This window comes from Apodemus sylvaticus, chromosome 18 (genome assembly GCF_947179515.1).
Source record: "Apodemus sylvaticus chromosome 18, mApoSyl1.1, whole genome shotgun sequence".
Lineage (NCBI taxonomy): Eukaryota > Metazoa > Chordata > Mammalia > Rodentia > Muridae > Apodemus > Apodemus sylvaticus.
This window is the reverse complement of record NC_067489.1, coordinates 65,174,599-65,246,687: the sequence shown is the minus strand read 5'-3', so window position 1 is coordinate 65,246,687 and position 72,089 is coordinate 65,174,599. Positions and strand designations below refer to the sequence as shown.

At 40.8% G+C, this 72,089-nt stretch overlaps 2 protein-coding genes across 4 annotated transcripts; both read right to left on the bottom strand.

Moving 5' to 3' along the window:
- Positions 1-44,527: 44,527 nt before the first annotated feature.
- On the bottom strand, positions 44,528-52,071 carry LOC127668798 (arylamine N-acetyltransferase 2). 2 transcript variants are annotated; one of them, XM_052162590.1, is made up of 3 exons: positions 50,308-50,480; positions 49,957-50,191; positions 44,528-45,870 (listed from the first exon to the last, which is right to left on the bottom strand). In XM_052162590.1, exons 2-3 carry the CDS (start codon positions 50,005-50,007, stop codon positions 44,992-44,994), a joined length of 930 nt encoding a protein of 309 aa, XP_052018550.1. In that variant the 5' UTR covers positions 50,008-50,191; positions 50,308-50,480; the 3' UTR covers positions 44,528-44,991. The 2 variants fall into 2 exon arrangements, with proteins under 2 accessions (XP_052018550.1, XP_052018551.1); XM_052162591.1 differs by lacking the exons at positions 49,957-50,191; positions 50,308-50,480 and adding an exon at positions 52,017-52,071.
- Positions 52,072-54,344: 2,273 nt separating this feature from the next.
- Positions 54,345-64,637, bottom strand: LOC127668461 (arylamine N-acetyltransferase 1). 2 transcript variants are annotated; one of them, XM_052162114.1, is made up of 3 exons: positions 64,596-64,637; positions 57,096-57,168; positions 54,345-55,895 (listed from the first exon to the last, which is right to left on the bottom strand). In XM_052162114.1, exon 3 carries the CDS (start codon positions 55,887-55,889, stop codon positions 55,017-55,019), a length of 873 nt encoding a protein of 290 aa, XP_052018074.1. In that variant the 5' UTR covers positions 55,890-55,895; positions 57,096-57,168; positions 64,596-64,637; the 3' UTR covers positions 54,345-55,016. The 2 variants fall into 2 exon arrangements, with proteins under 2 accessions (XP_052018074.1, XP_052018075.1); XM_052162115.1 differs by lacking the exon at positions 64,596-64,637 and adding an exon at positions 63,361-63,495.
- Positions 64,638-72,089: the final 7,452 nt, after the last annotated feature.

The window sequence follows — 72,089 nt, the reverse complement described above, 5'->3', positions numbered from 1 at the left end:
ATGAGGTTTAAGCTTAAATACAAGACAAGATATATAAGATATATAATTCACAAAGTGCACCAGTGTCTGAGCCAGACTCTCCTGCAAGGCTGTTCTTAACCGCAACATTCTTTCACAAACAGGAAATATGCTCCATTGGCTGCAGATTCCTTCTCTGCCTTCCCCCCAGAGCAGACAGTCATTTCTTCTTCCCAAAGGAGACTCCTGATGGAATTCTAAATCCCTGAGGACCACTGCCTTAACAGTCTGATAGCCAAGAAATGGACATGTGTGTATCATTAGTATATTCCCATTTCTGCCAGCCACAAAGATTTTTGTTGTTATTGAAAAGAAGAGTTGTAAAAGCCAGGGACTGCTTTACTTGATTTGAGTGTGGTATTTCTGCTTCCTATTCCTTCTTTTCTGCTGCCTTTGTTCTCATGCACACTGAAGGGTACTGAATCATTGTGTGTTAACATCACACTCTGGAACCTAGACAAGCCAGCTCTTTAACTATCTGGACAGAAAGGGACTGGCTGGCTTGGCCACACTAAAAGACTATTAACCAACAGTTTGTAGTGTTCAGGAGACCATCAACTCAGAAATGGCTGCAATGACACTTCTAGTGATGAAGGAGGAAGAGTAGGGTATTTCCAGGGAGTCCCCAAAACAAATTGAAAGGAAGTTAGTGTTCTAGTGTCCACAGCTAGGGATGGCAAAGACCAAACGAAAACAAATCTCTGGCAGAAAGTGGTTGAAGACAATATAGTTTCAAGAGTTTTTCTGGGAGACAGGAGAGACCAAAGTGTTTTGCACTTGGTATTTGTAAGGCAATGGAAGGAAGGTCTTAGCGAAGGGAAACGACATTTCTAGAGAAATCCGGGGAGTTGTTGTTAGCTGTGCCCAGAGCCAGAAACAGAGTCCGGAGCACATGCCATGGGTCTCTGACCCTCTGCCGTTGTAGGAGCATTGCTCTTGAATTCTGTGTTCTGTGATCAGGGACAAAGCAACTTATAAAAACAATGAGCATGGCAATAAAATCCAAAACCAAAATCAAACCAAACACATTTTTGGTCAGTTCCTGGAGAAGCCTCCCTCACTGCACCGCCCCTCCTGCGCCCCCAACTAAGCTTCTTTCTGGGAGAATTGGCAGGGACCTGGGAAAAGTGAGCAGGTTTGACCCTTGTCCTTTCTAGAGTCCAGGAATTCCAGAAATTGGGGAGACTGGGGCCAGGTTCCTGGTTCCTCACTACCTCCCCTCCTAAACGACACCTGCCCGGAAGCCACAGGGCCTCTAACCCCAATAGTTCTCATTTTCAAGAATGGAAACTACAAAATCCTTTAGAAGATGGGCTATAGTTGGGTCAGAAAAGAGCTTAGGGTCTCCAACTGTGATGACTTCCAGGCCCTAAGGGATGATCACGGAGACCTAAGATCACACGGAGAGCAATAGGTAGAAGCTGGCTAGGCAATGTTTGGAACAGGGAACTGGCCAGGAAACCTCTGGAGTGTCCTTGGCAAAGGCCCCATTGAGAGATAATACACTTCTACCTCCAAGAAGGTCCTGGTTCCAGTACAGTTACTAGCAGGTCTCTGCAGCTAGGCCTGTCTGTGTCTCTGCTCTAACTGAAGACGAAATTGTTTTACTTCTATCCATCTATTCTTATGCAGATTCTAGCCAGAGCCCTAGCACACTTTCCTGGGCACTCACACCCTAGCAACTTTCCTGGGCACTCACACCCTAGCAACTTTCCTGGGCACTCACACCCTAGCACACTTTCCTAGGCACTTATACCCTAGGATGTTTTCCTGGGTGCTGGGCATCGGTGAGCTTAGCTCAGCTCCCCCAGATGAGCTGTTTTGCACAGAAAACATCCTGCAGAACATCCTGCAGCTTAGCTTGATTCCTGTTTTCCCTGCCCAGTGTGGTAGGGACCTCCCTGGTGCTTGTTTATGGCTATAATTGGTTTTTCCTGTTGTTTTCCCTGGCCTCTGGTATATATTGCTGGTCCCTCAGTAAAGCATTGGCATTCTCCTTACAGAATGACCTGTGTCTGTGTTTTCTGTTAATCCCCCAGGCCTATGCCCCATACTCCAATACTCCGTACTGTGGCAGCGCAGGCGGGCACTGTCACCTTGGCACTCACACCCCAGCACACTTTCCCAGTACTCTGGATTTTCTCTTGGTTTCTCGGAAGCCTCTTCCTAGAGTCGTTTGTCAGCCTCCACATCCAACTTAAAAAGCATGACTTGCCCTTCCATTTTCCTCTTTCTTTCGAGCAACTGCCAAGATTTTCCCCTGGTCTGCCTTGTTAGTTTTCTCTTAAACTCTGATAGAGTTGTCTTTGAGTTTCCTTCTGAGTGAATTTGTAAATTCTTGTATTAATGAAACTAAGAACCCACAAAAGAAAACCCCGGTTTCCCCACCTCATTGGTTTTGTTTAGCTAGGTTAATAGGTTTTATTAACACTAAGGACGTTGTTCTTTTAGATGTCTTCCTATACACTCCATTTAAAAACCTATCTTCAAGACACTTGATACCTGGTGCTAGCCTTTTGGCACCTACAGTTCTAGTTAATTTATTTTGTTTTCCTACTGAATAGTCTAAGACTGTTCCTGAAGGTCCCCAGTGCCATGTGCTTGGGTGGGCTGATAAAAACCAATTAAGGTCCCCATGACAGCACATCTGCTGAAGATGACAGGAATTAGAGCATCTGTGTTCCACCTGATCTAGAAGGCTTGCCTGAGGCGCATCAAGTGCTGCTTCCCATGTGATCCAAGCTACTGACCATGAACCATTGTTAATTCTCCCATTACCACCTCAGTCCTTCCTTTCCACCAGCCCAGATGACGGGTCTACCTCTCATTAAGCCACTCCCTCTCACCAGCACCTTCCAGCTGCTGCATCACCACATCAGATACCCATTTTGAAATGTACCCTATTTTCTTTTTTTAAAAAAGACATACTGTGTGTGTGTGTGTGTGTGTGTGTGTGTGTGTGTGTGTTACATCCACATGAATGCATGTGCCCAGAGAGGTGTGTGATTCTTCTTGAGCTAGGTTTATAGACAGCTGTAAGCTGCTTAATATGGATGCTGGGAATTTAACTCATGTCCTCAGGAAGAACAATATGAGCTCATAACTACCTAGCCATCTTTCCATCCTATAATCTATTGTATTTCCTCCATGGTTCCCCCCCTAACTTTTCTGGTGACCACTGGTTGGAGAGGGAGTATTAGCTAATACATCTATATTTGGAAAAGACAGATATTTGAGTTGTTCACAAGCAAAGATTCACTCAGATCAGACTCTGAAATGCAGCCCATGAACTTAGATCATGGACAATTGATATAAATAGCTCATCAAGGAGAAACAACAGGTGAGGGTAGACCCAGGATTTCAAGCTTGAGAAATGTAAAACAAGATAGGGCGTTTCCATCAAATTCTCATTTGCTATCAAAGCTGTTACTGACATTATGTTCATCCATTGAGAAAATATGTATTGAAAGCTTATCCTCAATCTGACATTGAATTATACCGATAAATAGCCCCATTTGCCTCTGAGGAAGGAGAGCTGCAGATCTATCCTATAAGCACCTTGTCGCTACAACATTTGAACAGAGATGTATGTGAAAAATCTTTGTTTGTCTCTGTGGCAAAGTGTTCCGGGAAGTTGACGGTAAACTAGAAGGTAAATGAGAGCTGATATAGAGACAGTAAATTACTATTTTCTATCTTTAGTTTTCATAATTTTAGTTTATAAATTATAATGAAGTTGACACTAGTGACAATAGAATATGCAAAGTATGTTAATGCTCATAGCATATGAGCATTAGAATAAACAGGCTGTGTAGCTGACTTCTGTACAAAGTTTAGAGCTGTCAGGATTTAGGCTTTTATTATTATTAATTTTACATATTATTTTATTAATTTTTATATTACTATATTTTAAGATATTCCACATACCCTTCTATTACCACCCTTTCCTCTTGCCCATAATCTTTATAGTACTAACATTTACTTTCTTTATTGCTATGATAAAAATATCTGACTGAAGGAAGGGTTTGTTTTGACTTACAGTTCAAGTGTGAGGCCACTAGTTGCATCCACTGTCAGGAAACAGAGTGATGAATGCGTGTGTTCAGCTAGCTTTGCCCTCTTTATGTAGTCCAGGAGGCTAATCCATGGAATGGTGCCATCCACATTTAAGGCGGATCCTTCCAACCTTACAGACATACCCAGAGATTTGCTTCCATATTGATCCTAAATCCCATCAACTTGACAGTCAAGATTAGCAACTCCACCTCTCGTCAGTTTGATATGTCATACATCACTTCAAACTGTAACATTCTGCCTCTACCTCCTAAGGTTTCATTTGTCCTCAAAGTACATTTAGTCTATCTCTGCAAGTACCCATAAATGTTAATAGTACCAATCCTTCAAAATCCAAAATCGAAGTCTACACAGAAATTCTAAACATTCTTTTAATTATGACAAAGATATGTTTAAAAACCCTACATACTTCTAACACATAATTATACAGAGTAAGCATCCAAAGTCATTCCAAAAGAGAGAAATTTGGGCATTATAAAGAATGATCAGACCAAAACAAGACCAGAACCTAACCAGGAAACCACCAAATCCCATGGCTCCATGTCTGGCATCTGGAACTCGAGTAGCTCCACCCCTCCCACTCGGTGGTCTGCAGTACACACACTTCTTTTGGGACTGGCTTCACTTCATGCATGCAGTTTTCCTCCACAGAAATTCTCCAGTCCTGGCATCTCCAGCATCCTGGGATCTTCATTGCAACTTTTGCCTTACCTTCTCAGCTTCATACAATATCCTCTATCCTCTTAAACTCTCCTTGTAACGAATCTAAGCCTGCTATCTATTGCTTGGCTTTGGTGGCTCTCTCAAATATTTATTTTCTTTTATTAAAAATATATTTTATACACCATTTTCTAATTATGGGTTTGCCTCCCCCTGCTCTTCTCAGTTTCTCTTCACCACCCCACCTATCCTCCACACCCTTTCTGTCTCTCCTTAGAAAACAAATGGGCGTCTAAAGGATAACAATAAAATTAACTACAATATGATAAAGCAAAACCTAACAAATCAGAGTAGTACAAAATAATCAAACAAGAAAAAGAGGCTAAGGAAAAGACAATACACACACATACACACACACACACATACACACACACACACAGGAATTCCATAAAAACAAATGATGCCCTCAATCTTACATCACACATATATGTAAAACCAGCACTATATGGACCAAGTTCTCCTGGCAGTGTTCCATAGAGCCTGGCTCCTTGGACTACACTGTATCAGCTTCTGTGCCTTGACCCTAAGACAAATACATAGGCAGCTGCTTTCCAGTAGCTGGGGAACCCACAGTGGCATCTATTTCATCTTCCCTCTTTAACATGGCTTTACAGTTTTACAAGCAAGGGGTATGGGTTTAGCCATCATGGTACAATGTGATTTTTAAAGGCAAAAAGCTAGGCCATAAACAGTGTGCTTGAGTTGTAAGGATGTAGACTTGGATATGGTAAGGAGGTCAAGCATAGTGAGTAGAGTTTGAAGATGCCTAGAATATTTCTGATGTGGGTGGCCATGACACAATAATACCACTACTACCAGGAAGGTTCATTAGGATGAGTTGTGTCTGGGCAGGTTGATGAAGTGCTGAGATTTGGACAAGTTCTGGCTAGATATTCAAGGTATGGATATCTGATTGATATTGTGACACACAATGTAATTAGAAGTCAGAACGTGGGGCATTCATTTTGAAACAAACCTGCCTCAAAGCCACTGTGTACAGTGTTCAAGTACAGGTAAGGTGGAGGGAAGAAAGGAGATTTCTATACCGGCTCACCAGAAGTTCTCATGAATGCTTTACTGGTCAGTATAAAACTAAAGTCAACCATCTTTAGTGTTACTGTTGAACAAGATTCTTTATTCTTGTTGGCTCATGATAATATTAAAAATAATAACATTACTAAGCCTGCATACTTAATTTTATACCAAATAACCATTCAAAGTTACATTCCACTTTCACAAGATGATATTAGCCTCAGTAATTTTAGAGTTCAGTGACATTTTTAGAAATAAAAATCTTTCCAATGCAAATGGAAACTTAAGACTGTGAATTTGGAATCTGTGAAAATTCAGATGGATTCTCTCCAAAAAAATTACGTACCGAGATGAGAAACAAATCAAAGTATTTATCCAGATAGAAGTCGTGTCTCATTAGTCAAGCACAGTTTTGTACGTGGTCATGTTCATCTGCCAAGCATTGGAGAGAAGTAGACGTAGGTGCAATGGAGGGTACGTCTGCAGCCTTGCTCCTCGTGCTTGAGTTGCTGATACCCCACCATGTGCTGAACACAGTCTTCCTGTCAAGCAGGCTCAAACCTTAGTGATGTCAACATTTCAGCCTGGGCAATTCATGGAGGGAGGACAAATTTGGCTCCTAAAACATTATGGGCTATTTCACATCATCCCTGATATTGAAACTCTGAATGTCAATCATACTCCCCATGACTGTAATAAATGAGAATCTCTGAATGCACTGGGAGTCTCCTCATGGAGAGTAAATCGGCCTCATTTGAGAGCCGTGGCCTAAAAGAACACTACTGTGAGCTGCTACAGACTCTGAAGGAAGGAACAGGAGAAATGACATCGGCTAATGTCATGGAGAAAACTGAAGGATGACTGCTGAAAGAATATGACAAAAGCACCTAACTGGGGCAGTGAGGTGAAAGACGAAAAGATCACCATTTTTGGAAGAGTGTCTTCTGTGTTGGGACATTACTGATTAGAGATAGAGCTTAATTTTGGTGGATGTATCCTGCTGCATATTTGTATTTGCAGATTTTGCTGTTCTCTGTGTGTGGATATTCTGGGCATCCTGTGTATATGCCCTGAGATTACTGTGCTGGACTGGTGGGGATTCTGGCTTATTTGTGTGGTCTTCCCATACAGTATGAGAGGCATATATTATGAACATCACAAACAGAAAAAGGAGTGGTCACCAAATCTAACGCTGAGTCTAGGTCAGGCTTACCCCATTACAATCCTCTTCATTGTGTGATCTTAGCAAAGGCACTTGGATTTACAGTGTTCCTATTTCCTAGTCTGGAACATTTTGTAACCCTCTGAGGGGGGCTCCTATTCCTTTCTTATGTTTCTATGGTTTCCTTTTGTGTGTGAGAGAGAGCAAAGTGAGTTAATATATATAAAAAAGTTATAATATTGAGACTATAAAAATTAGTGTGTGCATTGCCCAAGGTCACATACTAAGAATGCTCAGAATTCAGCTCTATTGTGTATTATAGAATGATTTTTGTCTTTCCTAGACTCGTGTCTATAGTCAGACCAAAACCTAGTAAGACAGATGTGGATTTTGAAGTGGATAATAGGCAGAGTTTACAGGAGTTTGAGGTTTATATAAGAAGGACGGAGAAGTGGCAAGGGGTGGATTGGAGAACAGGGGGAGGGAAGAAGGCTTATGGGACTTTCGGGGAGGGGGGATCCAGGAAAGGGAAAATCACTTGAAATGTAAATAAAGAATTTATTGAATACAAAAAAAGAAAAAGAAAAAGAGCCTACTGTCATGTAGACTATTAGTAGAAATGTGGCCAACACACTGCTTCTGTGAGAGCTTGGAGAAGTGAGGCAAAGTAATACTTGCATAAAGTGGGATGTGACTTCATTGAGTTCTACTGTAGTAATTCCTAGAAGGGAGATACTGGGGGGGGGTGATAAACTGGGATAGTCATTGGAGACCCCTGTTATCCTTTTTTTTAGCATAACTTGAGAGGACAAGGGACCCTCAGAAAGGAATTGTTTCATGAATTGAAGCCAAAGCATGAAGATTTTAATGTTCTCAGCCTGACCATGTTGAAAATAATGAGAAAGGGTGTCCTGTAGAGAATAAGTGTGAATCAGAATAATGATCTATTATTGCATGCACATATGTATTTGTATATTATACATATTTATATTCCCAAACATAGCTGATTAAGTCCATATTGTTAGCCATTTGTCTAGGATCTGCCCCACAATTACCTAGCACTAGTCAGGTGTGCCTGACTCAGTATGAAAGGGGCTGCTCACTCCGTCCTCTCCTCCTGCTCCCCTTCTCTCCCGTTCCCACCCCCAAGTGCCCATGGCCAGCATTCACTGCTTCTCTCTCTCTCTCTCTCTCTCTCTCTCTCTCTCTCTCTCTCTCTCTCTCTCTCTCTCTGCCTTTCTCTGTCTCTACTACCCTCTCAACTCCCCTCTCCATGCCCTGAATAGATTCTATTCTATACTGAACCAGTCCCTCAGGGGAAAGGGATAACTCAGCCTGGGCCTATAGAGGCACCCCCTTCCCCCACACCTGACCACACATCTACCATTCTCTTTCCCCTTATCTTTTTATAAAACACAACACATATAATGCTACTTTTGTATGTTTTCAGGGATGACTATTTACAAATGATTTGGGTGTTTATCCTATGTTGTCTTTTAAGTAAAAGGAAGACTGGTCCCAAAGGTTATTCAGAGACTGGCACGGTCACCATTGAAGTCACAACTCCATGCTCATTAGAATAAAGCCAGCTGGGGACCTTGTAACTAGCGACACATTGTGACCAAATGCTATTTGATATTTTCAAACTAGCATATTTTAATTCTGCATTCATAAAACCTGGACTTAAATAAAATTCAGGAGGCTCTGGGAATATTGCCAGTGAAGGGACTAAGTGAGAACTCTCAGCTTTGCACTGATTTGCAGCATCTCTGGTGAGTTATTGGCAGCTTCTGTTCAGCTCAGTGTCGGCGTGGCAGAGCCCTAACTGTATACAACTATGAAGCCCACTGAGTCTCTCCTTACCTGCTAATAAAACATAGGTTGACTTTGAGTTTTAATTCAAAAATCATAAGATCTTCTATAAATATTCTAGAAATGGCAGGAAAGATAACTTTAGAAGATAACACTACTTTGACTTACTTATTTTTTAAAGATAGTTTTGTGGCTCATAAATTATGAAGGGTGCCTCTGTGTTGGGAAAGAGATGGGAGAGCAATAAGCTGGCCACCTGAACTGCACAGGGAAATACAGAGAGAGGATAATGGTAGAAGAGGATAGAACATCATGAGTTCTATGCTGGGGAGCCACTAAGAGTAAATCCAGAAAAATAATCAATCAGATGGTTAAAGGCATGGTTACTTCTTCTTTTCCAATTTCTATCCCTTTGACCTCCTTATGTTGTCTAATTGCTCTAGCTAGAACTTCAAATACTATATTGAAAAGATACAGAGAGAGAGGACAGCCTTGTCTAGTCCTTGATTTTAGTGGGATTGCTTCAAGTTTCTCTCCATTTAGTTTGATATTGGATACCGGTTTGCTGTATATTGCTTTAACTATGTTTAGGTATGCGTCTTGAATTCCTGTTCTTTCCAATACTTTAGGCATGAAAGGATGCTGAATTTTGTCAAATGCTTTTTCAGCATCTAATGAAATGATCATATGGTTTTTTTTCTTTGAGTTTGTTTATGTAGATGATTGCATTGATGGATTTCCTTATATTGAACTAACCCTGCATCCCTGGAATAAAGCCTACTTGATCATGGTGGATGATTATTTTGATGTGTTCTTGTATTTGGTTGGCAAGAATTTTATTGAGTATTTTTGCATCGATACTCATAAAGGAAATTGGCCTGAAGTTCTCTTTCTTTGTTGGATCTTTGTGTGGTTTTGGTATTAGTGTAATTGTGGCTTCGTAGAACAATTTGGATGATGTTCCTTCTGTTTCTATTTTGTGGAACAGTTTGAAGAGAATTGGTATTAGGTCTTCTTTGAAGGTCTGATAGAATTCTGCACTGAAGCCATCTGGTCCTGTGCTTTTTTGGTTGGGAGACTTTCTATGACCCCTAAGGGATACAAATTGGAAAGGAAGAAGTAAAATTATCACTATTTGCAGATGACATGATAGTATACTTAAGTGACCCAAAAAGCTCCATCAGAGAACTCCTACAGCTGATAAACAACTTCAGCAAAGTGGCAGGTTATAAAATCAACTCAAGCAAGTCAGTTGCCTTCCTATACTCAAAGGATAAGCAAGCTGAGAAAGAAGTTAGGGAAACGATACCCTTCACAATAGCCACAAACAATATGAAGTATCTCGGTGTGACTCTAACCAAACAAGTGAAAGATCTATACGACTAGAACTTCAGGTCTCTGAAGAAGGAAATCAAAGAAGACCTCAGAAAATGGAAAAAAAATCTTCCATGTTCATGGATTGGTAGGATTAATATAGTTAAAATGGCCATCTTGCCAAAAAGCAATTTAAAGATTCAATGCAATCCCCATCAAAATCCCAACTCAGTTCTTCACAGAGTTAGAAAAAGCAGTTCTCAGATTCATCTGGAATAACAAAAAACCCAAGATAGCTAAAACTATTCTCAACAGTAAAAGAACTTCTGGGGGAATTAGTATCCCAGACCTCAAGCAATACTACAAAGCAATACTGTTAAAAACTGTATGGTATTGGCACAGGCAAGTGGAACAATGGAATAGAATTGAAGACCCAGAAATGAATCCACACACCTATGGTCAGTTGGTCTTCGACAAAGGAGCTGAAAACATTCAGTGGAAAAAAGATAGCCTTTTCAACACATGGTGCTGGTTCAACTGGAGGTCAGCATGCAGGAGAATGCAAATTGATCCATTCTTATCTCCTTGTACTAAGCTCAACTCCAAGTGGATCAAGGACCTCCACATAAAACCAGTCATACTCAAACTAATAGAAAAGAAACTGGGGAAAACCCTTGAGGACATGGGCACAGGGCAAAAGTTCCTGAACAGAGCACCAATAGCTTATGCTCTAAGATCAAGAATTGACAAATGGGATCTCATAAAATTACAAAGTTTCTGTAAGGCAAAGGACACTGTCAAAAGGACAAAACGGTAACCAACAAATTGGGAAAAGATCTTCACCAACCCTACATCTGATAGAGGGCTAATATCCAATATATACAAAGAACTCCAGAAGTTAGACCCCAGGGAACCAAATAACCCTATTAAAAATGGGGTACAGATCTAAACAAAGAATTTTCACCTGAAGAAATTCAGATGGCCGAGAAGCACCTTAAGAAATGTTCAACATCATTAGTTATTAAGGAAATGCAAATCAAAACAACCCTGAGATTTTACCTCACACCAGTCAGAATTGCTAAGATTAAAAACTCAGGAGACAGCAGGTGTTGGCGAGGGTGTGGAGAAAGAGGAACACTCCTTCACTGCTGGTGGGATTGTAAGATGGTACAAGCACTATGGAAATCAGTCTGGTGGTTCCTAAGAAAACTGGACATGACACTTCCGTAGGACCCTGCTATACCTCTCCTGGGCATATGCCCAGAGGATTCCCCAGCATGCAATAAGGACACATGCTCCACTATGCTCATAGCAGCTTTATTTATAATAGCCAGAAGCTGGAAAGAACCCAGATATCCCTCAATGGAAGAATGGAAACAGAAAATGTGGTATATATACAAAATGGAGTACTATTCAGCAATTAAAAACAATGAATTCATGAATTTTCTAGGCAAATGGTTGGAACTGAAAAATATCCTAAACGAGGTAACGCAATCACAAAAGAATACACATGGAATGCAATCATTGATAAGTGGATATTAATTAGCCCTGAAACTCTGAATACTGAAGATACAATTAGCATATCAAATGATTCCCATGGAGAAGGAAGAAGAGGGCCCTAATCCTGGAAAGGCTTGATCCAGCATTGTAGGGGAGTACCAGGACAGAGAAAAGGGAGGGGGAAAGATAGGAGAATGGATGGAGAGAAGAGGACTTATGGGACATATGCGGAGGGGTAACTGGGAAAGGGGAAAACTTTTGGATTGTAAACAAAGAATATAGTACACACACACACACACACACACACACACACATATATATAAAAGGCATGGTTATATGGAGGAATAATGGAGCACATTGTATTGCCTCTATTATTATTAAGATATATTCCAGACACATCAACACTTACTAGGTCAGTGAGTCAAGCCTTATGCTAGATACTTTTCTTGTTATAGGATCAAATTCTCAAAAGAATAAACTTAATAGTTCATATACCTTCCCAATTTGAAAAGTCCGTCATGACATGGGAGGCATGGCAGCAGGAGCCTAAGGCAGCTGGTCACATCACATCTGCCATCTGAAGACAGAAACAGAAAAAGATTGGTGCCCAGTTCTCTTTGTCCTTTATATTCAGTCCTGGACCCCAGCCCATGGGAAGGTGCTGCCCACATTCAAACTAATTCCTTTTTCCTACTTAAACCTTTCTGAAATACTGTCATAGACCAACCCAGAGATATTTCCTAGGTGATTCTAAATCTAGTCAACAAAGAAAACCGACCATGTAGACCTTGTCTTTCTGAATACTGAATAATAATAAAAATATTAAACAAGATCTACCTCATTTGTGTGTGTGTGTGTGTGTGTGTGTGTGTGTGTGTGTGTGATGTATATGTGTGTACCTGTAAAGGCCAGAAGAGGGCATCAGATTCCCTGGAGCTGGAGTTATAAGTGCTTGTGAGCTGCCCAATGAGTGCTTGAAATTGAACTCTGGTCCTCTGCAGAGACGTGCCCTTAACCAGGGCACTTCCTTTTTTTTTTTTTAAATGTCAGTTTTATTTGGAGATATTGAGACCGAATAATGAATGTAGAGTATGTCACCAGAAAGGAAGAGACACTATGTGATCAAGGAATCTGTTATATTCACTTTCTCTAGCTTCTGAAAAGTTTAGGGAGTCCAATATAAACCCTGGGTAAATGCCTTACCAGTTACAGTAAATTCAAGGAAGAAAACAGTTATAGAAAAATAGAACTACACAAATATTGAAATGTCTAAAAGAAGGAGAGGATATTATAAGTTTGGGATTAGAAGGTGGGTTTAACATGTAAAAATAATATGTTAAAAAGACACTGAATGCAAGTGTCCCGACATGCAGGACAGTCAACAGGGTCCCCGGACCACCTAGGAGAAGACGAGAGACAGACACGAGAGTCTGCTAGCAAGACAGTATTCTGATCAAGCTGTCAAATTTTATTTTTTACACAAGGTAAGTTAAAGGCAAGCAAGCAGGTGTAGGGAGGGGGGAAGGAGGAATGTCATTGTATTCTGGGAACAATCTCAGGGGGCTAACATCATTTCTCAGGAACAGTTTCTCAGAATTGTCTCTCAGAATCTCAGGGAAGATTTGGCAATTGTCGTAGGAACTTGGCACTAAAAATTGATCATGAGGAGGTGAAGTGGAAAGGAGTTGCTATGGTAACCTAACCACAGGTGAGCTTCGTTTGTTCAAGCCCACTTGGGTGAGCTCTGCATGTACTAACCATCTAGCTTACTTGGCTAATCTTTAAACTAGTATATTTCCTTCTAAAAGCAGCCTAGAGAAAGCAGGCTAGAAACGGCTGAGAGGAGGGGGTTTCGAGATCTATGTGAGAATGGCTCCTGGCATGCAAGAATGAGAGCAAGATACATCACTAGGTCTTCACAGGCACCTTGCAGAGGAACATGTGAAACGGGCTCAATTATAAAGAGCTTAAAATCATTGTGATGAAATAGTGCCGTTTTGGAGGGTATTTAAAGTCAGAAATTATGTAAGGATATAAAGGACAAAGTTAATGATCAACTAAGATCTCTATAGACAGCACAATATCACATCAGTCCCTGTGAATGACAAGCTCACACCCATACCTAAGGCTCAGGGAACATTGCAGAAGAGGGGAAGGGACAATCATAAGACCAGGGACTTTGCCATGAGATTGTGTCTCCTAGTAACATGTGAAACCACACCAGTAAAGAATCAACAACATGGCCTCCCAGATGTTAGCAGAACAAGGATGACACCAGCAAAAGACAAAACAGCTTAGGGAAAAGCCCAGGAGGCCCCAGCCCTTCACAAAGAACTACAGGCTACTGAGCAAAGTAGAGAGAAAGAGAGGCGCCCCTCTCAGGGGATTGAATGATTGGACTGAATGATTGTCCAATGATAAACGGCCAACCCTGGGAACATAAATACAAGTAACATTATATGGATTCAACATTATATGGATTCCTGCATGTATATGTATGTATATGTATATACAGATACATAGATGCATGCAGTAACAATTGATGAAAAAAGAGGCCATGAATTTGAATGAGAGTGAGGCAAGGGGAAGATTATGGGATGGTTTAGAGGGACAAAAGGGAAGGGAGAATGTTCTAATTAAAATAGAATCTCAAAAACAATCAAGCAAGGCACGACAACCTTTGTATTCACAGTAAAGGCTGACAAGGATGGCATACTATTCCCAAAGTAGCTATGGGCAAATCAACACAGAACAGATGAGGGGCCATCCTCGTGGAGCTTCCAGAGAACAACATTCGCAAATGGGAGAGGAAAATGGGTGAGAACAGGGGAGGGACTGCCGAAATCAGATCTGATAAACAAGAGAGACAAGATTTTGGGCAAGTCTGATTCTCTGTGTTTGACATTGGAATATATTCTAGTCAAATTATAGAAATCCAAAATTAAAGAGTTATTTAAGAAGCTGGCAAAAGAAAAAGAAGGTCCTTTGTACAAAGAAAAGATCCATCTGGCAACAACTATTCCACAGAAAGTTCCAAAGGTAAAGTAAGGGAGCCTGTGTCTAAAGGAGTGAAGGAAAGCGCCGCCCTGGAGCCCTAGTCTGCTAGTGTCTCCTTGAATAGGCAAGGCGTGCATACAAAGGCAGCCTCAAGCATGAAAGCAAGCGAGGAACATGGAAAATCTGACCTTCCCTGATGATGTTTTCCTCTTCATTAGCCAGCGGAAGAATAAATCTAAAGGACACCCAAGAAAGAAAGAGGCCACAGACCAGACTGCAGTGAACTTTGGCCCCTTTCATACAAGACAAAGGTTAAAAAGAAGGGATGAACATTGTGGAAGTTGAGCAAGCATTATTTTAAGCAGCAGTAGAGATTAGAAAGTCAAAACAGAAATCTGAAGACTGAGAAAGACCAGAGAAGACCTGATCAATATCACCAGCACTGGTTTTCGGCACATTCAAACCATGAAAAGCTTAGTAGATAGATAGATAGATAGATAGATAGACAGATAGATAGAAGATAGATAGATAGATACAAATTCATAAGAGACTCATGTACAGATGCTTGACCTGTGTCAGGTTAGGAGTAACTAACTTAGACTATTTTTTTTTGTGCCTTTGAAGAACTATGTGAAAGAAACTCAAGGTAGACAGGCTGAGGTCTCTTCCAAAGGAATTTAAGAGCCATTAGATAGCATATAGCTTTTCTCTACAGTCACATGGATACTTGTCCACTGCTAATTAGCCAGCATTCACAGGTGGGTCAACTGTTGTGATTGTCCTTCTGAACCGGCATCTTAATCACAAATTTTCATTTTTAATGTGTTCTAGGTGTTAGTCTTCTGTCTAAGCTCTAACCCATAGTTAGAGCTATGCTCTAACTGGTAATTGCCAGGTATGCTCTGCTCCAGTTACCTGGCAATTACCAGGTAGTTCCACTATAAAAGGGGCTGCTTTCCCCCTCCTCCCTCTTGCTTTCTTGTTTTCTCTTGCTTTTTCTCTGCTTCTCTCCCCGCCCCCCTCCCCCCACCCCCCACCCTGCCTCCCCATGTCCTCATGGCCGGCCTCTATTCCTCTATTTCTCTACTCTCTCTCTCTGCCTTTCTCTGCCTCTACTACCCTTTTAACTCCCTTTCCCACACCCTTTATAAAGTCTATTCTACACTGTGGCTGGTCCCTCAGGGGGAGGAGTTGCCTCAGCATGGGCCTGCTGAGGCACCTCCTTCCCCCATACTTCATCACACTTCCACAGAACATATCCCTTCCTTTATCTTTTTATACAACACAACACTAGGGGAATCAGGCGAATGTACAGAACTTAAGCCTTTAGGATATCTTCACCCTTCTTGGTTCTATCTCTGTCTCTGTATCTTTGTGTGACATATACATATATATGTATTTATTTATTCAATATTACTTGCCAAACAACCTTTATTTTCCACAAGTGGAGTTATGAGCAGATGTGCAATACAGAATTAATGGAAAACCAAAGGAAACCCACCTATGCTGTACCTGAAGGCCATAAGCAGCCCAAGTGCAAATAGGAGGAACTCAGCTAGCATCGTCTATGTATCGTCATATATTTCTGTTCTTAGTAACTAGACAAAGAGAGCTAATGATTAAGGTTCATGTCAGTCTCTGTGTATGTATATTTTCTACCCTTTCTCATTTGTTTCTTTGGTCTCTCCCACAGTGAAAAGCATAGCTTCCCACTATATTAATACTATGGATCTATTCCCTACCAAACCACCCCTTGACCATCTAGATGAACAGGACCTAAGAGGTTGGTCATATATACCAAGACCATCAATCAGTGGTCATTATAGCTTACAGGAGAACTGCATTTCAGTCCTGCTTCCCTGTGACTCTCTTCCACAACCAAAGATCACCACAGAGTATTTGCAGATGGCTGAAGAGACACTGGAGAGTGAAATAGGAGCCACAGCTGAAGAAAATAAATCCCAGGGCAGGGAGTTGATAGAGAAAACTAAAAGGTTTCCATAGAGGATAGGATTTTGTCAGCTGCTAGGAGTCTGAGGAAATTCAAGGAGCAGCTAAAGAATGGCTTCAGAGATGAGCTAAGCAATGCACTGTTCTGGGCACCCTGCCCAGAGCAGACCCAGCACTTCATCTAAAGCAGAGTTTCTATGGGCTTCTCACTTCTGGTGCTCTTTGCACCTCATTCCCCTGAAATTGTGTAATCAGTGTTGAAGGGTAATCCTCTAATCTAAATGAAACCAAAGCAGTTGCTTTCGGTGTCATTGAAAGATAGTAGACACCCTCACCAATAAGATTTCTTACAACAACTTGACAATTTTTCCCAGGAACACCTTTACGCCTTACAATAAATAATTCCACTAGAGACATATGTCAGACCATTAGATTTCTTATTAACTAATATAAGATGAGCAGTTTGCTACTCACTTCCACTTGTCCTTTCTTGATTAATTGTGTCCTTTCAAGACAGACTCTATTGGGGACATATGATAGTGAACATTAAAATGTCTTTGCTTGTCCACCACAGAGATTTAAGGTAATACCAATTGATAAAGACACCATGCACTTCACACCCACGGTTCAGAGAAGCCTGAACTGTACCTAAATTGAATGCTGCCTCCCTGCAGAATAACTTGCATGATACCAGAAGATACCATGCAAGCTTCCAAAGGAAGGAGGCAACCAGCAGTCCTATCTAGCTATGATTCTTATATACTACATTAATGACCAATATGGCATAATAACTCTAAGAGCACACATACCTTGTTGGTAGCCAACAGCTAACTGGACTTAAGACCCATTCAAGAAAAAGAAAAGCATGCCTGGTACTAGAACTATAGCCAACTTCCCAGGGCTAGTGAATTCATAGATCTTGGAGGGCAATCTACAACCACTAGTAAACCACCATAATCTCTAACTACATTCTAAATATTTGTCCTTATTCCCACAAATAACTGTAGTCCTAACCCCCATCAAGAAGACTTCTCATCACAACAGACAGAGGCCATTACAGTAAACCAGAATGCAGAACTATAGAGCCCAGTCCCAACAGATACATCAAATAAACTCCACCAGTTACTCCCATTTTACACATGGATAAAAGGAGTTTAGAGGGGCTCAGATACTTGTTCAGGTCCTCGTGGATGGATCGAATGCTCAGTGGCTGTTACAGTCGCTGGACAGTTTGAAACGAGCCTGTCAGATTCAGTGGTGTGCCACAGTGTATTTAGACCAATACTTGCTAAGCATGTGCCACTTAAACATTTTGATCAAGTGAATTTGAAATATCAGGTAACTATCACATACTTATTTCCCTCTAAGATAGGAAGAAACCCTAATTTTATGTATACCGCAAGAGAGTCAGGGAGCTTTACTCCAGCCTATGTCCAGGAGGGAGGCCAAGTGCTGTGACATCTCTTCACGTCCGCAGAAGTGCTCTAACTAGCTGTGAGGTCCCCTTTTCATGGACTCTAATTACAAACAATTTTCAGGTTTTTGCAAATGGTAGCTGCTTGAGCCTCAGGTTGCCCAGTCGATTTTTCTTCAAATAATCTCACTGAAAAGAAGAGATTACATTATTTGATAGTTCTCTTGTTTCAGGCTGTGGGGAACATATCATTTGTATGTCACATTATTCCTGCTGTGCTGGAGCCTGAGGTCAAATATCCTATGTCTGTCTGAGAAGATCCAGCATCCCAGAGGAGGCAGAATAGAAAGATGGAGGCTTCAGGGCACATTCACTCTTAGTTTATGCTCACTATTATTTATTGCATATAATAAATAGTCTCTCTTTTTTATTCTGTTGTTACAGGACTCAGGGTTAGGAGACTGACAATAAGATTAATTAACCAGAGAGATAGAGACTGTTGAGAAAAAGAAATTGAGCTTGATTGAGGATGGGAAAAATGGGGAAGGAAGGGAACATGTCAGTCCCTCCTTCCTCTTCTCTGGGGAAGGGTGGACTATAGCATGGAGATTGGTTGGCTACATGAGACAATTGGTGATTTTCCAGAACCTTGACTGAGATCATCTGGTCCCTCTACCCAAGGAGTGGGATACTTGTCATGACACAGGGTTTTCTTGTCTTGAGAACAGAGCATTTTTTCTAGCCAGGCTTGTGGTCTGATACTGTTCCTGGAATCAGCTCATGATGATGATGATGATGATGATGATGATGATGATGATGATATGATGATGTTTATAGGACTGCAGGGTAACAGCCAGGCTCTGAGTGTGAGAAAGAACAGGATGAAATCAGATGAAGTCATTGATTACAGCACACATTGGACTGCAGCTCACATCACTCTACCTCTCTACACAAAAGCAATTTGTGATGATTGAGTTGGGTATGTATGAAGTAGAGGCCATACTGTACTGTTCAGGTCATCCTTTGATTTTGGTTAACGTTAATGATATTCCTCTTCAACTTTTGAGGTTCCATAGATGTTTCCTCTATATTTTGAAGTCTGTCTTTATGATGCAGTTGGTGCCTTATGCTAACCCTCTGGCACCACCTCTTCTAGTATAATTCTCTGCTATGTAACCTGAAACTCTATAGATCAGTGGTTCTTAACATTCCTAATGCTGGGACCCCCAATTATGAAATTATTTTGTTGCTACTAAAAGGGTTAGCTCAGGGACTTTGGAAAGGTCATGGAACACTTGCCCCTTCCAGAAGGGAGAGGCTAAATTACATTCCTCAGACCACAGGGAGATCCCAGAGGCTAGGGGAGGCCCAGAGTTATTCTGAGACCATTGGCCACCTACCTCATTCCCTAACAACCTATTAAAGGTAACCCTGTCCTGCCAATCACATTGCGCCTAATGGCGGCTGCCCTGAGGACTGTAAAAAGGCCTACTATGTTGGTTGTGTGTGGTCGTTCTCTCCCCATGTGCAGAGTGACCCCAGCATGCTGGATTAAATAAAATTCCTCTTGCTTTTTGCATTGATTTAGGTTTCCACATTCACATTCAGGGGGTCTCCAGTAAGTTAAGGCTCCCCAAGTCTTACACTACTTTATAACTGTAATCATAGTGTAAATATTTTTGGAGACAGAGGTTTGCCAAATGGATTGAGACCCACTGGTTGAGAATCACTGCTCTAGTTGAAGGTCTGCATTGCTGTATGCTTAGAATAGACTAGATAAAACTTCAAATCAAGCTCCCTGGGACTGCACCTTAACTATTGATGAGATGCTTTACCTGCTGCAGTTGGGCTGCTCAAGGCTATTCAGGATTGTTTCCCAGTGCTGTTCAAGCTTCTTTTGTTCACAGGCAACCTGCCAATCATACACCCTTTGTATAACCTGAGACACCTTTAATCCTTTTGTCCTTTCTATTCAGACTAGTTGTCATATATAATTACCTCTCCCTAGGATCCCCACCCTACACACCAGTATCACCCAAGTGTTATGTAAATACACCAAATAACGCACACTACAATATAACCTATTGTTCAAGTCCCTGCTTTTATTTTCTCTTGAGGTGCTCAGAGCTTGGAGGGGGATATCATCTAATAGCAAAACTGCATTTTAACCTGTAGCTTGGATACTGAAATCCACAAACAGAAAAGCTGGCTTATAGGGGAACAGAGACTTGGTTTATGAAGCAGAAGGCATGCTCTTAGGTTGTAGGCATGTGATATATTATCAAATTTAGTCAAGGAGGAAGCAATAAAATGGTAGTGGAGCTAAAATTGTAGGCTCAAGGGAAATAAACCATGATGGAAAAAAGTCACTTTAGCTGCTCATCTACTATCCCAAACTACTGCCATCATCCATTCATCCATAGGTCAAACCACAAGTTTACATCTAACTTCTGAGCAATCAAAACCACAAACTTTCCCCATATGACAGACACATGGTGGCCTGAGCATTTGAACTGAGATGCACATACATGCATGCACACAAAAGTTTCCCTCTGATGATACTCTAATTACACTGAAGAATTGAAAAGAGAGAAAATGAGAATGTCGTGCTGTATTAAATCTACATGTACAGATAAAGTGACAATCCACATGACTCAGCAAAAGGACACACAGAATGCATCAGGAGCTCACTTCCTGGGAGGATTAGCATCAGTGAGCAGCACTGTGGCCTCAGTGAGAGAAGATGCACCTAACCTTCCAGAGACTTGAGGCTCTAGGGAGTTAGTGGGGAGTCCTGGGGTGATGGGGATCCGGGTGTATGTGTGGACATCCTTTTGGAGACAGATTGGGGGAGGTTTGGGATAGGGAGCAGTGAGTGGGGCAGACTGAGAGGGGAATGAAGTCTGGACTGTAAAAAAAAAAAAGGATTAAAGAACAAAAATAAATGAATTAAAAAAAATACAAGGTTGGGAAGCTTGGGTTTCTAGAGAAGGTGAGCTGGCTTGGGCCCTGTAAACAGAGCCTAGAGTACACAGCAAGCAAATGTGGTCTTGTCATGTACACGAGGCTTCCCAGGTAACAGATACCCACGATTATCTCTACCCTGTGCAAATGTCAGACCCCCGATTCATCCTGCTAGGAGAAAGAGCTACAGTGGCACAGGGTAATGACCTGGAGAATGGGAAGCAGAGACAGAGTCAGTGTGGTGACTCTGGAAGTCGGGAGGAGAGGGGACAGGCTGGCAGCACTGTGGTGGTTGAATTGTCTGGACACAGAATTGGATTTGATAAGAGGTGAAGCAGAGATTAAAGACACCTGTGGTACTTCTGGCTGCGGATGACCGTGGAGAAGATGCTATCACTGGGCAGAGTCATGGAGAAGAGGCGCTAGCTTGGGGCAAGTCGATGAAGTGCTGGGCTTTAGACATGACTGTTCAAAATATTCAAAATATCTAGCTATTATGTATCACAAGTTGTGGATAAGATTAATGCTTGGGACATTCCTTGTAGGTCACCTCATTCAAAGCCTTTATTTGTGGGAGAGAATGGCATGGTGAGATCCCAGCTTAGGAGGTGAGGGGTTTCTGTAGACTGCCATCTGCCGTGATTTCTGGCTATTTGACCTGACAACGTGAAACAGAGGTCGCATAGTCCATTGGTGTACCTGGGGACATTAAAATGAACAGGTTTATTTTCCTTGGTCCACAATGACATTAAAGGGAATAATAACATCTACAGCATCACTCGAATATATGTTTCTACCTTGTGCCAAACAACCATGTAATAGCTACTGTATCTCAGGACAGCAGTTTCGGTAGTGTCCAGTGATGATTTTGGAGATAACAAACATTTTCCTTTACACATGAAAAAGGGAAACTCATATAATCCCTGAAATTTGGATTCTGTAAAATATCTGAGAGATTGATGTTTCTTAGTGTGATGGATTATTACACTGAAGAAAATCAGACCAGAGCACATTACAAACAAAATAGTCTGGCTCATTCCTTAGACAGGCATGACTTTAACATGTGGTCCTGGTCCTCTGCAAAGCTCCGAGTAGAAAACTCTGAAGTGTGTGAAACCTCATCCTTCTCCCCATTACCCAATCTCTGACATTCTACTCTGTGTTTAAGATGAGCACTCCTTTGCAGAAGCTCCAAACATTGGCAATACTGGTGTTCTAAGGTTGTGTCAGACATTGTTATAGGTCAACCTGTGGATTACAGGAATCCCCAACCTCTGTCTTCCAAGTGACAGTAACACCATTTTTCTTCTCTCCACAGTGTGACAACTAAAAATATCTGTATACACTGTCAAATGTCCCACCAGAGGATGTTTTCCCTGATTAAGGAATCATTGCCGTAAATATGAACATCCCTGAAGGGTGGTTACAGTCTTTGTGTAGAAAGGAGCAGAAGAAACCGACATAGCCAAAGCACTGGTCTGCTAGGAGTGTTTATATAGTACTTTGGTGGGGAAAGTAAAAACAGTAAAAGCTGATGTAGCTCTGAAGAACAAGGGGACACTACCCATCTTGGTGTGTGTGTGTGTGTGTGTGTGTGTGTGTGTGATTAGGACATTACCTATCATACAGAGATGTGGTTCATAATTACTTGATGCTTCCCGTGATGCATTTGTAGACAATTTTGTCCTGTGTGTGGCAGATGGGTGCTATGGACTGCCTTTATACAACCTTAGCTTCCCCTGGATAGAACTGGTGACTATCTCTCAGTTTCCTTACACGTCTTTTCCACTGTGACACGAGGTATACACTTCCTGAAGAAAGAACTCTGGGTGGTAAACTTCGAGATTTCTTGAAGAAGATTTGTTTGTTTGTTTGTTTGTTTGTTTGTTTGTTTTTCCCTGAGACAGGGTTTCTCTGTGTAACCCTGGCTGTCCTGGAACTCACTTTGTAGACCAGGCTGGCCTCGAACTCAGAGATCCACCTGCCTCTGCCTCCCAAGTGCTGGGATTAAAGGCGTGCGTCACCACCGCCCGGCGAAGAAGATTTGAAGAGTTGAGGATGAGGTTTGTTTTTCTCCTTTGTGCTTAGTAACACATGAGAAGACGGAGAAATTGAAGAAGCTACTGTGAGCTGAAAACTAGTATGAGAGGATTTGGAAATTCTTTGCCCATTTTTACTTCAAAAAAAAAATGAGGGAGTATATTCTGGAGAGAACTCCAAGGATTGGCCCAGATAACTATGGGCTGAAGAAATGAAGACTGTGACTCCAGATACAACCAAATATCTCAGTGCCACTTTCTTAAGGTCAGTGTCCCAGTAACTGCCTCTTGGATAGTCAACCGTGATGTCATTGTTCTGGTGGCCTGGATTTTAGAGATGTGACCATTATTGATGCTAAAAGAGAAAAGAGGAGCATTTATTCTCAAAGCCTAAAACCCAGTGGAATTTCCTTTGTCTTTGAATTTGCTTAGGGCATCTTTATCCTTTCTCTCCTTTTTAAAATGAGAGTGTCTACATTTTGACTCTGTGTAGAAAGCAGACAATCTGTCTGATTTTATGGGTTTACAATTGAACTGAAATTTTGTCTCAGGTAGAATCATACCTCAATGCTACCTATATTGTAGATGATATCTAAGTCACATTGGACTTAGCTTTCATTTGGGCATGCATTGGGGATTATGTGGATGTTAGAATATAGGGAATAGGTTTGTAAACAAGAAGGTAATGAATTTTGGGTTGGGTGCTAGAGGGCAAAATGTTGTGTGTGGAATTATGACTGTGCTCAAATACATGTGCTAAAGTCCTAACCCAGACCCATCCCACCTTAGAAGCTGATGTTATTTGATTTCAGTCTTCAAAAATAAAACTAAGAAGAGGACAATATTTCTGGACTGCCGTCCAATATGACTTGTGTTCTCACAGGAAGACATTAGGTACAGACAACACGTAGCTTGTCAGCGGTGATATGAGGGTAGTAAGGCAGGTAGAGAAACCTAAGGACATCAAGTCTGCCAATGTCTAGGTGCTGGGCTGGGCTTGCAGCCTCTAGAACACTGTGCTAATGTATTTCATTCATCTTAGCTGTTGTGTGTGTGTGTGTGTGTGTGCGCGCGCGCGCGCGCGCGCGCACATAAGAAAATACAACCACATATAACAACAAACTTCCCTTTGAAATAGCCATCAGGTCTGGCCTATCAGAACAATACAAAGCTTCTTCTTAGTATTGGGCCTCACAGAGTTACCTGGGCCCCAGGACACTGCTGACCTCCACCTTTTTCATAAAACCGGCCCATTAGCACTCAGTCCTGAAATCTCAGCATGCAGAGAGGCTGGTTACCAACTCAGCGTTTACTTGAGAAATGGCTGCTGTTCTTCCATTAGAAAACGCCCTGACACCGCGTTCTCAGGCATCTGCTCACTGCATTATTGATACCTCACTTCCTGATTAACTATTAAAATATTTAAATGAGTCCCAGACTTCAAACTCCACTGAACAAGAATGTAGCATTTTAAAGTTATTTTCTGTAAAGAAAAGACAAAAATCCAATGATTAGAAAGCAAGCGGTGAGCTTAGCCACTGTTCAGACAAGTATTCGTGTGGATGAAGGATATTTGCAGCGAGGGGTGGCTGAGGCGGGGGTGTGGCCTTTATTACGTGTGAATCAAGTTTTGAAACTTTTCCCTGGCTAGGATCAACGCATTTTGTGTCTTCATTTGATTTGCTAAAACAAACTCCGTGATTATTGGTCTATAAAATTAGTCTGTTCTGGTGCTACCTAATAGGGAGATTGGACGGTTTGTTTTAGGTTTGAGGTGGAATTTAAAGTTCTTTGACAATGTTGCCAGTCAGAACCAGCTCACATACGTGGTGTTTGCTTCCTTGGCAATTTTGCTTTGAGTGTCATGCTCATTTCTTGAGCCATGGTTTAAGTACTTTTCTACAAGTAATACAGATGGACTCATGTGATTTTAAGAAGAATTTATGTATGTATGTATGTATTTATTTATTTAGTGTGTGTGTGCGTGCATGTGTGTGTGTGTGTGTGCGCGCGCGCGCGCATGTGCGTGCATGCGTGTGTGCATGTGCGTGTGTGTGTGTGTGTGTGTGTGTGCGCGTGCGCACGCGCCACAGGCATAAGTACGCACAGCAGCCAGAGTGTATATATTCATATAAGGAAGATGTGCTCATTTTTATATCTTTCAACCAAGGTGTGCTTAACACTCAGTAGGAGCCAGTCAACAGAAGCTCCTCACATAGGAGTGGGAGATTACATAAAGCAGGTGGGTACACGGCACCCCAGGATGGATCTGTAATCACCACCCATATTAAATGCAATCAATCGGATCACTGAAGGAAGGAGCTCTTATTTCTGCCCCAGAGATCCTGGAAAGTGTTTTCACAGAAAATACCTATTTTTGTGTAAATATGAAAACAGCTTTGAATTTATTTGTGGTTTTTTGTTCCCGTGCTGTCTTCTTCATGTTATTAGAAAAACAAGTCAGAGTCAAGAGTGAGGAGCGAGTTGGATGAGGAGAGACGGGTGGAGGGCCTGCAGTCTGGAGGCGGCGTTCTGGGAAGTTATGAGAAGGATCTAAGTGTGGATAAGGGCCAGATTTGATTTCAGGTTTCAGACAGCTTGGCTCATAGTAATCCTCGGAGCTCAGATGTCACCTTCCCGTGGAGCAGCCTCTGAAGTGCCAGTCAGAATTAATCCTTGTCCTCTGCCCAAGACAGAATAAAGCGTGTGTGGCAGTAAGCAGCAAATGTTCTGAGGCAGCAGAGCTTGTGGTCCCCCTCTCTGTTTCCTCTCTGGAGAAGAGGGGCTCCTTCCTGTAGCTCTCCTCTCTCGTGCGACCCGACACTGGCAGACATGGCTGCCACGGAGTGTTGTAACAATGTTACGAGTTAGCATTGTTACAGGGTACTGAGAGAGGCAATCTTTGTGTCTTAACTCACCAGCTGTGTACTCTCTAAGTGCGGGACAGCCACGCCTGTCCATCTGGTGCTATCCTTTCATGTTTGGCCCTCTGCAGGCTGATGGTTCCTGTGACAGGAGGCTGAAGCACAGCAGCTCTGGTGCCTCTTCTACACAGCATTTGTTCATAGTCTGATATTCAGTCTAAGGATTAAGAGCCTGCTGCACAGTATCTACTGACTCCTTCACCTTAAAATCAGGGGTTTAGCACAGTTAGGCATCTTGGAGTCCATTTCCCTCAGTCAGAACTCTCAGAGGAGGCTGACCTAGCCACCTCCAGGAAGTACCAGCCAGCTTCCTCACTCTTCTCCCTCCATCTTTTGTCTCCTCTTCCCAGCAGGGCTGTCCCACTGAGCATCGTGGGTAGCAGGGCTGTCCCACAGAGCATCGTGGGTAGCAGGGCTGTCCCACAGAGCATCGTGGGTAGCAGGGCTGTCCCACAGAGCATCGTGGGTAGCAGGGCTGTCCCACAGAGCATCGTGGGTAGCAGGGCTGTCCCACAGAGCATCGTGGGTAGCAGGGCTGTCCCACAGAGCATCGTGGGTAGCAGGGCTGTCCCACAGAGCATTGTGGGTAGCAGGGCTGTCCCACAGAGCATTGTGGGTAGCAGGGGGTGGGGAGGCAGCCATATCCTATAGGGTGGTGTGATCAAGTCGGCCCAGCCTAAATGCCATTTAATCCTCTACCTGCTTAGAGACAGATCCTCTTCCTGACTCTGGGTTTGTGGATAGGACAGGAAAAGTGACAATGTCTAACATCATCATGGTAACGGCATAGCCTGGAGATCTCAGATCAGGGAGGCTTCTTTATTAATTTGCTAACAACGGTGGGGAAGGGGAGAGGTTAGGATCATTTATGCCTACAAAGCTTCCCTTTTTCACAGTCTGCCATCATATAATATGAAAAAGAGAAACTGTGGCTGCAGCAATGAAGAATTCATCACTAGGCCCTTCTGGGGCGGGGCTGTCTGCCAATAAAAAGTCACTTTATTGTCAGGAGGCTGGCTTCAGACAAGAAACTGCTTTATGACTGGTAGCCTATTGCTCACTTATTTTTGTGCCTGTGCATTTCTCACTTGTTATACACAGCTCTGAGTCAGGCTGAGGCTGCAAGGCCTAGAGGCCCCACCTTGCTGGCAGATTGTGCTATGGTTAAGGCGTGGGCAGACGGCTTGGTAAAGGGCACCATGTTGCAGTGGATGAGAGCCGATTGTGTGGATAGTTCCTCAGGGGATTTAGCTTTTGAGCTGTTTCCTCCACCCCACCCCCACCCCGCCCCGCCCCTGAGCTGTCTGGGAATCTGTGAGCTAGGACATTCTTCTAATGATTTGGGAGCTGACTTGAGTTCCAACTAGTTGCCTTTGGGTCTACATTACTACGATCCCAACTTACCCTATCTGGCTTCACTACTTGACCCAAACGAAGCGAGGAGGTCCCTTTACAGGAAAGGTGTTCCTCATCTACCTGCTCCACCTCACCCCCTGCCTCCTGGGGGATGCTTACTACAGTAGGACTGTGGTACACTGAGAACTCGGGCACCCTTGACTGCTTCTTTGCCCTCAGCTTCCTTGTCCAGCTGGCTATTTACCGCCACAAATAACCACTTTCAAGACTCTCTTTTGAATTCCTCTGTGACTAGCTGATAGCAGAAACCCCTCTCTCTCTCTCTCTTTATTTTTTTCTAATTATAAAAAGCCACTAAGTTCATCAGAGTCTCTTTCTGTGCCTTGTTCTTCCATTTCTAAAATTATAAATCTGGTGGCTGGAGATCCACCAGACATAGTGTGTCCTGAGACTAATGGATACAGATTATGCTCTCTAATCAGTGGGGACAGTCACATGCAAGAAACATATGTCTCTGGTCACTTTGGAGAAGAAGGTGAGTGTAATAATCCTATGTCTATGCATTGCTGAGAAGAAAGAAATTCAAAGATGAAATGCCCACTTGTATGAGAATCAAACCGACTTAACTGATCTTTTGTTCTAAATAGTTTTGGCTGTTGGACTGTGGTGGAGAGTGGATGCTTCCTTGTGGTAGATAACTGGTAGAAGTAAGCTGCCAAGCCAGAGGTGACCTGTCCCTGACTGGTCATGATCACGGACAGTGAGAGACCACACATATAAGTGGCTTTCTTGCTGTCGCGCTGAGACTCCTTCATGAGGAGGAGCAGATTAATGGAGGTCTGAAGTTGCATCAGCAACAGAGATAATCACAGCAATGGACATGTCTGCATCTGTGTGTGTCCAAAAATCATGTCTGACTCAGAAGCAAAATGAGAACTCTGTGTGTGTGTGTGTGTGTGTGTGTGTGTCTGCGTATATTTTAGTAGATAGGAGATATTTGTCAAGTCATTCTAAATTCTTGTATAGAAGGAATGCCGAGGTTGATTTCACTTGTAAATGAGACTAGAACATTGGAATGCGGTGACATTGGCAAGGCAAAGGTCATTTCTTCTGGTGCCGGTCTGGTTTGCACAATATACTTTTCCACTCAGAAGCTGTTGGACAATAAGCTTTCTAAGTAGCAATTGGAATTCATATCTGACAAGAATGACACAGTCCAGAGCCTGAGAGCTGTGTCATGCAGTGAACTGCAAAGAAAATTTTATGTGCTCAGAATCTGAATTTCATTCATGCATTTGTGGCCCAAACAATTAATCAACGGGACTGCATTTATTAAGTACCTGGGTTTTATTTTTCAAAAAAAAGAAATTAAAAAAAAAGGAAAAAGAAAAGGCCTTGCTCCTTCCCCACCTTGCAGCATAAAGCGAGGCAGCCGCACTGGGCACCTTTCCTGTCATTTTATTAGTATTAGCATCACGCAGGATCGCAGGATCGCTGCTGCTGAGACGCAGCCTACTCCTGACTTAATGAGGATTTCTTGGTTTTCAGTTTTGCTTTTTTTAATATCCCCATGGGTAGAAAGCAAAACCATAAGGAAGGGCCTGGAGATGTGACTCCGTTACAGAGTGCTTGCCTAGTGTGCATGAGGCCCCAGGTTCAATCCCCAGCAAAAACAAACAGACCACAAGCAACAAAGACCCCAACAATATAGCAGTAACCACAAACATCTTTCCTCTATGTGCACAGCAGTGCCTTTTCCTATTAGAGACAGGAGAGCTTTGGTCTTGTCAACCACTCCTGTGGGGAACTCCTCGCCCCATCTTGCTGGAGTAGGTGGAGGTTTTAGACAAACTGATTAGTTGCACAGAGCACCGAAGACGATGGTGTTAAAGGCCAGTGGGGATGGGCAGGGGAGTGCAGGTTTCCTTCCTCCAGCAAACCGTGCATTTATTTCTATCTCATGCATCATTCAGCAAGCACAGTTTGAAGACTGCTATTTGTCAAGCACCGCCGGTCAGAACTGGATGCATCCATCCATTTACTTAACAAATATTTGCTTAATGTCTATGAGCTAAATCGTGAACGAGGCAGAGTCTCTGCTTGATGTGAACCTAGTTGATGCCTAGAGGAGAGAGTCTTTCAATGCTGCAGTTCTTCCAGAGAGCTGTTTTCAATACTTCAGTCATGTGTGAGCTGCACATACTTATGAAAGCCCCAGAAGACAGCATAGACTCAGCAGGCACTGTAATTCTGACCCCCCTTAACCCCTTGTTTTAAAGCTTATATGTAGACATTGGGTCATCACCACTAATTTCTGTGGCTAAGATAGTCATTGAGAATCCTCTGTGTAGCAGAGAGGTTTGAGTTAGTGTCCCCTCAGTTAGTAAGGACAGTAAGCCAAGTTAAGGAGCTGGACCCTGAGGAAGGAGAAAGAGACCAAAAGCGCAGATTCAATGCCACAGCCTAGGATTCACCCCTTCAATGAAGCTCTAGATTGTGTTGATTTATTGTAAAGCATTTTCAGGAGACGTTCAAAATATGAAAAGAAAACCCCTACATAATTTAGAAGGTAGCTATGCTGACGGCGTGGTACTAATGACTCAGCAATAGCTATTAGAGCCACACTGAAAAACACTGAGGAGCACAGGAGCTAAGAATGACGGACAGGCAAAGCCACCGTGTTATGGGGGTCCCGTGAGAAGAAGCAGATTCTCACTTCTTGAAGTCTTAATGACAACATTTCCAGGCTCTTTCCAGCTGTAAGAATGCTGCCGCCCATCTTTTATATAGGGTTTTCGTATGCTTCTTCCTCATTTCTATTCACATCTAGTATTTTAAAAAGACAAATGAAAACCAAAACACACACACACACACACACACACACACACGCACGCACGCACGCACGCACGCACGCACGCACGCATGCACGCACACGCACACCGCACACGCACACTAGGTTAAACTCCCAGGTCCTTCGAAGCTTAGCTGCTACTATACCCCATGGTTCCCTGGGTGGCCCTTGCCTTCTCCCAGCATCTACTTTCCTCATCTTTCTGTCCAGTCCTCACAGCATCCCTGATTTACAAGCTACTAGCTCAGCAGTTTGGGCTTTGGAGTGCTTCACACTATAGAATCTTGCTTGCAATATATTGTGGTTTTTGTTTTTCTGTCAAAGGACTTTTAGTAAATACACACAGGGATTTACATTGGTGGTCTAGACAGGGCCAGGGCAGTGGGGAACTCTCCATCAGTGGTAAGCAGGAACTGATGGGTCCCTCTTCTCCTATGGGCAGACAAGCTGGAAGACACTCATTAATGTGCCTTGTAAGTTATAGTGCCAATGAACCCCTGTTGTCAACCACAGATTTACTATATGCCTAATTGATTTTCTTTTTTCCTGTGCCTAGCCTACCTACCTATACCTACTGCTACCACTTCCTAAACTACCTGTGTCCAAGTCTCTGTGTGTTACTATATGGACCCTCATGCTCCCCAATATGCCTATTTTTGTGGCTGGCATTTCAAATTGCAGTCCCTGCTTTTCACTTGGGCAGACGGTGGCTTGGGTTCCAGGCACTAACCTGGGACTTTCTGCAAAGCGGAGCCTCACTCTATCACTTTGCCTTCTTACTTGCATGAACTCTTACCCATCCACTTTGTAATGAAACCCAATTCTGTGACTTGCTGTCTGGGATATTACGATGTCTCCTTTGTGTGGAGGTGGTATTGCACTCATCCTAGGGGTGTCTTTCAACAAATCATTCATTCTATTTGCACCCATTGAATTGGATCCTCCTAACCAGAAAATAGTTCTTGCAATAACTTTCCCACTCCAAAAGAATGGGACAGGGTGTATGAAGTGAATCCTGAAGCCCAGAGGGTTGGAGTGATAGCCATGGAAACAACTCCCATAAACTAAGATTCTCTTTTAATCAAAAAATTACCACATATGCCCAGGTGGACTTTTGTGGGTCAATGGCTAACAGATGTTCCTGGGTTGGTTCTTGTACTAATAAAAGTGTATGTGGTGGCTATCTTATGTTTGTTTTATTATTATTATTGTAGGTGTTCAAAGAAAAATAATTTGTGCCACTAGGTCACAGGATCTGAGGTCAAGAATAATGGCACTTAAGATTTGGGCTCACATTACTACATTGGAGAAGTTTTCGTCATTCCCAGACTTGGTGAAAAGACATTGACCTTCCAATGTGAATCTCCAGCTATAATGCAAGAGAAGGGATATTTTAGAGTTTGAAATGAATAAAGAATATCTTGCACATGAAAGGAATGTAAAAATTATTTCTGAGTAGATGATCATGGAAAGTTCTTCCAAAGCTGATTTTAAAAGTGTAGAGTCTAGAGCCTTCTACTTGTACATCAAGAATCATGACAAGCTCTCCTCTTGTATCCAGGAGAGTATAAGGCCATAAAGCCAATAATAATGTAGCAGATACCATGCCTTGTGACTTTGACACTAGGTTATAACTTCTTTAATGGACAAAGGATGGGGGGGGATGAATCTTAGGTATTTCAAATGTTGTCAATTTGATTGAGGTGGTAAATATATAACACTGGGAGCTTTCTAAATGCTAAAAGATTAAATCCTATAAAATAAGTAATAAGATGGTTGTCTGGAATGTTTTATCACAGTTTAAAACATATTATTGCGAGGTAGTGGTAGCATACTAGTCCCAGCACTAGGGAAGGAGATGGAAGGTGGATTTCTGTGTGTTTGAGGCCAACCTGGTCTACAGAATGACTTCCAAGACTATCAAGACAGTCAAGACTATCTCAAAAAACAAACAAATAAACAATCCTTCCAATCCCCACAAATTATAGGTGTTGGAGAGATTGTTCAGTGCTTAAGAGTACTGCTCTTTGTGGTGGGCCCAGGTTCAATTCCCAGATCCCACATTGGGCAGTTCACAACTAGTTGTAATTCCAGGTCAAGGGAATCTGATATCCTCCCCTGGCATTAATGATTATCAAAATCTATGTGCAATTATTGCATATACGCATAATTAAAATTAAAATAAGTCTTTAAAAATTACAAATTATAAAAACAGATGTAAAAGTAAAAGGGGGTGACAGTTTGGGAAAAGAGGATTATAGGGATGGGAATAAGGAAAGAGAAGGCCGTTAGGGCTACATACAATAGAGTACATTGTATACATGTATGAAATTATCAAAAACGTGATTAATTTTCAACCTTGTAAGACAGAAGCATCACACATAGAATCTAGAATTACCAGGCAATAAAAAACAACCAACATGGGCCAACATGGTGTGAGGGAACCTAATGTGAGTTTAGGCCCTGCCCAGCACCACTCATATCTGTTTAGACTCTTCCAGATAGTTGTAGCACAAAGTCATAAGCTCACTCCTACCATAGAAGTCTTCTGCCTACAAGAGGGCACCAGGGTGGATAGTAATGTTCTACATATTCTTTGAGACTCTGAAAATATGTGAGAGGAAAAAAAATGGTACCTGAAAGGTACCAACTTTCAGGACAATATTTAAAAATGGAAAATAACTGTATTCAGACACATTTGTCTGTTTTGATCACTCATTTGCTTGTTAAAGTTTTATTTTATTATAAAATCACAATAATTGTACAGATTGATAGGGCAAATGGTACTACTGAATTACCCAGACACTGTGGAATTATTAAACCAAGCTAACAAACACATCTTCATCTCAAATATTTATTCTTTGTGATAAAAAGGGTTAAAATATCTTTCAGTTATTTTGAAACGTACGCCAAAAGGTGGGTGTGGTGGTTTGAGTGAAAATGGGACTGAAAGTTCATAGGGAGTGCAGCATAGTTCAGAGGGTCAGCCTTGGTGAAGGAAGTGTCACTAGGGGTGGATTTGAGGCCAGACCCAGTCTCTCTCTCTCTCTCTCTCTCTCTCTCTCTCTCTCTCTCTCTCTCTCTCTCTCTCATCCTTCTTACCTCCCTCCCTCCTTCCTTTCCCTTCTCCCTCCCTCTCTTTCTGATGCCTGTAGATCTGGATATAGAACTCTTAGATATGTCTCCAGTGCCATGTCTACTTTCTTCCTGCTATGATAATAACCTAAACCTCTGAAACTGTAAGTCATCCCCAACTAAGTGCAATTAAAGATAAAAGGCAGATAGAACAGCAGACAGGAGAAATCTAGATAATCATAAGAATATACACTACAACCCTGTTCTCCACCAATTAGAAAATCTAAAAGAAGATTTTTCTTGATATATACTATTTAGTAAAGTTAAATCAAGATCAAATAAGCAATTTAAATAGACTTATAAATCCCCAATGAAATATAGGTAGTTATTAAACATTTCATTACAACAACAACAACAACAACAACAACAACAACAACAACAACAGGAGCAGCAACAACAGCAAAGCCTGGGACCTGATGGTTTTAGAACAGAATTCTGCCAGACTTTCAAAGAATACTTACTGCCAATACTCTTCAAATTATTTTACAAAATAGAAACAGAAGGGACACAGACTTGTCGTTGGAGTAGAAATGTCCCCCATAAACTCAAATGTTTAAGTCCTTGTCCCATAAGGAATTCTACTTTTAGAAGGTGTTGGAGGAAGTGCATCACTGTGGGGGCAGCTTTGGGGTCTCTTATGTTCAAGTTAAGCACAGTGTAGTACACAGTTCCCTTCTTCTACCTGTAGATTAAGATGTAGAACTCTCATCAATTTCTCTATCACCATGTCTGCCTAAATGCCCCATGCTTCTCACCATGACAATGATGAACTACACCTCTGAAGCTGTAAGCCAGCCCCAATTAAATGTTTTTCTTTTAAAAAGTTGCCGTGGTCATGGTGTCTCTTCACAATAAATAAACTAAGACATAGACCAATTTTGCCTGAGAACATAGATACAAAAATTATCAATACCATACTTGCAGACAGAATCCAAGTAGACTTCATCAAAGAGATTCAGGGATGGTTCAATGTGCATAAACTGGTAAATGTTACTCATAATATAAGCAAACTGAAAGGCAAAAACCACATGATCCTTCCATTAGATGCAGAAAAGGTCTTTGACAAAACTCAAAACCCTTCATGAGAAAAGTCCTGGAGAGATTAGAGATACAAGGGACATACCTCAACAAAATAAAGGCAGTTTATAGTAATCACAGACAACTTAAATGGAAAAAAAACTTGAAGCAAGTTTCTACTTAACTAGAACAATTAGACAACTGAAGGAGATATTAAGGGATACAAATTGGAAAAGAAGTCAAAGTATTTTTAGGGGAGCAGATGATTATGAGTTTACATAAATAATCCTAAAATTTCTAACAGAAATCTCCTACACCTGATAAACACTTTCAGCTAGGTGCAAAATTAACTCAAAAAATCAGTAACCTTCCTATTTACAAATGAGAAATGGGCAGAGAAAGATATCTGTCCTTTCAACACCTTTCATAACAGCTTCAAATAATATAAAAATATCTTTGGTAATTCTAATGAAGCAAGTGAAAGACATATAATAAAATAAGACACCAAAGAAAGAAATTGAAGGATATATTAGAAGATAGAAAAATCTCCCATGTTCATGGATTGAGATAATTAATATAGTAAATATGGCCATCCTGCCAAAAGCAGTCTATAGATTCCATGTAATCCCCATAAAAATTCCAGCACAATTCTTTGCAGATCTTGAAAGGACAATTTCAGCTTCACATGGGAACTCACAAAAAAGAGGACAGCTAAAATAATCACTGCTGGAAATATTACCATACCCAATTTTAAGTTGTACTACAGAGGTATAGTGATAAAAACAGCATGGTGTTGACACAAAAAGAGACATTGATCAGTGGAATCAAATTAATATGTAGACATAAAGCAATGCACTATTATCACCTGTTTATTTTTATTTTTGTTTTTATAAAAAAGACAGAAATACAAACTGAAAAAGAAGCATCTTCAAAAACTGGTGCTGGTTAAACTGGATGTTGTCATATAGAAGAATGCAAATAGATCCAGACCTATCACCCTGCACAAATCTGAATGCCAAATGGATCAAAGACCTCAACATACAACCAGATATTCCTGATAGAAGAGAAAGTAGGGAGTAGCCTTGAATACATTGACACAGGAAACATCTTTCTAAACACAGCACCGATAACAAAGGCACTAAGACCAACAACGCCTAAATGGCACCTTATGAAACTAAAAAGCTTCTGTGAAGGAAAGACTAAAGGACAAAGCAGCAGCCTAGAGAATAGGAACTTTTTTCTCCCAACTCTACATCTGATTGAAGACTAATAATATATAAAGAACTCAAAAAACTAAATATCAAGAAAATAAATAACCCAATTAAAAATGGAGTACAGATCTAAACAGAAAACCCGCAATAGAAGAAACTCAAATGATGAAAAATCCTTAAAGAAATGTTCAACATCCTTAGCCATTGGGTAATTGCAATTGCAAACTGCCTTGAGATTTCATCTTACCCCTATCAGAACGCTTAAGGTTAATAAAACAAGTGACCACCTGGCAGGGATGTGGCGCAAAGGTAACACTCATAAATTGCTGGTGGGAATGCAAACTCCTACAAGCACTCTAGAAAATCAGTGTGGCAATTCCTGAGGAAGATAGAAATAGAGTTACCTCAAGATCCAGCTGTACAATTCTTGAGCATATACCCAAAGGATGCTTCTACCTGCCACAGAGATACTTGTTTAACCATGTTCATTTTTGCTCTTCGTAATAGCCAGAAATTGGAAACAACGTAGTTATCCCAGATGAGATAACTAGATAAAGAAAAGTGGTACATTTATACAATAGCATACATGCAACCATTTAAAAAAATCAAAACCATAAAATCAACCAGGAAATGGATAGAATTAGAAAAATTATAATCTTTGGAGAGGTAACCTAGACCCAGAAAGATAAGCATGGTAAGTATTTGCTTACATGTGAATACTAGCTGTTAAGTGACTGATAATCAAGCTACAATCTGTAGATCCACAAAAGTTAGGTATAGAGAAAGGGAGTAAGGGGGAGTGATATATCTTATTAGGGAAGAGAAATAGAATAGTTATGTGTGAGTGGGTGGGGCTGGAATATGAGAATCAAACGAGGAGGGGGGAGGGAGGAAGTGACGAGGGAGGGGATATGGGAAAAGACAGCTAAAATTAAGGGCCATTTGAGGGGTATTATGGAAACCTAATACAGTAGACACTTCCTAAAATATATACATATGTAAAAATTATCTAAATGAAATTGCCAAATAATGGGGGAGTCAGGACCCCAACTAGGCATCTCGTCGTCTTTGTCCCCAAATGAAGACTCCAGTATTGGAATTGTATTATATCTTATTGAGTTATTGGCCAAATGAGTCCCACGGGAATCCCCAGACAACCCAGGCTACTGCAAAGATTGTTTTCCACAGATACCAATGCTCAAGACAACACCTATGTAGTAACCAATGTAAACTTAGCCCTAACTAGCTTACAAATAAATGAGACTCAGACTATGGTTATTTTATTTGGCTTTGACAAGTAACCCCTAATCTACTCTTCTACCTGTTGCCAGGGCTGCTCCTCCAGTGCTGCTCCCCAAATACTTGTTGTTTCTGGCCATGTGCTCGCTCATCATTCATCTCCATTCACGGTGCTAGCTCTCTCTCTCTCTCTCTCTCTCTCTCACACACACACACACACACACACATACACACACACACACTCTCTCTCTCTCTCCTCTCTCCTCTCTCCTCTCTTCCTCCCTCTCTCTCTCTCCCTCCTCTCTCTTCCTCTCTCTCTTCCTCTTCCTCTCCCTCTCCCCTCTCTCTCTCCTTTCCCTCTCTCCCCCCCTCTCTCTTCCTTTCTCTCTTCCTCTCCCTCTCTCTCTCTTCCTCTCTCTCCCCTCTCTCTCTCATCTCCCTCTCTCCCCCTCTCTTCTCTCTCTCTCTCCTTTCTCTCCTCTCCTTCTCTCTCCTCTCCCTCTCTCCCCTCTCTTTTCCTCTCTCTCCCCCTCTCTCTCTTCCTCTCTCTCCTCTCTCTCCTCTCCCTCTCTCCCCTCTCTTCTTCTCTCTCTCACCCTCTCTCTCTTCCTCTCTCTCTATCCTTTCTCCTCTCCCTCTCTCCCCTCTCTTCCTCTCTCTTCCTCCCTCTTCCTCTCTCTCTCTCTCTCTCTCTCTCTCTCTCTCTCTCTCTCTCTCTCTCTCTCTCTCTCTCTCTCTCTCTCTCTCTCCCTTTCCCTCCTTCTCTCCTGTTTCTCCTCTGACCTGGTCACTCCAAATCCACATACTTCTAATCCCCAGTAATTGACTGTAGCCAATTTTATATAACCAATAGTTTAAAATCAAGGAACAAGGTTTGCACAATAAATCTTGTAAACAGGAAGTCACTTGAAGGTCTAGACCTTCAGGTATAGAGTTTAGCGTTGCAATATATAGCAACAGACCAAACCTCAACAATTTTCCTTTCTTGTCTAAATGAAAAGGCTCTTTTCTATTTTGTTTCCTTGCTATCCAAAACTATAATTATTTGTCATTTTCTCTTAAAATGGCAACATATATCTAATTCATAAAATGATCAAAGCCATCTACTCCAACATAAGGGACTAGGACTACAGTCTTCTTTATAATTGCTTCCTGCTGATTTGGGGTAAAGAATTTGAGGGGCAAGAAAATAAGAAAAATTATTAGTCTTAAGAAAGCTAGCTGTAGCATTTATTGTCCAGTCTCCATATGCTGAAGAGAAAGTCACCATGCATTAGAAGTCCAGAAAACATGGCCCCGGGGGCTGACTAATTGGAGTTAAGAGCAGCCCAGATAAAATATAATAATAACTCTGGATTATTGATAGGAAATAGATTTTAACAGTAGGTCTCTGGCCAGTTCTAGTGCTGATTAAGGCTTATTGTAAATATAGAGGTTGTGTGTGTCTTTTATCCAGGAACTAAATGGTCAAAGGCTGGGTAGAAACCCTGGATTGGGGTTAAAAATTTCTACAACACACTTACACAATTCACTGGACATGGTGAAGTTAAGATGGAGCCTATGTGCTGTGTGTCTTCACACCTATGTGCTGGAGAAGTGGTTCTCAACCTCCTAACACTCTGACCATTTAATCCAGTTCCACATGTTGTGATGAACCCACTTACAATAAAATTGTTTTTGTTGCTACTTCATATCTGTTATGAATTGTATGTATGCCGCTGTTAGGAATCATAATGTACATATCACAGTTGTGTCTTCCCCATCTGCCTCGACCTTTAACACCTGATACTCTGTTCCCATGCATTTGACTATTTCATCCATTTACTTATTCTCAGCGTGTAAAGACAGAATCTTACTGTACTGCTCAGGCTTACCTCCAATTTGCCATGTACCCCAGCTTGGGATCCAATATGTGACCTTCCTGCCTCAGAGAGTGCTGGGAAAGTAAATGTGTGCTACTATGACTGTCTTAACTTTGTTAGATTTCACATGTTACTAATATAATAAACATTGGAGAGCAGACATTTCTATAGTATACCAATCTCAATTCTATTGGATATGTATGCAGAAATGCCATTATTAAATCCTCGAATAATTCAAGTTTTAGTGTTTTTGAGTTACCTTCATACTATTTTCTAAAGTATACTACTTTATCATATTTACAAAAGGAGTCTACTGCTCTTCTATTTCCATACGTCTGTGAATGTATTGAAACATCTTTTGGATAATAATCAACCAGTTAAGTTACTAGTGGCCTTTCATACTGGTTTCACTGTATTTCTCTTGATATCTTCTTTTGAGTCTGTCGAGGTCATTAGCGTATATTTAATAGGGTTATTGGTGCTCTTGTCATTGAATAGTTTGTTTCTTTATATATTCAGATATTGGTCCATTGGATGGTATGTGATTTGCAAAAACATTATTCTAGTGTGTGTACCATCTCATTACTTTGCTCCACTGTGCAGAAGCCTTTTAGTTTTATGTAATCCCACTTGTCTATTTTGCCTTATATTGTCTGTGATCTGGGCGTCTATGCTGACAATATACAGATCAGTATCATGGGGGTATTTCTTGCTGTGCTTGTATTTGGTACTCTTATAATTCAAGTCATCTGTCCATATTGGGCTTATTCCTGGATAAGGGGTAAGAAAACTTTCTCCATTCTTCTGTGTGTAGATAGTTAACATTTTCAACACAAGTTATTGAACATGCTTTCCTTTTCTCATTATAACTTTCCTGGTACTTTTGTGAATAACTTGACCATAAGTTAGGGGTTTATTTCTGGGCTGTCTATTCTGGTCTTTTAGTTCATGTGCCATGTTTTAATGCCAATAGCATGCTATTTTTATCATTAAAACTTTGTAGAGAATTTTGAAATCCAGTAGTGATACCTCCGAGTTTGTCCTCTTGCTAAAGTTGATTTTGGCTATGGTTTGAATAAGTCTTCTAAAATTTGTTCAGAAATTAGTGTCCAAATTTATATACTGATGTGCTTAGTGATAGAATTAAGGGGGTGATGATAATTAGAATTAGTTGTAATCATGAGGATTAAGGTTATAGTGGGAGTATTGGCTTTATAAGAAGAGAGACACTATCTGCTACCCTACCACTTCTTGCTTATGGTATGTGCCCACTGCCAAATACCATGCGGCAGGAAGGCCCTCTTATTAAAGCCTACCCTGAACTCTTTGGTTATAGCCTATAAAACTCTGACAAATAAATATGCATGGTTTATAAATTATCAGTTATTAAGTGTTCTATTTTAGGAGCAAAGAGTATACTAAATGCACTTTTGGGTTCATGAGAGTTTTAGATTAGTTTACAATTTCTATGAAGCATGAATAGTTTTCTTATAAGGCTTTTATCATTTTTAGTCTACAGATCTTTCATTTCCTTTCTTAAATTCATATACATACACACACAAAATGGATTTCATTTTCTTCTGTGTGTGTGTGTGTGTGTGTTTCTGGGGACCGAAACCAAGGTCCTGTGTGGGCTAAGTGAGGATTCTATCACTAATCAATCTCGTTGACCATTTTTTTGTGCTATTGTGAAAGAGATGGCTTTCTACATGCTGTTTCCAAAGAGCCAACACTAGCATATAGAGGTGCTATCAATTTTTAAATCTTTTTTCTTTGTATGAATTGACTAATGTATTCAAATTTGTAGACATTTGATTGTGCCCTTTCCCCATTTGTCATAGTGCTGTCACATTTCATGTAGAAATGATTAGAGTAAGCACTATTATTTCTAAATAGGACTCACTTAATAAATGTTTTATATATCCAACTCTGAAACTTAGGTGATCTTTTGGAATTTCTATTTTCCACTTTTATTAAAACCAGATTCTTTTCTCATACAATATATCCTGATTACGGTTCCCCCTCCCAGATCCTCTCCACCTCTTCTTCCCTCTGAAAGCTGTAATGCGTAGAGGACCTGGTGCAGACCTCCATAGGCCCTGCGCTTGCTGCGTTAGTCTCTGTAAGTTCATATGAACAAAGCTCTTAGACTCATCCTGCCTCATCTTCTAAGAGCCAGAGAGGATTTAAGGCCCTTTAAATCCACTGAGCTCTGAGGGGGATAATTTGTGGAAGCATCCCATTTAGAGTTGAGTGTTCCAAGGTCTCATGCTCTGTGTATGTAATGTCTGTCAGTGGTTCTCTGCATTTTTTCCCATCTGCTGTAGGAGGAAACTTCTTTGAGGATGGCTAAATAAGGCACTAGAGATGCTATTGGTTTTTAAAGGTTACTGTGACATCACACAAATTTACTGAGTTTGTTTATCTCTAAGAGTCTCAACTGGGCATGATGGAACACACCTTTAATTGCAGCACTTGGGAGGCAGAAGAAGGCAGATCTCTGAGTTCAAAGTAAGCCTGGTCTACATGTCAAGTTCCAGACCAGCCATGGCTACAGTAGGATCCTTTCTCACAAACAAAACAAAACAAAAAAACCCACAACAAAATAAAAGTAAAAAATCAACTCAAGATGGAGATAAGGGATAGATAGGTGGAGAGATAGATGACAGATAGATAGATTGATGCAGAGAGACACAGAGACAGAGAGAGGGGGGAGAAAAAGGTGTCTTCGGTGGAGATCATAGAATTTCACATGTGATCATAGTAGGCCCAAACAAAGAATTTCACTTCTTGCATTCTCACTGAATGTCTCTTGTCTCCTATGGGACTAGAATGTCCCACACTAGGTTTAGCAGAATGCTGGGACTGAGTATCCTTATCTCATTGCTGACCTTACAGGGAAAGGTATATATTTTTCATCTTAGATTATGATGTTAGCTGAGAGGTGTTTTGTTTTGTATTGTTTTGTTTTGAGGAACAGTCTTTCTGTGTCTAAGTCATTGAGTTTTACATCTGGAAAATAACTTGAATTTTGATGGTAACTGCTTATGATTCTCTTGAAGTGGTAATATTGCTATTATATTGTTAGTATAATGAATCACATTAGCTAATTTGTGTATGTGGAACCATCCTTGCATCTAGAAATTAAATCCTACATATAATACTTGTTATCCTTTGATGTGCAAATGAAAAAAATGTCCTTGAAGGTTTTGAAGCTATGTCATTAGCAAGACTGGACTGCAGTTTTCCTTTCTAAGATATCACTGGCTTTGGTCAGGTGACAAAAGGTTAGAAATATGCCTCCTTCCTTCAGTTTGCAGAAATAATTTGAGAAGTACTGCTAATTATTTTTTCTTCAAATGATTCAGCTATCAAGCCATATGGTTCTGGGTTTTTTTTTTCTTCAATTCGAGAGTTTTAATGAGTGATTCAATGCCCTTTCTCGTTATTGGTTTATTCAAACTCCCTATTTCTTTCAGGTTTAGTCCTGCTACTGCTCCGTTATATGTTTCTGCAAACTCATTTTATTCCTTAATTTCTAATCTATGAGCTCATTCACTGTTCATTGAAATCTCTTAGAAATCTTTGTAGTTGCTGTTAGTTATAAGATCTTCCCTTCCCCTTTCCCTTTCTGTTTTAGTACTTTTTAATTTCTATGTGATCTAGCTAACAGTTTCCAGTTCATCTAACTTTCCAAACTCCAGCTCTCCTGCTGATCTTTGCTATTGCTGTTATTGTACCTTCTGTTTGCTCTCTCTGATCTTTACATTTCCCTTCTATTAACTTTGAAGTTAGATTGCTCCTGCTTTTCTAGTATCTTGAGAGTGCAGTGCTAGCTTATTTATTTCATGCTTTCTTCCCTTTTCAATATAGACATTATAATCATACACTTAGAATTGCTTTGGCTCCACCAGGAATTCTCATCTGCAGTGGTCCTAGATCACAGAAAATGCAGATTCAAATTTGCAGTGAGCCTACTACCTGCGGTTTCCTCTCCAGAATAAAAAGGTGAAGCATTAGTTAGCAGGGCTAAGGGGACACTGGGACTTGTCACAGTTCTTCTATCTGCATACTATAGAGTGGGACACATCTTCATATGACTCCATCTTAAAGACAGACGGAAATGATGTACACATTCATTATTGGCAACTGTTCCAGACACATCCACGGGTCAAGCTTCTTCTACCTCTTAGGGATACCTAAAAGCCCTAATGGAGGCTGGCATTTCCTATTCTCTAAAGGGTCCCAGAAGAGACAGGTTTGGGTAACCAGAGAATGAAGGGCTATCTTAAAATAGCTGCTATACATTTTTATGGGTGTCTCCTTTCTTTATTCATTTAAATTTCATTTGATAGAAACTAACACTTGGCAGTCAGCACTCAAGCCTTGATATGTAAATTTTGTATCTATTGACATATTTTGGTTTTCCCCACATAGTAGAAAGCATTAAGGAAAAGCAATTGGGCTGGGATTAAGACACACACTGCACAGATAACTTTGCTGAGTGTTCTAAAACCTCATTATTCTTGATGGGCCATAGTCTGGTTGGCTTAGTGTACTGTGTCGGGGTGTGATCTTGATGAATGTGTAAATCCTTTTCTGTTCTGAAGTACCAGAAAGACTCGACACTGGCAAAGAGAACAGTGTTAGTAAGCAAAGCCAAAGAAGAGAAAGCATCGTTAACTGAAATGCAACTTTAGACTTTATTATTTTAGTCACGTCAGGGCTCTTCTTAATGGATGCCAAGGACATGTGCCTTCCTCCGTGTCTCCATCACTACATGGAATATGCAGGTGGAAACCCATTAGCTTACTGAATCTCTCTCTATTCTAATGCTACTTCTCATATTACCTTTTCTTGATAATCACAGTTGAAGAGAGAAAACTACTCTCAGAAGTGTGAATTTTACATTATATTCCTGACACTGAGGCTCAGGATCTGATAGCAATCTTCCATCAAGGATAAAGTCAGTGGGTGACAGTGGGACAGGATTTTTAGCTAGAGGGACATAATGTAACACAGAAGAGACATTTGTGGAGTACAATGAAGAAAGATGGAAGAACTTCAGTTAACCATCCCCCCCCATGTCACAATTATTGACTTAATGATATTACCCAGACATCTGTCTAACAGATATTTAATATTTCAGCTAATATTTAAATCGTACTCAGATTTCTAATGGGGTTGAAGAACAGTTTTAGTCTCATAATTAAACTCAAGATGTTTAACATTGAGAGTTTATAGAGTGGATGACATGGTTTTCAGGTGGCAACCACAGGCTAAATATTTATTATTTACTATAGGTTTGGATCTCTACCCCCCCTCTCCCTCCCTCCCTTTCTGACACACACACACACACACACACACACACACACACACACACACACAACCTAAATCTGTGGCTGATTTGTCACAGGTAAAATGAGTACTGCCCATATATACTTTAGTTCATAGTTTAAGGGTTCAGTGATAGCTGCAGAGGTGAGACCACAAAGCAGCTGGTCACACTGCATCATAACCAAGAAGAATTAAATAAAGATTGCTCAGCTTTTTCCTTGTTTTCCCTTTTATCCAGTCCAGGACCTCATTGTGGGGGCATGGTGACACCCACATTCCTTCATCAGTTGGGTCTTTCAACTCCAGTTGAACTTCTCAAAAAAATACTCACAGGAATGCTTAGAGATGTGTCTTCTATGTGGTTATAAATCTAGGAAAGTCAGCAGTGACGATCAATCAGCATGACAGAGAATACAATAAATATAAGACTCCCTTGCAGAAGACCCCAGCCCCATCACATCCTAACAGCTCTAGACAAAACCCTTCATTCACACAATATTAGTCAACATGTTTTAATATACCTTTTTAAAAATAAGTTTTAGACATATATTTCATTATTTATATTATTTTAGACATACATATTTAAAAAAATCAAGAAGTTCAAGTTTCTAAATTGATGTTTATTTCCACAGTAAGAAAAAATGGTATAAAAAGAAGTGGATATAAAAATGACACAGAAAGAAATAATTAGCTGTGTGACTCTTGGGCCCTAATCACATATCATTTGCTGATGGTGTAAGTCCTATATTGAAGACTATATAGTTATTTGGAACCAATATAACGTATCATTCTTCTTTGCTGAATCCAAATCCTAAATTGTACAGGTAATACTTCATGAAAATTTGATATGAGATACATGCTAGTTGAATTTAAAGGGAATGCTTTTCACACCATTCCTTTTACTTAATAATTAGCACAAATTCTAAATAAATTTAGCTGTAAGCCAGTGCTGGGTATTTCCTAGTACACATCAACATGATCACCAGGATTTTCATGTCACCAGTTTGAATATTTTATCATAAAAATTCCAAGTACATGGAAGGATAACAAAACTTTGCACATTTTAAATGGTAAAAAATCGATCACCATGTTTAGGCACAAGTTTTCTCTCTAAAGAAATCCCAAATATAGTTTTCAATACATCTTCTATTTCCTCCTCAGTCAGACTCTTAAACTCTATAAGATCTATATTGTCCTTATAACTAAATCTTGTATAAGTGAGGGTGGAGCCAACCAAACTATGAACCCCTTCTGGGGTCTGTAAGGAACAAACTGATTTGCTTGTAAACACAGATGCTGGTGATGTCTGAAGGTAGGTATTCATGGACTCAAAATCCTCAATAGTTCGGGGCTCAAGAGTAAAGGAATAGATTTTTCGATATTCGTTCTTTTCAAGGAGGTCTGAGTTAACAAATTCTTCATTTGGGACATACTGCTCTCTTCTGATTTGGTCCAAGTACCAGGTTCCATTCTCCTCTGTCAAACGGAAGATGGCAGGCACCTGAGGCTGATCCTTCCCAGATGTTAATTCCAGAGGCTCCCACATCTGGTAGGAACGTCCAAACCCAGCATCAACAATGTAGTCCTTTCCACTGATGGTCACCTGTACTAGAAGGTGAATCATGCCACTGCTGTACTTATTGGCTGGAGGGTTAAAGACATATCCTCCCAACATTGTGGTTTCAAAGCCCATTTTGGTCAGAGCCCAGTACAGCAGATGATTAACCTGAAGACACCACCCACCCCGCTTCTTCCTCACAATTTGATCAAAGATGGCTTCAAAACTCAGCTCCATGGATTTCCCACAATGGATGTTCAAGTTCTCAAAGGGAATAGTTCGTATCTGGTGCTGAAGGATTTCAGTTAATGTTTGCAGGTCCAGTTTGTTCCTGACGTTCTGATAACCAATCCTTTCAAAGTATGCGTCAATGTCCATGGTTTCCTAAGGCAAGGAAAACAATCCAAAACAAACATTACCGTGTTTGCTTGTGAATTTATGGGAGTGGGGGTAACTCAGGTTAAAATTCATTTTCAAGATATAAATATAGACAATGCTTACAACTATATTTATTTTGCTACTATTATAGGAACTGACTACAATTAATGTTCATAACACTTAAACAAGTGTTAAATAATCTAAGTGACCTTATTTCTCATTTGTTTGAAACGCAGGTCAAATGGTGAGCCAGATGATAAATTGCTTAGATGTAGTATGCTCTGCCTTCTTCCCTGTGCAGACTCAGTACAGGTACAAAGTAAAAAGGCAGACAAGGACAAATAACAAAAAAAGATTCCTATTAGAACCCATTAAAATAGGCTTCTCTGAACATTTGCTTATAGAATCAGGAGAATTATGTAATATAGTACACAGTTGTCATGGTACCATTTACATAAGTATTAAATATCTAAGATGTAGAGAGAGCAAAGGGAATTTAGTTAGATGCTCCCAGCCCCCGTTTGGCTCCTTAGTATTTGAGTCTACGTAGAAGAGAAGAGAATGCGCTGTGCTTCATAGATGACTGACCGCCTAACTGCTGCCTGCCCAGGATTGGGGAAGAAAGGAATCAATAATGGTCCACAGAGGATGAGACTGGGAGAGACAGTTGGAAACAAATTCCAGGCGTTACAGTGAAATAACTGAAATATTGGCACAAGCAACAGTTGGTTTTTGTTTTTGTTTGAAGATTGAGTTTTGAGTTGGAATTTAGATTTAGTAACTGTAGATTCATTATAATTAAGTCAGTTTTTGGCTAAGGGCTCAATACTAGCTATATATTGTAAGAAAAACATACCTGGTTATTCTGTGACTAAATATATTCCAATTGCATATTGATAATGATGGGGCTCAAGGGAAAATCCTGTGGGTGCTGGGGAGTAGTTGGTATGGAAGGAGATGAAGGAAAACACTATTAGCTTCACACGCAGGCCCACAGAGGCTATGCAAGGATGGAGCCTTCCTTCAGTATGGTCATCAGTACAGACAAGACTTAGATAAGGCTGGTAAACATACTTAGATCCTTTGAGACTTCTTAGTAAGCACTTTAATACATATCTAAGTTCAAAGTAAGTTGTTGTTTTTCATTCAAAAGTATTAGAATGTGTCCTTTTCCTGGTACAAACCCTAGGAAGTATTGTTTAATAATGAAATATAACATGAAGTGGGAGGATGGCTTAGAGACAGTAGGGCATTTGACTCCAAGCTTGACAACCGAAATTTCATCCCCATAACTTAGAATGTGGAATGAGAAAACCAGCCCCCACGAATTTTCCTGACTGTCCCATACCTGTGATAGAATATAAACCCTGAGTAAATGTAAAATGCTAAATATAACATTACTTTTCTTGAAAGCAAGCAAAGGGATAGTTATCTGTACTGTACATCACGAGGAATCACAGAACATCACAAACACGGAGAGAAGACGACATTGAAAAGTGAGTATCTGAGCTACACAGGGAAGCTTGCAGAAAGGAGAATGGTAAGGGATTGCAGCACCATGATAGTTTCTATGTTGGGACTTCCAGAAGTACCTGGATGTTCTCATAAATACAGAGCCCAGAAGCAACAATCCAGTTCATTAGTTACCATAGGAACAGCAAGTAACCAGTACCCTGGTTACTACCTAAATATAGACTATCCCTGAAAAGGGGTGTGTGCAGTGGCCTTCCATGAGGTAGCAACTACAACAAGGACTAAAGGCAGGGAAAGAAAGTAGCAGCCTCAATGAGGATGCCACCAGAGAAGGCGACCAATAGCTTCCATGTGGAAGGCATGTGACTAAAGAATCTCTATCATATTTCATTGTCCCGCATCTTCCAAAATGATCAAGTACAATTCCAGTTGGACATTTTACTAGACAAACTGGATTCACTGAAGAAATGAATGATAGAGACAATGTTATGCATACATGTTTATAAAGTGAAAACAAAGAATGAAGATGTACCAGGGAACTGTCACAAGGAGATGAGCTATGACAAGATTACCAAAGAGAACTAATGAAAAATTCCTAGAAGTCATTTATAGGGACATAGCACAAAGAGGTATAAATGGTCTCAAAGAAGTGACAGACAAGACGACTGAACAATGTGCTTTCTGCAATGAAAGACGTCAAACTTAGATACTAATTACGGAAATTATGCAAGACGTTACATTAACTGTGACGGGCAGTTCTCTATAGATATAACACAATACACAATAACATACCAGGTATGTGGGAGGACAGCTTGATGCTCATAGTCAAGGCTGATGGAATGATAAAGCCATGTCAGTCAGTAAAATGCTGACAAAGCAACCAAAGTTTCTAATATGAAAAGTACAAAATTAGAATAGAAAAAGAATCTAAGATGTAAGGTGTGTGTGTGTGTGTGTGTGCATGTGTGAAAATTTTGCAGAAATCCTATCAGAAAAACAAGACAGATAACATTCCAAGAAAAACTGAATTCTACATACATGGCATGTGAGTATATCTATTTAAATTATGGAAATCTAAAATTAAGAAGAGTTACTCAAGCATCTGGTAGAGAATTAAGTAATTCTTCATAGGGAAGGTGATATCAGCGTGGCAACAGATGGTTCCACAGAAACATGCAAAGGTAACATAATGGAACCCTGTCTACAAAGTCTCAAAAGGGCACACTGTCCCTTATTGTTATTCTGTTAGCACGTCACTGAATTAGAATGCCAGCAGGCTAGTGAAACAACCTCGAGCTCCCCTGGTGAAGTCCCCCCTCTCTGCCAGCCAGTGGAGAGGCAAGTGGAAAGGAGAGCCAAGGAATCCAGATCTGCAGGGCTGCAGCGCGCGCGCGCGGGCGCGCGCGCGCGCGCGCGCACACACACACACACACACACACACACACACACACACACGCAGACACAAGCACATGTGCACACGTACACACATAAACATACAAGTGCACACGCACAGACACACACATGCACACAAACATGCATGCATACACACATGCACATGCACACACACATGCACACACACATGCACACACACGTGCACACACGCATGCACACCAGAACTTCCTCAGTTCATTGGGACATGTAACTTTGCCCTGGCATCTGATTTGGGGGAATTTGAGTTTGGCCAGCTTCAAGTTCATTCCATAGAATTGCAATAACCACATTAAAACAGAAAAGGTGGGGGACTTCTGGAGGGTCTTCAGCACCCTATAAAAGTCTTGCTGCTTTCTGCAGATCACAGGAATATTTATTTAGTCAAATAACCAATATGCAATAGTTATGCCAGCTGCTGTCATTTATCCCTAAATGACATGGCATACCAATCACAAATTGTCATTTTTGGATATAGCCTCCACAGAACAGGTGTTGCTGTGCAGAACTTTTCTGGTTTTAACTCTATGTCTTTAGAACCTCTGCATCCTTCATGGAAAACACTGCTTTTCGATTGTTTTAGTAAGAGAACTCCTTATTCTTTGACAAATGGAATTGTGAACAAGAAGCCAACATAGAAAAAAATAGAGAGGATCAACCTGGAAGGAGAATGCCTATGATATGTTACTGACATAACTGTCAGAATAGAAGCAGGATTCACTATTGAGGGGCCTCTATATTTATGGCATGGATTCCAATGCCAAATAACTGCCAATATTCAATGAAGTTACAATGAGAGCTAATGAACTGCTTGTAATTTTGTATGTGTAGTAATTCATTTTCTTTAATTCCTTTTCTTACTTCCTTGATTCCTTTTCTCTTTCATTTCTGTTCCTGAAGCCCACACAATCCAACTCTGTTGACAACCCTAAGCAATCTTTCTAACTAAGTGGGGGGAAGACACTAGACTTGTTGACTTGGCCATATGTGAAGAGCAGTAACAAGCTGCCGTTTGCTTACAGACAACCTCCAGGGCATCCATGGCTTCGAGCAAAGGCCTCCAGCAGCCAGGCAAAGGCAGGGGATCCTGCTAGGCAAACAATCTAATAGTGTGCGCAAAGAGAAATAGAAATAGGGGCCATGGGTGAAAATGGTCATAGCATTCAGTTAGTTTTTGAACAAAATACTCACTAGAACAAATATGAAGACCAAGTGCAGAGCCGAGACTGAAGGAAAGGCCATCCAGAGACTGTCCCACCTGAGGATTCATCCCAGATACAATCGCCAAACTCCAACTCTATTGTGGAGGCTAAGAAATGCTTTCTGAAAGGAGCCTGATACAGCTGTCTCCTGAGAGGCCCTGCCAGAGCCTTACAAATACAGAAGCATATACTCGCAGGCAACCATTGCACTGAGCATGGGGTCCCTAATGGGAAGTTAGAGAAAGGACTGAAGGAGCTGAAGGGGTTTGCAACCCCATAGGAAGAACAACAATGTCAACCAACCAGACCCCCAAGAGCTCCCAGGGACCAAGCCACCAACCAAGGAGTGCACACGGTTCCAGCTGCATGTGTAGCAGAGAACGGTCTTGCCAGGCATCAATGGGAAGAGAGGTCCCTGGTCCTATGAAGGCTCAAAAGGTGCCCATTGTAGGGGAATTGAGGGCGGGGAGGAGGGAGTGGGTGGGTAGGTGGAGAAATACCCACATAGAAGTAGGGGGGAATGGGATAGGGGGTTTTTCCAGGAGAGAGGTAAACTACTTAAGGGAATGAAATGTAAATAAATTAAAAATAAATTAATTAATTTTTTAAAAAAGAAAAAAAGTTAGCAGAGTTGGCAGTTGTCTGTTTTTTGGGGTTTTTTTTTTTGTTTGTTTGTTTGTTTGTTAAGTCAGGATGGAGTCAGTTGCCTGAGGCAGGCAAACAGGGCCTGGAGAAAGGACAGAACTGTTATCAGAAAAGACACAAGCAACGTAGTTGACATTATGCCCACAATACAGACTAGAGTTCATGATAGCAGGGTCCATGGGTCATGGGGTGTTAGCTCCGTGGACTGTTGGCATGAGCTGGCACCAAACTGCTGTGTAATTCTGTAGACTATGTTACAAGGTAACATCTCAGTCTGAAGTCACAAGGAGTAGTCGATTTTCTGGTGTTCCTTGAGACCCTACACAAAAGTCCCTCCAAGAATTCCTCTGGAAATGCAATGGATGGCATTGTTCCTTTTTTTTTTTTTCCTTTTTTTTTATTGTTATTTTTTATTCGATATAATTTATTTACATTTCAAATGATTTCCCCTTTTCTAGCCCCCCCCCCACTCCCCGAAAGTCCCGTAAGCCCCCTTCTCTTCCCCTGTCCTCCCTCCCACCCCTTCCCAGTTCCCCGTTCTGGTTTTGCCAAATACTGTTTCACTGAGTCTTTCCAGAACCAGGGACCACTCCTCCTTTCTTCTTGTACCTCATTTGATGTGTGGATTATGTTTTGGGTATTCCAGTTTTCTAGGTTAATATCCACTTATTAGTGAGTGCATACCATGATTCACCTTTTGAGTCTGGGTTACCTCACTTAGTATGATGTTCTCTAGCTCCATCCATTTGCCTAAGAATTTCATGAATTCATTGTTTCTAATGGCTGAATAGTACTCCATTGTGTAGATATACCACATTTTTTGCATCCACTCTTCTGTTGAGGGATACCTGGGTTCTTTCCAGCATCTGGCAATTATAAATAGGGCTGCTATGAACATAGTAGAGCATGGCATTGTTAAATGTATCTCAGAGCCGGGCGGTGGTGGCGCACACCTTTAATCCCAGCACTTGGGAGGCAGAAGCAGGAGGATTTCGGAGTTCGAGGCCAGCCTGGTCTACAGACTGTGTTCCAGGACAGCCAGGGTTATACAGGGAGGGAATCCAGTTGAGGGTTTCCTACACTGTTAACGCACCTCCTGGACTCTTACAAACCCTTTAAGTAAACACCATTATTAGTTCATTTGGAAACATAAGGAAACAGTATTAAAGGAACTAAATGGCTCTTCAAGTCTAATAGAACGTGACTGCCTATCACCTATTTAAAACATTTGTCAGAATCACCTGTATACTGCAAAGTATTAATAGCTTGGGTTTGAAGTATGTGCCACCCAAACTTTCTAAACAACCTTGGGACTGGAAATCCAGGTGCTGTTCTTCCCTGGTCTTCCTCCTGGGAGAGGAAGAAATCCTGATTTCCAAGTCTATTAAGGAGCCCTCCACTTACCGGGCTCCCAGGACTGCAACCAGGAGGACCAGGAAGCAAGCTAAGTGAAGTCCACTTCCTGGTCTGCAAAGGAAGTGCTTTTATTGGCTGTCCAAGTTGCTCTGCCCCTTATGCTTAGTTAAAAAACCAACCCAAGGATCTCTGGGAAATGTAGTTGTAGGGCCTCACTTCACCCTGGTGAACTTTTTCTCTAGTCCATTCTTTGGGTGAGATATCTTGTGACTGCATTTCTTAGAGCCTGTGAGAGGTCAGAGCTTGAAATGGGCTCTGGCAGAGCAGATCAAGGACATAGAGGAGGAAGAGGTTGCCACATGTCACTCGAGTTCCTAATTCAGGCTTCTCCTACCAATTTTTGTCGCTCCCCCCTTTTTTTTCTCTTTTTCATTTCTCATATTCGGGCCCTTCTACTGCTCTATCCAAAGGCACTGTGGAATGTGTATGACGTATTTCATACATGTGTTGCAAAAATGGCAAGTGTCCTATGTGTTTCTGTTTTTGATCTATACTAATGATTCTTATAGATAACACTTGCTATTTCTTAGCTATTTCCCCGTACACTATAATTTAAAGACTCCTTGGCACACACTGCTTTTATACTCTGGGTAGTCAAATTAGATTCCTAAATTTATGCTTGGTGGCAGGGAGTGGAGGTGGGGTGGCTCGGGTGATTAGGGATGGGTTATAGAACTATATCCCCTCTTACTGTCTGCTCAGTTGGGTCACTCTGACCCATGCACAGCAATACTTCTCCATGTGGTTCTGAGGGATTTTGCTTCCTTTGTTAACAACCATTGGTTGGCAATCTGCTTGTATCGTTTTATACCTAAGCCAGCACTTCCAAACTACAAACAGCCAAAGCCCAATCAACAACAACAACGACAATGACAACAACAGCATAGGTACACTGTAGCCAAAACTTCCAATCCTAGCACTTCGAAAGTGTAGGGAGGACCATCAAGAACTCAAGGTCATCCTGAGCTACACAGCAAGTTCAAGGCCAGCTTGGGCTACAATGAGCCCATTTTCACAAACACTAAGTAAAACAATCTTCCTTGTGGTAATGCAACCTATAACTTTGGTAATATCTCAGCTCTTGCTTTTCTGTTTACCTTAATATGATCACTACCAGATGAAGACTAAGCTATGCAGGGTGAACTAGAGCCCTGGCATTGGAATCTGCATGGAAGAGGGTGTTCAAGAGGCCTCTGGGCTGGACAACTGGGGGAATAATGGGTTTACTTTAAAAGTTATTCACTGCATCGGCATATAGACAGAGGGACAACAGTGAGACGGAGGCTCCAAGAATTGTATAGGTTCAGCTCCATGGACAGACAGATTGGAAGGGTCTCTGAGGAGAATAGGAGGATGTGGCCAAGGAGGGAACCTCTTTTTATCCCTTTTGAGGATGGGAGAAGTTCACAGCAAGAACTTGCAGCCAGGATCCCTGATTCCCAAGCAGGAACATAGGGAGGGAGAGAGTGGTTCTGGTTGTGCGACAGCAACTGTGCCAAAGCCAACACTCCCCCTGGTACTGGGGTTTCCTGTTAGCTTGGGACTCTTAGATGACAAGGAACCCGTCCATTGCTACCCATAACTATGGAGAGAGGTTGCTTCAAGTATTGGGGCCTGAACAGAGGCTAGATTTGAGCATGACCTTCTTATGCAATGCAGTCAGAAAGATTGAAGTACAGAGAAGTTAAAGATTCAGACTCTGGGGCATGAGCCATATACATTGACATCCGGGGCCTCTATTCTCAGCAAGCACACAGTAGGCAGCTGGCAATGTGAACAGGAGATAAAGCAGGAGTGAGGTAAAGAAAGCTAGAAAGACTTAGAAATAATTACCACTACTAGTTTTTCATCCCTGAGCAGAATACTTTTGTGTGCAGTAGTGCGGTAAACTATGCTCTGGGCTTCCAGCATATTAGACCAGCAGGCTAAGCTGGAAATTACCCCATATCCCTGTATTTGTGGCCTTCATGTCTGGTACTGAATATATATGTCTCCAACTCTGTTTTACATCTTGAATCAGATCCACAAGTTTACCCAGCAATGTGCTCAGGGTGTGAGCGCCAAGATCCACTAAGAACCATGTTTGTCTCTTGATTCCTTTTCAGCTAAAGAATAGAGAGAAGCAGAAGAATGTAGCAGGGTTATTACACTGAGTGAAAGGGACACTCATCTTACAGAGAACACCAACCCTTATCATATATCAATACCTCCAAGAAACCTTTGATCCATTAGATTAGCCAATACTATTTTAATATTTTTAAGATTTAATATACTTGACAAGCAATGTTTTTTCATGTAACATATATTATAGGCTATAAAGATTATTATATGATCTATAAATCACCTAATTCTAAAGTATTCTTATAGTTTGAAAAAAATCAAAAAGAACTGTGTCTGCAAAATTAGCTCTGGAAGAAATTCAGAGCTGCGTTGTTGTCTTAGTGCCTACTCACAGAGCCCGGGTGCATTGGCTGCAGTTCTACTTCCAGGACTGGGAAGTTACCTGGAAACGATGGCTCGTTTTTCTTTGCTATATTCCAATCCTAAGTTGTGAAGGTAGTTTCTTGTAAACCTTGGACATCAGATTTAGTCTGGCTGAATTTAACACCTGCTGTTCTCTGTTTTTTCATATTCAACCATTATTTATATGAGTTCAACAATAAAATGATGGTGGGAAGTCTCTACGACAAATGAACATGAATCCAAAGATTTCCACATCTCCATTACGTAATTTTTGTTGATTAATGTTGAAAGAATTGTCGTTACATCCATTACCATTTTTATTTAATTATAACCGGTGATATTTTTATTGGTGAAATGACAGGACAACTAGGATTTTTTAAAAAATAAAATGTGGGAAATTGAAGATACAACAAGTCATTAGTTGATCAATATTGAGCTGGATGATTTCTGTTATGGATACATTTGCATATGTTTAGAATGTTTAAGACTATGAAATAATAATGAAGAACAATTTTGCTCCTTACCCTAAATAGTTAAAATCAGTTCACCATGTTTGGGCACAAACTTTCTCTCCAAAGAAATACCAAATGTGGTTTTCAGTACATCTTCTATTTCTTCCTCATTCACATTCTTAAACTCAACCAGATCTACGTTGTCCTTATAACTGAATCTCCTACTTGTAAAGGTGGAGCCCACTAAGCAGCAAACCCCTTCTGAGGTCTGTAAGGAACAGAATGATGTGCTTACAAACACAGAGGCTGGCGATGTCTGAAGGTAGGTATTCACGTATTCAAAATCCTCGATAATGCGGGGCTCAAGAGTAAAGGAATAGATTTTTCGATATTTGTTCTTTTCAAGGAGGTCTGAGTTAACAAATTCTTCATTTGGGACATACTGCTCTCTTCTGATTTGGTCCAAGTACCAGGTTCCATTCTCCTCTGTCAAAAGGAAGATGGCAGGCACCTGAGGCTGATCCTTCCCAGATGTTAATTCCAGAGGCTCCCACATCTGGTAGGAGCCGCCATAGGCACAATCCACAATGTAGTTCCTGTCACTGATGGTCACCTGTACTAGAAGGTGGACCATCTCACTGCTATATTTGCTGGTTGGAGTAATGTACACATATCCTCCTAACATTGTGGTTTCAAAGCCCATTTTGGTCAGAGCCCAGTACAGTAGATGATTAACCTGGAGACACCACCCACCCCTCTTCTTCCTTACTATGTGGTCAAAAATGGCCTCTAAACCCAGATGCATGGCTTCTCCACAATGCATGTTAAGATTCTCAAAAGGAACTGCTCGCATCTGGTGCTGAAGAACTTCAGTTAATGTGGCCAAGTCCAATTTATTCACTGAGTTCTTGTAACCAATCCTTTCAAAGTATGCTTCGATGTCCATTGTCTCCTAAGGCGAACAGGATGAAAGCAGACAAACATTACAACAATTCCTGTGGGTGTCCCAGAGTTGGCTAACTGTAGCTAGAATGTACTGTTAGCATGTATACAAGAACAATGCCTCTAAATATCTCGTAGGCAATTATATTGCTTCTACTGTATGGCTTACTTTTACTTGCAGTTCATTAAATACTTTCAGTGACCCTTAAAGAAATGTTTTGTTATTTCTTGTATCTTTCAAGTTATTGAACTTAGAAAGTATAAATGACCAGACAAAAGACAGATTAGATGTAGTTACCTTGGTGATAAAAGGCAGACATCGCCAAAATAAATTTTCAAACAGTTATTCAGAACACAGACCTTGAGAGGAAACCCTTTACAGTGTAGTGTAGTCTGAAATGGCATGGTACAGAGGGGCTGGCTCCCAGATCAATGGACATAACCTACATAAAGAGTTTATCTTCCTATACAAATACCCTCCTCCTATTGTCACGGCTTTCCACTTTCTCCATTAGTTATGCCTGCAACACCCTCCCTACATCATTAGCTCTGTGATACCATCACCCTCCCTTGGCATTTAGACAACCTCTAAAATCTATTATTCAGTCCTAGAAAGAACAAATTGTCAGAACATCTTAAACTCTCCCTGGCCCCTATCCCAGAATCTGCACGAAGCATGTCCGGAAGAGAGAGGCAGATTAAACCAACTGGAGAAAGGTAGTTAGCCAGCATGCTTTCTATTCAGAAACTGTAGTTCTTTTTGAGTGCTTATATTTAAGTTTTTTCATCATTGCTATGCCTGTCTCCCCCCCTCATTCCTTCCCACCTCCCTTTCCTCCATGCATCTTCTCTATCATGAAGCAAAGTTTTCCTTAGGATAAAGTGTCAAAATGTACTGATTGAGGATCCATCAGAGTGGAATCAGTTTTTGCTAGGGACCGTGATACTAGTTACATTGTAGTCAGCCCATAATTTGGGTAGCCTGTGCCTAAGCATATTTTAATTATGTACTATTGAAGCTGAGATTTAAGATGAAATCATGAAAACTTATAGAGTAGTTGCCAAGAAACTCAGAAATGAAACACTAATGGATCCACGTGTTGACTTGCTGCATCTCTGTAAACCATAGACTTCTTCCTTTATACTTCATTATCAAGATGAAAAGGAGCTAGAACAAATGAATCACTGAGAATCATTAGACTCTTCATACCTGTTGTGGTAAGTTTACTGTAGGCTGATTGTCAGGTTTAATGTCTTAGAATGTTTCTTCTTCTTGGTGAAAACTGCAGAAATAATAAAAAATAACTTCAAAATATATATCATATGGTTTTCATCTTATTTTATTTATGTGTGTCTTGTATGTCTGCTTTAGTTTATGTGCACCACGTGGGTGCAGTTAGCCACAGAGACCAGAAGAGGGCATCAGATTCCCTGCCATTTTAATTACAGGTGGTTGTGAGCCATCCAATGTGGCTGTTGGGAACTAAAACCAGGATCTCTGCAAAAACATTACCTACTACTGACTGCTGAGCCATTTTTTTCCAGCCCCAACATAGCTTTTCTTAAAAATCAAAGTGGCAGTTTCATGTGGACCATAACTTATGAAAGATCCCAAATATTCTAAAAAGAAGGAATTGACAAAATAGTAAAGTGGACATCTGATGTACACGGGGAAGTTTATTCAAAGATTATTATGGACGTTGGTAGCATCATGACAAACACTACGTTGTGAAGTCTAGCAGTCATGAGTCACCTGGCAGCCCAGCAGATGACTGATTGCCATAGGGCAGCAAGTATGGACCAAATCCAGTGTGCAGCATCAGCATCTGACCTTCCTATAGACGACTGTATTTGGAAGTACTAGAGAAGGAAAACAAAGTATTGATAGAGGTTGGGAAGAATAACCATTATTTACACAGAGACTCTCCATGAAAAAGTCTCTTGTCAAATTCATTGTCTTTTCCTTCCTCTAGCAAGATTGAGGAGTCCAAACCTAACAACAGTCAAGTAGCACACCACACACACCAGATTTGAGAAACAAATAAACATAGAGCTAAATTTATGAATACATGACTATAATGACAAAGCAAAATGAAAATATACTAGGCAATTGGGAGAAGGGAGGCCAGACATACATGCAAAGTATTCCGTACCTAGAATGACAACTATTAGAACCAATGATAGAAAGAGAGCAAAAGAAAGAACTTCCTTACAGATATTTGACAGTATGGAATCTCAATAATGAAGAGCTATAAAGAACCTGGTATACCAATACATTCTGGGGCTAGGAGATGGTTCTGTCTGGAAGGTGCTTGCCACCTAAGCACGCTGGCCTGAGTGGAGATCCACAGCCCTGGGCATGCATCTAAGACCTCAGTTATACGTCACCCACTGTGTGTGAATAGGGGACTAGAGATAGATGGATCCTCAGAGTCCACTGGCCAGTCAGCCTTACGAGCTCAGAGAACTCCAGGTTTAGTGAGAGACCTTCCCTCAAAAATAAAGGTGGACAGTGACTGACCAGGACATCAGGGGTCAGTCTGTGGCCTCTACACGCACATAAGCACTCATCCGAGTGAACACACATTTCAGAAAGAGGGGGAGTTAATTTGCTTTTGCAGTTTGGCCTTCTCTAGCCATAGCTAATGGTCCTGTCGCTTTTTGGTGGCACACTGCATCGTGGCAAGACTGTATTGTGCAGAAAGATGCTTGGTTTGATCAATCTGAGAAGCAAAGAAAAAGATAGGAAGAAACCAGCCTCCCCAAATCCTCTTCAAGAGTGTACTCTGAAAAGTTTGAAAGCTTGTGACTTGCAAATCATAGCATGAACTGGAAAACAAACAAACAAACAAACAAACAAGCAAACAAACTATTGCAATGGTACCTTTGTATGGTCCTTATTCAAACTCCAGTGTTCTTCCCTCAGCCGAATAGACTTATGTTCCTTTTTAAATGCAAAATTTATTTACTCCATATCCAAGACTCCAAAAGTTTAATTGTTCTGTATGAGTTAAAATCCAGGTCAGATTTCTTCTCTGACACTCGAGGCAGCCTCCGCTAGCGGCCTCTGTGCAAACTTAAAATGAGCCCCATGTTGCTAAGAAACCATGTCCCAGGGTTAGCACTCTCATTCCAAAAGAGGGGTGTAGGTCAATAATAAGAAACAGTGAAAACAAAGACAGACAAAATTGTAGTAGGGCAAAGTGTAAGCCCAAATCTTACCCATCAATCACACATGTGTCAGTATTCATATCTGAGTGTCATGGGAAGGAAATCCAGCTTTATTAAGATACGCTAGCCTGAACTGGTCAGCGTCTTACTACAAAGGACATCTCAGTCAAACCATTCTGTAATTGTAAGTGACCTTCCTCTTCTAGGCTTTGTCCAGTAATCTTTTAGATAAACGTATTACTTTTCTCTATGTGCTTTCTTTAGATCAGAGGACAAAAAGAATGTATTACATTCTGGTAATACAAAGTTTTCCTCAGAGATGATATGCAAAGAACACAAGATATATCAGTCTGGAAACCAAAGAAACATCACTGATTGGGGTACTGTGGCCTGTGCGTACACCTCCAGATCCAAGTTCCCTGCAGTAGTTGATGTGATTAATTGTTTTAATTTATAAAGAGATTCTTTCAGCAGAAAAGCTACATAGTGAATCATGCATAGCTCCTTGATGATCATGTTGCCCATTCAGGGAATATTCTTTTCTATTCGTTTGATCCAATCCTTTGATTACAAATGACTCCCATCTCCTGGGCCATGATTTATAATTTGTTCTGTAATATTTTGGTAAACATTATTTTCATGCAAATCAGACATTCTTTTAATTACAGAGCGGAACTGGCAAGTCACTGGCTCTGCTGCACTCTGTGTTATGATGCCCAGGTGTTTCCAGTGTTTTTGAAAAACTAAAGATCAGGAGACCTAGGGCAATCTTTTTGCCTCTTTGTCTTTTTTTTACTGGAGTAGTTGGTTCAATTCATCAATATTTTAGTCATTCTTTAAAATGTTACAATATTGTGCAAAGAATTGGAAACTAAGAGGCAAGTTTACAAGGTAGAGTTAATTTCAAATAAGCCTTAAAATACAGTGATACTATGATCTCTTACTACCATAATGTCTCCACACTGTATGGATGATATAGGTTCCCAGAGCTTGAGAAACCATACTCCCATGGCCTTACCCTCTAGCCTACACTAAGGTTTCCTGGAGCAGCATCACTTGAGGTCTGCAGCTGGCCCCTGGAGATGTTTTACAGCATGAACTTCTCTTAACTTTCTGGATCTCCAGTGCAGCCAAACTTTCCTGTGGCAGATCTATGAGTCAGTCTGCTGGTCTCTGATTACATTAATCCTCCCTTTTCACACACTGCCTAGCTTCCCAGAGTTTTCTTTGAAATCTGAGTAGAAACCTGTATGCCTGTGACTCTGCTAGTTTTGTTTTTAAACATGTTTGTTTGTTTGTTTGTGTGTGTGTGTGTGTGTGTGTGTGTGTGTGTATCTCTGGAAGTCAGAAGATTTCCAGAGACTTGAGAAAAGACTTGAGAAAACTGGTTCTTTTCTTCTATCATGTGGTTTGTCGGTTTGAAACTTAGATCATCAGACTTGGTGGCAGTCCCTCCACAACCACACCTACTCAGCTATCATGCTAGCCCAGACTCTTAGGCAAGACACAAAGGTCTGCCACTGGCACCCATTAGACCCACAGCTGGACTGAGTTTTCATTGGCAGAAGCTTAAAACAACAACAACAACAACAACAACAACAAAAAACAAGATGTAATCCAAGGAGGTCCCAGAAGGGGCACAGCTCCTCTCTTATCTAAAAACTCTGCCCTAGAAAACAGTGGAGGCATTTTTTCCTGTTTAAGTCTTTGAGACTAAGAAGGAGACATAGCTCTTTCTTGAGATTCCTCCATGACATCCTTCTTAATGTCCCAGGGATCCTGCTTGGCTTCTTTTTATGAGACCCAAGAACTGTAGCTCTTATTCACGAAACTGCTCATATGTGCCGGTTATGGCTGAACTGCAAGTTTTCCAAACCTTGAAGTTCTGATTCCTGCTGAGCTCACGTCTCACTGGCCGGCTGCAATCAGTTGATAATATCTATGTTGCTTCCTGAACTCTGTGCTGCCTAGAAATGTTCTCCATTTAATAATTACCCTGTTACCTTCGAGCTCATCCTAACACAAAGCCCCAGGGGATCTTTTTACATGGTGTGACTTGGGGAGTCTCTAGTCAAGCTCCCAGTATCCTCTTCCTTCTATTGAAACCTCAGTTGCACGCCACTGTCCACAGTTCCATTTGCTTTTGGCTCTTCGAACACCATGTGATCACATGTTGATGATCTGCTTAGAGCACTCCTGCGTTCCCAAACTTCCCAAAACTCTTTTGTGAGATAAATGCAAAGGTTTCTGATCTACATTATTAGAGTCACAGGAACGATTCCTCAACCCCGATTCATTTTCTCTTAGTCTGTTTTCAGTTACTACAACAAAGTACCAAAGATAAACAACTAAAAAAAAAAAGGATGCTTTAATTTTGTTTTCCAGTCAGTTGTCCCACTTTGTTTAGGCATGCCGTGAAGCAATGCATCATGGCAAACATCATGTAGTGGAAGAAACTTCTCAATTCATGAAATTAGGAAAGTTAAAAAAAAAAAGAAGGTGGAAGTTCCAACACCATGCTCGGGGATGTGCCCCACACTTGTCAATTGACTGTAAAATTTCCCACAAGGCTCTACATCCTAAAGGCTCTACTACCAGTGGCAGAATAGGCTTTGAACCAAGAATTTAACAAATGTGTCTTTGGAAGACCATAGATAGGATCTCATGTTGAAGAACAGCTCAAGAACTGCAGTGAAGGCTAATAAAAGACAAATCCATTCCAGAGTCAGAAGAGGGATGAAAGGTAGCAACATCAAGCCCCCGCAACACCACTGAAGAGGAGAAATTAAAAGAGTGGCAATGAATGTTTGTGAGGAGAAACAAATGCATGTCTGAAGTGGGAAGGAAAATGGAAGAAACTGCATCTGACAAATAAGAATGACAAACTCCTGGAAAAGTTTGCTGCAGGAATATGTTGTCATTAAACTTGTGAAATGCAAAATGAAAGAGAACTGCCCGGGCATGCAGCAAAGAAAGTACTTCATAACAAAGAGATTCTCCATCTGGCACCCAGAATGTTCCACAGACATACTCTGAAATAATGAAACAGTGTCTCCAAAGGATTGAAGGAAAGTTGCTGCCCTCACACACGGCACTGTGAATACTTCACGGAGGGGACTCGTGCCTCAAATGCTAACAAAAGGGAGAATGACAATAACTATAAACTCTCCCAATGAAGTGCTTCCTCTTCCTTGCTGGAGAAGAAATAAATGAAAAGGGGAAACTAGGAAATGAGGGGCTGTATTGAAAGACTACTGCGAACACTGGCTCTTTTTTTTAATTTAATACAGAATAAACAGGAGAAATGGGTGATCATTATGCTGGCTGAAGAAGCCTTGTCTTTTAAGAAATTGGAATGGAGAAACAAAAAATTGAGGCAGGAGAAATGGCCAGGTGGTAAACACCACTGGCTGCCCTTCCAAAGGATCCAGCTTCATTTCTAGCACCCATATAGCCACTCACAACCAGTTATGATTCCAGTTCCAGTGCATCTGATACCTTCTTCAGGCATGTCCATAGTGCACAAATATGCATGCAGGAAAACACCCACATGCATACATTAAAAATTAGGGGTTAGCAGCGTAGCTCGGTTGGTTAGGTGCCTGCCTTTAGTTTCAGAAAACAGATGAAGAAGCCTAGGCCTATGTCGCCATCACTCAGGATGGACAGGGAGGCAGTTGGGGATAAGAAATTCAAGTTCATCCTTGACTGCTCATGAACTGCAAGGACGGGTTTGTACCCATAAAACCCACACCAAAACACAATTGCCAAAATAGAACCTGAAGATCAAGAAAAACCAGAACTAGAAAGATCTGGTCCAGTACTATCTCATTGGAACAAATTATCAAAAGATAATTGCAGGGACATTTAAATTAAATAGCTTATTTGAGCAGGAAGCAATTGAGAAAGCAAGCCAGAAGCATCAGATCTCAAGCAGTTCTATATTCTAAAGAGGCTGTGGCTGGAGACAACTCTCATAAAACAGAGACAGCACAAAGGAGATATACTCAATTAATTAAAGAAGAAAGTCCTTAGACTCTTAGGCTTAGCAGCTGCTTCGTGGCTTCTGACTGGGACCTCAAGAAGGCAGGCGCTCTAGTGGCCCCTTAAAACTCATGAGATAGAACTTATTCTGATTAAAGTACTTCAGTGCCTTCTAATAAGTATGAGGGGGAATGAAATTCGGAGGGCTGGAGCTATTATAAAGTTTATTTTATAACTTTATAATATTATTCACAACTTTATAGCATTACTTTATATAACTTTATAACATTACTTATCCAAAGCAAACACACAACACTTACAGATGATACACACAAGAGTGACTAGGTTTGATGGTCCCCTTGATGAGTGCAGAAGATGAATAGTGAAACATATGGACCCCATACACTGATGGTATGGAGAACTGGGTAGGACTGATGAGGAATGGGGTGAGATTGTTGTTTGGACCTAGGGGTTAAAAGAAGGAACTTAGTGAAAGAAAATAGCAGTTCAGAGGGGTGGGGAAGTTTGTTTTGGAGGCCGGCCAATGAGCCAGAAGCAGACCAGAGCAGGGCACACAGGCCTCTTGTTCTTGGGTTTCTTTGCCTTGGAAGCTCCTTGCCCCTATAGAATTCTTGACTGTCCTTAGGGCTGTCTCTACAGTCTGACTGAACATGAAACTGATACCTTGTTACTGACCGGCCTGAGGCCTGCTTTCCGCTGTTCCTTCTAGCATGAGAGAACTTGCATACCACTGGACATCATAGATGCCCAATCTAACAAGGCTGGACATTTAGGGCTATTGGGTGATTTCTCTTGAGCCAGTGCAAATTGAGCAAGAAGTGTTATCAGTCTGCTCTCTGCACCATTAACTACGTCCTTTGGGACTTTCCCTTTTTGGGGTCAGAGGACTAGTAGATATCAGTGTCAAAAGATCCCCTGAGGGAAATACAATTGTAACAGGACTCCGTTAACATACAAATTTAATCTCACACAAACCCTTTAGGCAAGCACCATCATTAGCTCTCATTTTACTGTTAGAAAACAGAGTTTTAGACAATCTAAAGAGACTTTCTCAAATTCTCACTGGTAAAATGTGTCCTAGCTATGCCAGATAGTTTGAGGCAAACATCCCTAATACAGGTGGTTCTCGACCTTCCAATGCTGCAACTCTTTCCTTGTGATGTGCTGACCCCAACCATAAAATTATTTTCATTGCTACTTCATAACTGTAATCTTGCTACTGTTGTGAATTGTAATGTAAACATCTGTGCTTTCCAATGGTTTTAAACCACCCCAGTAAAAAGGTCACTCAACAACAGTAAGGGGTTCGTGACCCACAGGTAGATAACCTCTTCCTTACACCCACCAGAGCTCTGTAAAAAAAATTTACACCATTAGTTTCTGAGTACGACCGACAGAGCTTTCTGAACATCTTTAGAACTTGCCGTTCAGGCCTGGGTAGAATTCTGCTTCCTGGTCTTTCTGTGAAACAGGGTGAGATCCTGTTTTTGAAGAATACTGCAAGTCAGCCTGGCAGCCAGGGAGTTCTGCTTACCGGGTGCAGCAGGGCCTTGACCAGGAAGCTGGTGGGAGGCTGTCCACTCCTAGCCAAGGTCTGCAGAGGAAGAGCTCATTGGCTGTCCAAACTGCCCTGCCCCAAGGCTGGTTTGAATAATCCCCTGGCTCTCTGGGAACTGTAGTTACAAGGTCCAGCTTGTCTGTGGGCCATTTGAATCATGTACTGAGAATGGACTTAGGTTAGTATTATCTGACGATTCTCATGCCTCAGGTTGTGAGGGATCTCTGCGATTCATGTTGTTCCTGGCCGCAGTGAGCCTGAAACCAGACAATTCCTGAGCAACGTGGAAAGTCAGAACATGGGAAAGGTCTAGGCAAAGCAGATCCGGAACCTAGAGAGGCAGGCGGGGCTGGTGCATTTTATCATAGACTTGTTATTCCAGTCTTTATCTTTCTTTCCAATCCCAAACCTTTTACATCCCTACCAAAGGCACATGGTAATGTCAGAAATATGTCTATGAATGTGATATCGGCTCCATTCTGCTTGTATTTTCAAATTACAGTAACAACGTTAGACTGCAATTCTTGATGTGTCTTAGATATATCCATCTATGTTATAAATATATGGAATTCATAATATATTTCTCTAATGTGTAAATGTAATATATACCTGTAATGTGTATGCATATATAATTTATATTAGCATAGCAAAAATGAATTTTATTAGGGAATCTTTAAAACAATTTGTTTTCATAGTTTCTCTTGACACTTCTTTGCCATCTCTTTGTCCTCCCTCAAGCCCCCACCCACCCACCAGCTTCCCTTCCATCTTCAGATGACAGAGGATCTTCCCCTTCCTTTTTCTCGTTTTTTTCAAAAGCCCCTGTTCCCTTCTCATGGTCTCTGATATAGTTTCATAATCTATGCCCGCTCTCACATCTTATATACATACATATAATTATTAAATGTTAGGATCTGTATATGAAAGAGAGCATGTGAATGACCTCGCTTAATGCAATGCTTGTCAGTTCTGCTTATTTCCCTGCAAATGATTTTAACGCTATTTTCTTTGTAAAATTCCATTGCATCAGCATTCTCCATTCTTCTGTTGATGGACATCCAGGCTGATCCCATCCCCTTGCCGTTGTGACTAGGGCAGTAGCAAATATGGACGTGCACATATCTCTGTGGTAATATAGAGTCCTTTAGGCATACATTCACAACTGGTATCATTGGTCATGTGGCAGTATGATGTTTAACTTTTCAAAGAAACGCATAGTGATTTCTGTAGTGGTTGCACTAGCTTACATTGTCACTATCATCATTTCCCAGTGTGTAACTTGGAACTCTCTATCACAGTACTCACCTGAGGGCTGTACCTGAATAGGTAGGACAAACGCACAAATGTATGCCCTTGGAGCAGCACCACAGCCAAGAATGAGGTGAGCTGTAGGACACACATCCCTGTTTCCTATCTGCTCAGTTGGGAACACAGACTTGCAGAGCACTTTCTCTTGGTTTCGGGGTGATTTTTGCCTCCTCTGTCACCAGCTAGCCTCTAACCATGTACCCTTTGTTTAGCTGTTGATACTGCCCTGGGGTCAGGGTCTCTCCCTCCACCTGGGCTTCCTTACATCAAATAGTAAAGAATGCTACTTTTCTGAATGCTACTGAATCTGCACAGATGTCTACCTTACTAACAGCCCATCTCGTGTCCATGGTATGTGTGTGAGTGTGTGTGAACTTGTGCATGTGCATGCATATTTTAGAGAGAATCTCACTGTAAAGCCCAAGCTGGCCCTGAAATTCAGATTGTGGGTGATTTTTTTTTAACCTTATTCCATATATGTTGAGATCATAGGAATATGTCACTATGTCAGCTTTTATTTCCTTTCATGAACTAAGTGGCATAGTTTGGCTACTTGCTGCAAATTATTTCAGACAATCAGTGATGTGAGATTAATTACCAAATACATATAGTCAGAAGGCCCTTCCCAGAGCAGAGGCAGGGGTAACGTATGTTTGAGATCTGAACCATTTTTGACCAAGTACTCTAGATCATTTGATCACTAGGTTTTAGCTGTCACTTCATGTGATGCTTGGAATTTTAGCAACTTAAACTCAGATAATCACATTTTTAAAAATCTGATTTTGTATCTATGGTTATTATCAAAGTGAATGAGGCCTTTAGAGATGATTAGCAAACGCTGTCATAGGAAGGCTGTCAGCTCAGAAGGACTGGAGTTAAGGCACAGTAAAAGAGTTATGGATCTTAGTGCTTGGGGAGAGGAAGCCACAGGCTCTACAGGGCTGGGCTATCTCTGGGCTTGAGCCTTAAGATGTCTGATAGGACCCAGGAGTGGCCTGGCACAGGAGGCTTCCAGTTTCCGTTTGTGCTCAGAGTTGATCCTGTGCCACAGGGCTCCACACTCAAATAGTGCCAGGAGAGAGCTAGCCTCCCAGAACTGTGGACAAGCCTGTGACCTCAGATAAAACCAACACTGCTGCTCAGAGGGAACCTCCTGGAACTCTCAGGACATAGGAACTGAAGAGCTGCGTGTGACAGGTACCTTCCTGTCTCTGTCTGCATCTAGAGCTGATCCTGTGCAATAGGACTACATACACAAATACCAGCAGAAGAGAGTTGGTCTCCCAGGAGAGGCAGACACACCTGTAATCACCACAGGTAAGACCACCATGTCTGTTCAAATTTCTGGTCCAATAGGGACCCTCCCAGAGTCATCAGGACACAGGAACCAAGGAACAGCTGGAGGCAGGATCCTTCTGGTTTTTGTCTGTGCCCCAGAGCAGACCCTGTGCCACAGCTCCTCATACCCAATTCATCCCAGAGAACTGGTCTCCCAGGAGTACTGACACAGAGACTTGCAAGAGGGACAAGACACAGTCAGAGACAGCAAGACCAGCTAACACCAGAGACAACCAGATAGTGAAAGGGCAAGAACATAAGCAACAGAACCAAGAACTGGCATCATGAGAACCCAGTACTCACACCATAGTGACCCCTGGATACCCCAACACAGCAGAAAAGCAAGACTCTGATTTAAAATCACATCTCATGATGATGATAAAAGACTTTAAGAAGGACATAAAGAACTCCCTTAAAGAAATACAAGAGAAGGTAAACAGGCAGAACCCCTTAAAGAGGAAAGACTAAAAATCCTTAAGGAATTACAGGAAAGCACAACCAAACAGGTGAAGGAATTAAACAAAGCTATCCAGGATCTAAAAATGAAAATAGAAACAATAAAGAAATCACAAAGGGAGACAACCCTGGAGATTGAAAGCCTAGGAAAGAGATCAGGAGTCATAGATACAAGAATCACCAACAGAATTCAAAAGATAGAAGAGAGAATCTCAGGTGCAGAAGATACCATAGAAAACACTGTCACAACAGTAAAAAAAAAAAAATGCAAAATGGAAAACGCTCCTAACCCAAAATATCCATGAAATCCAGGACACAATGAGAAGACCAAACCTAAGGATAATTGGTATAGAAGAGAGTGAAGATTTCCAACTTAAAGGGCCAGTAAATATCTTCAACAAAATTATAGAAGAAAACTTCCCTAACTGAATGAAAGAGATACACATAAACATACAGGAAACCCATGGAACTTCAAACAGATTGAACCAGAAAAAAAATTACTCCTATCACATAATAGTCAAAACACCAAATGCATTAAACAAAGAAAGAATACTAAAAGCAGTAAGGGAAAAAGATCAAGTAACATATAAAGGCAGACCTATCAGAATTACCCCATTCTTCTTACCAGAGACTAGGAAAATTAGAAGATCTAGGTCAGATCTCATACAGACCCTCAGAGAACACAAATGCCAGCCCAGAGTACTATACCTAGCAAAACTCTTAATTACCATAGACAGAGAAACCAAGATATTCCATAACAAAACCAAATTTACACAATGTCTTTCCACAAATCCAACCCTACAAAGGATAATAGATGGAAAACACCAATACAATGAGGGAATCTACACTCTAGAAAAAGCAAGAAAGTAAGCTTCTTTCAACAACTCCAAAAGAAGATAGCCACACAAACATAAAAATAGTATCAAAAATAGCAGGAAGCAACAATCACTATTCCATCATATCTCTTAACATCAATAGACTCAATTCCCCAATAAAAAGATATAGACTAACCATCTGGCTACATAAACAGGACCCACTATTTTGCTGCATTTGGAAACCCACCTCAGTGACGAAGACAGACACTACTTCAACATGAAAGGCTGGAAAACAATTTTCCAAGGAAATAGTCACAAGAAACAAGATATAGTAGCCAATCTAATATCAAATAAAATCAACTTACAACCAAAAATTATCAAAAAGAATAAGGAAGGACACTTCATACTCATCAAAGGAAAATAATCTACCAAGAAGAACTGTCAATTCTGAACATCTATGCTCCAAATGCAAAGGCAACCACATTCATAAAAGAAACTTTACTAGAGTTCAAAGCACACATTGAAGCTCACACAGTAATAGTAGGAGACTTCAACATCCCATTCTCATCAATAGACAGATCATGGAAATACAAACTAAACAGAGACACATTGAAACTAACAGAAGTTATGGACCAAATGGATTTAGCAGATATCCATAGAACATTCATCGTAAATCAAAAGAATATACCTTCTCAGCACCTCATGGTACCTTATCCAAAACTGACCATATAATTGGTCACAAAACAGGCCTCAACAGATACAAGAAGACTGAAATAATTCCATGCATTCTGTCAGATCACCATGGACTAAGGCAGGTCTTCAATAGCAACAAAAACAACAGAAAGCCCACATACACATGGAAGCTGAACAATGCCCTACTCAATGATAACATGGTCAAGGAAGAAATAAAGAAATTAAAGATTTTTTAGACTTTAATGAATAATTAAATGAGTTTAATGAGGTCACAACATACCCAAACTTCTGGGACACAATGAAAGTAGTGCTAAGAGGAGAACTCATAGCTCTGAGTGCCTCCAACAAGAAACTGGAGAGAGAATACACTCAACAGCTTGACAGCACACCTGAAAGCCCTAGGAAAAAAAGAAGCAAATACACCCAAGAGGAGTAGATTGCAGGAAATAAACTCAAGATTTATTTATTCAAGGTTGAGAGATGAAATCAACCAAGTAGAAACAGAAAGAACTATACAAAGAATTAACCAAACTAGGAGCTGGTTCTTTGAGAAAATCAACAAGCTAGATAAACACTTAGCCAAACTAACCAGAGGGCACAGAGACAATATCCAAATCAACAAAATCAGAAATAAAAAGGGAGATACAACAACAGAAATTGTGGAAATCCAAAATCATCAGATCCTACTACAAAAGCCTATACTCAACAAAAATGAAAAATCTGGATGAAATGGACAATTTTCTTGACAGATACCAGGTACCAATGTTAAATCCAGATCAGATTAAACCATCTAAACAGTCCTATAAATCATAAAGAAATAGAAGCAGTCATTAATAGTCTCCCAAAGAAAATAAGGCTAGGACCAGTTGGATTTAGTAAAGAGTTCTATCAGAACTTCAAAGACATCATAATACCAGTACTCATCAAACTATTCCATAAAATAGAAACAGAAGGAACACTACCCAATTCCTTCTATGAAGCTGCAACTACTGTGATACCTAAACCACACAAAGACCCAACAAGGAAAGAGAACTTCAGACCAATTTCCCTTATGAATATCAATGCAAAAATACTCAATAAAATTTTCACAAACTGAATCCACTGTTTGCGAACACATCAAAACAGTCATCAACCATGATCAAGTAGGTTTCATCCCAGGGATGCAGGGATGATTCAATGTACAGAAATCCATCAATGTAATCCACTAAATAAACAAACTCAAAGAAAAAATCTACATAATCATTTCTTTAGATGTTGAGAAAGCATTTAGCAAAATTCAACACCCTTTCATGAAAAAAGTCTTGGAAAGTTCAGAAATTCAAGGCCCTTATATAAACATAGTAAAAGCAATATACAGCAAACCAGTAGCCAACATCAAACTAAATGGAGAGAAACTTGATGCAATCCCACTGAAATCAGGGACTAGACAAGGCTGTCCACTCTCGAACTACCTGTTCAATATAGTACTCAAAATCCTAGCCAGAGCAATTAGACAACAAAAGGAGGTCAAAGGGATACAAATTGGAAAGGAAGAAGTCAAATATCACGATATATATATATACATATATATATATCTGCAGATGATATAACAGTATACTTAAGTGACCCCAAAAATTCCACCAGAGAACTCCTAAACCTGACAACTTCAGAAAAGTAGCTGGATATAAAATTAACTCGAACAAATCAGTGGTCTTCCTCTACTCAAAGGATAAACACACTGAGAAAGAAGTTAGGGAAACAACACCCTTCACAATAGTCACAAAAAATACAAAATACCTTGGTCTGACTAATTCAGTATGTGAAAAATCAGTATGACAAGAACTTCAAGTCTCTGAAGAAAGAAATTGAAGTTCTCAGAAGATGAAAAGAGCTTCCATGATTGTGGATCGGCAGGACTAATATAGTAAAAAAGGGCATTTTGCCCAAAGCCATCTACATATTCATTGCAATCTCAATCAAAATTCTGACTCAATACTTCCTTCATAGAGTTAGAAAGAGCAACTTGCAAATTCATCCAGAATAACAAAAAACCCAGGATAGCAAAAACTATTCTCAACAATAAAAGAACTTCTGGGGAACTCACTATCCCTGACCTCAAACAATACTGCAGAGCAATTGTGGAAAAAAACAAAAACAAAAACAAACAAACAAAAAAAAACAACTGCATGGTATTGATACAGTGACAGGTAGGTAGATGAATGGAATAGAATTGAAGACCCTGATATGTACCTACACACCAATTGTCACTTTATCTTTGACAATGGAGCTAAAGTGGGGAAAAGACAGCATTTACAACAAGTGGTGCTGATTCAACTGGCACTCAACATGAAGAAGAATGCAAATTCATCCATTCTTCTTGTACAAAGCTCAAGTCAAAGTGGATCAAGGACCTCCACATAAAACCAGATACACTGAATCTAATAGAAGATAAAGTGGGGAAAAATCTCCAACACATGGGTACAGGGGAAAAAATTCCTGAACAGAATACCAATAGTTTATGCTCTAAGATGAAGAATTGAAAAATGGGACCTCATAAAACTGCAAAGCTACTGTAAGGTAAAGGACAATGTCAATAGAACAAACCAGCAACCAACAGACTGAGAATGATCTTTAACAATCCAATATGCAACAGAAGGCTAATATTTAATATATACAAAGAACTCAAGAAGCTAGACTCTAGAGAACCAAACAATTCTACTAAAAAATGGGGTACAGAGCTAAACTAAGCATTCTCCCCTGAGGAATACCAAATAGCTGAGAAGCACCTAAAGAAATGTTAAACATCCTTAGTCATCAAGGAAGTACAAATCAAAACAACTCTGAGATTCCACCTCACACCAGTCAGAATGGCTAGGATCAA

Bases quoted from the DNA above. Each gene is read 5' to 3' on its own strand.
- LOC127668798 (XM_052162590.1), bottom strand. From the start codon at position 50,007: ATGGCCTTTCCTTCAGTCTCGGCTCTGCACTTGGTCTTCATATTTGTT. The intron at 45,871-49,956 runs GTGAGTATTTTG...TCCTTGCCTTAG, and splicing joins TGGTCTTCATATTTGTTCTA to GAAACCATGGACATTGACGC.
- LOC127668461 (XM_052162114.1), bottom strand. From the start codon at position 55,889: ATGGACATCGAAGCATACTTTGAAAGGATTGGTTACAAGAACTCAGTG.